The 62688-nt window shown below is 55.1% G+C and overlaps 3 protein-coding genes across 4 annotated transcripts; all 3 read left to right on the top strand.

Annotated features, from left to right (window-relative positions):
- The first annotated feature begins 1332 nt into the window (after positions 1 to 1332).
- On the top strand, positions 1333 to 4657 carry LOC131589375 (cytochrome b-c1 complex subunit 10). Its single transcript, XM_058858789.1, has 3 exons — positions 1333 to 1484; positions 2662 to 2796; positions 4415 to 4657. The coding sequence occupies exons 1-2, from the start codon at positions 1435 to 1437 to the stop codon at positions 2780 to 2782; spliced, it is 171 nt and encodes a 56-aa protein (XP_058714772.1). The 5' UTR covers positions 1333 to 1434; the 3' UTR covers positions 2783 to 2796; positions 4415 to 4657.
- Positions 4658 to 9727: 5070 nt separating this feature from the next.
- On the top strand, positions 9728 to 25793 carry MBD3 (methyl-CpG binding domain protein 3). Of its 2 annotated transcripts, XM_058858797.1 has the most exons (8): positions 9728 to 9973; positions 13877 to 13933; positions 15877 to 16036; positions 18118 to 18255; positions 20287 to 20377; positions 21273 to 21450; positions 22608 to 22805; positions 23941 to 25793. In XM_058858797.1, the coding sequence occupies exons 1-7, from the start codon at positions 9960 to 9962 to the stop codon at positions 22798 to 22800; spliced, it is 831 nt and encodes a 276-aa protein (XP_058714780.1). In that variant the 5' UTR covers positions 9728 to 9959; the 3' UTR covers positions 22801 to 22805; positions 23941 to 25793. The 2 variants fall into 2 exon arrangements, with proteins under 2 accessions (XP_058714780.1, XP_058714781.1); XM_058858798.1 differs by lacking the exon at positions 13877 to 13933.
- A 9005-nt stretch (positions 25794 to 34798) lies between these two features.
- Positions 34799 to 46720, top strand: MEX3D (mex-3 RNA binding family member D). The gene is made up of 2 exons (XM_058858715.1): positions 34799 to 35351; positions 45318 to 46720. The coding sequence occupies exons 1-2, from the start codon at positions 34895 to 34897 to the stop codon at positions 46568 to 46570; spliced, it is 1710 nt and encodes a 569-aa protein (XP_058714698.1). The 5' UTR covers positions 34799 to 34894; the 3' UTR covers positions 46571 to 46720.
- The last annotated feature ends 15968 nt before the right edge of the window (positions 46721 to 62688 follow it).

The following is a 62688-nucleotide window of genomic DNA, read 5'->3' on the forward strand; positions in this document are numbered from 1 at the left end:
GTTGGAAAGGACCATAAAGCCCATCTTGTTCCACTCCCTGCCACAAGTAGGGACACCTTCCACCACACCTTCCACCACAAAGCCCCATCCAACCTGGCCTTGGACACTGCGGGGATGGGGCAGCCACAGCTGCTCTGGGGTATCTGTTCCAGTGTTCCTCCTGCATGTTCACAAGTTGCTGAGCAGGCTCCGAGCAGGGCCTGGGGAACACCGGGGGAGACTGAGAGGCTGTGACAGGAGGGTTTGTGGAGGCACTGATGGGCTCTGGGGAAAGCGCTTGGGGAAGGGAGCAGCTCCCTCCAGCACGAGGCTGAGTCCCAGCTCAGCGGGGAAACACCGCCACCCCTCAGGGCCTGTGTCCCCTCTCCAGCCTGGGGTCATCCTGTCCCCTCTGGGCTTATGTCAGGCCTCATGTCCCCTCTCCAGTGCAGGGGCAGCCTGTTCCCCCACGGCAGCTGCTGTCCTCTCTCCGGGACATGGGGGTCCTGCTCCCGGTGTGGGGACAGCCCGGCCCCTCGGCCCGTGTCCCCTCAGGGCCCTCGTCCCTCTCCAGCATGGGGACAGACTGTCCTTTCAGCTCTCGTGTCCTCTCTCCGGTGTGGCGTTAGCCCGTGCCCTCGGCTCGTGTGTCCTTAGTCCCCGTGTCCCTCAGGGCCCGTGTATCCGCTCCCCACAGGCACAGCCGCAGCCCCTCAGCACCGAGCGGGGCCCGCTCCCAGCCCGGCCCCGGCCCCGGCCCGCCCCAGCCCCGCCCCGGCCCCGGCCCCGGCCCCGCCCCGCCCCGCTCCCAGCCCCGCCCCCGGTCCCGCTCCACTCCCAGCCCCGCCCCCGGCCCCGCTCCACTCCCAGCCCCGCTTCAGCCCCGCCCCGCTCCGCTTCCAGCCCCGCCCCAGCCCCAGCCCCGGACCCGCCCCAGCCCGGACCCGGCCCCGCCCCCACCCCGCCCCAGCCTCAGCCCCGCTCCGCTCCCAGCCCGGCCCCGTTCCGCCCCAGCCCCGCCACAGCCCCGCCACAGCCCAGCCCGGCCCCGCCACAGCCCCGCCCGGTCCCGCCACAGCCCCGTCCCAGCCCCGCTCCGCTCCCAGCCCGGCCCCGCCCCAGCCCCGCCCGGCCCCGCCCGGCCCCAGCTCCGCTCCGCTCCCAGCCCAGCCCCGCCCCAGTCCCGCCCCAGCCCCGCTCCGCTCCCAGCCCCGCCCCAGCCCCGCCCCAGCCCCGCCCCAGCCCCGCCCCAGTCCCGCTCCGCTCCCGGCCCCGCCCCGCCCCAGCCCCGCTCCGCTCCCAGCCCCGCTCCGCTTCCAGCCCCGCCCCAGTCCCGCCCCAGCCCCGCTCCGCTCCCGGCCCCGCCCCGCCCCAGCCCCGCGCGTGCTCGGGGCGGCTCCAGCCCCGCCCCCGCCGCGCCGGCGCTCGGGGTCACTTTGAGGCGGCGCCATCGCCATGTTGAGCCAACTGCTGGGGCCGCGCTACGCGCAACTGCTGCGGACCTGGTGAGGGGGGACCGGGCTGCCCACCCGCCCTGGGGCTGGCTGGGCCTGCCCGCTTCGACCCGGGGCTGTCTGTCCGCTCCGACCCGGCCTCTGCTCCCCCCGCCCGGGGCTCTGCGCTCCCCTCACCGCGTCCTCCGGGCACGGCCGCGCACTCAGCGCGCACTGTGGGAGCCTGAAGGGCGTCCCGACCCCTTCCCGAAGCCCTGCCCGAGGCTTCCCCGTTCCCTCCGCGCTCTGCGCCCTTTGAGGGTCTCTGGGGACGGTTCTGGAGGGGGGAGCAGCGCTCGGGCCGGGGCTGAGGGGCCGAGGAGCCGGAGAAAGCGCTTGCGGCCCACTCGGCGCTGGCTGTATTTCACATATATAAATATAGCAGTGCCCGTGGGTGCCCTTTGTAGGACTGTGGGAAGCAAAACGAAGTTTTCGGCGGTGCAGAGCCGACGGGATGTGGCTGCAGCAGTGTATAGCAGTGTGTCTTCTCTTTGCTGAGTAGTGGCCTTTTAAAGTAAAAGGTTATGGCCTTTATCCCGTCAAATAACTTGGCTGCCCTGAGGATTAATGCTGTTTCATGTCTTTGACGTTCTTTGAATATTTCTGTGTCCAGTTTGGGCACCACAAGATCAGGAGGATCCAAAGCTGTTGGAGTGTCCAGAGGAGGGACACGGAGCTGGGGAAGGCTCTGAGGAGCAGCTGAGGGCACTGGGCTCGTTCAGCTGGAGCAGAGGAGACTGAGGGGAGGCTCCTCGGGGGCTGCAGCTCCTCCCGAGGGGAGGCGGAGGGGCAGGGGCTGAGCTCTGCTCTGGGCCAGGGACAGGAGGCCAGGAAGGGCTGGAGCTGTGCCAGGGCTTGGGATGGATCTCAGGGCAAGGTTCTTCCCCCCGAGGGTGCTGGCACTGCCCAGGCTCCCCAGGGAATGGGCCCGGCCCCAAGGCTGCCAGAGCTCCAGGAGCGTTTGGACAGCGCTCTCAGGGATGCTCAGGGTGGGGTTGCTGGGGGATCTGGGCAGGGCCAGGAGTTGGACTCAATGATCCCTGTGGGTCCCTTCCAACTCAGGATATTCTGGAATTATAAGCTCTTTTCCTGATTGAAGTGAGTTTCTCAGGTACCTCAGCCATGAGAGTCTGCCAGGCCTTTCACAGTGGTAATTTGTTGTTTACTCAGGTGTGTGTCTCTTCTTTAGGACCCCCACCCTTGTGACATGGGGTGGTGTGGCTGGTGTTGGTGTGATCTGGGCCACAGACTGGAAGCTGGTCTTGCAATATGTTCCCTACATTGGCGGCAAGTACAAAACTGAAGACTGAGCTTCCCTCTAATGGTGAGTTTTGTTTGTGCTTCTCTTGGCTTAATCAATAGAATTATAAAATCACAGAATCCCAGACAGGTTTGGGTTGGAAGGACCTTAAAGCTCATCCTGCTCAGCCCATGCCATGGGCAGAGACACATTCCAGTATCCCAGGCTGCTCCAAGCCCTGTCCAGGACAACCTGGCCTGGAATACTTGAACACAATTACCATGTGTTGGTGTGGCAGTGGATGTTTCCTCTTTGCCTGGGGCACAGTCATATTTTTTTTTCTTATTTTTTTTAATGGAGTTTCACAGAGTACCAGAAGGATGAAATATTCATTAGAATATGTTTTTCAAGTGATTATTTTGCAAGCAGCAGATTTTCCACAACATAATGCAGCTCTTAAGAGGTCAAATCAAGCTCATTTGTAACTTTTGACTTCTATTCCTGAGCAGAAGGGCGACAAGCTCAGGACTAGTTTTGTGACTGGGCAAATTCAGACTCCTTTCTGCTCCTCGCAACTGGTATTAAAGGTAAATTGAATTTTCAGAGCTGGTTATTGTATTTGTATTCCACAAATTCCTTGGAAGATTTGCTTTCTCAAGGTTTTGGTTATTTTCCTTCTTTGAATGTATATCAGAGGTACTGTTCCAAGTGTTCTGAAAGTCTGACCATTCCTAAAGCTGGAGCAGCAATTAGACAATCCTTCTGTTGGAGCTCTAACTGCATATTTCTAGTAGCCAGGCTTCAGATTTCCTTATTCCTTGCTGCAGATAGAAGTGAGTCAGGAAGATTTTTCCATTTGTTAAAGGATGCTAATGGGGAAACTCTGAGTTTAAGAGGAAACTCTGTCCACCTCAGTGTTTGTTTCCTCTGGTCAGAAGAACAGTTACACCTAAATGTTGACTAATGAAAGTGAGCTACTTGTGTTCCAGCTACACAGTATTTTGTAGGGAAGTTGGTCAGTTTGGGAAGCACAGACAGTACTTTTTAAGGTTTACCTTAGCAGTAGTTGTTGCAGTTTAAACAATTTACTGTTTATAAACTCAGTATTGCACAGATCCTTCTGTAACCAACAGAGGAATGAAACTTGTCTTGGAAGTCAGCTGAACTGGAGGCATTTTGGGTCATTGTGATGTTTACAGACAAGTCACAGAGCTATAAAATCACAGAATGGTTTGGGTGAGAAGGGTCCATTCAGTTCCACCCCCTGCCATGGGCAGGGACACCTTCCACTATCCCAGGGTGCTCCAAGCCCTATCCAACCTGGATGGAGAAAAGTTTTCAAGTGGAAAAGCTCTCAAGTTACCTAGAGGCAATTAAATTACTTTCTAAGGGCTTTCCTTCCTTAAAAATTGTCCGTAATAGGAACACAGCTCTATTCCTGAGCCAGCAGCCTGTGTTTCCCATTTTGAAGTAAGAACTTTGTGTGTCAGTCCTCTGGAAAGAGGAGCAGAGAAAGGGGATGTGTCTGTGGTGGCCTGTGCTCCCTTCCAAGGGGACTCCAGGCCTTCACACCCATGCCTGGATCAGCTCCTGGATCAGAAACTTCCTGCCTGGCTACTGGAGGCTTTGAAAATCTCTCGTGTTGGCTGCTGTGGCACTGTGCAGGAGGCTCTGCTTAATGACTGCTCTGTGTTTGTTGTAGGATTGTTATTGCTGGAGAGTGTTTGGAGCCATCCGTCCGCTGAGACCCTGCTTGGGGTGACCCTGAAATGCCCAGTACAGATTCTGCAACCAGTTGTGATCTGTCTGTCTCTCCCATGAACAGCTGTGAGCAAATTCACCTTCACTGACCACTTCTTCTGAGCACTTTCCCAGCACATCTTGCCTTGATGGGAGTAATTTATAAACCTGGTGTACAAAATAAACCAAGTGAATGATTTTTTGGGGGGTTGGGTTGTTGGGTTTGTGTGTGTGTGCGTGTGTGTGTTACCTTCTTAGTCTGCATTCTTAACACCAGACTTCTGGTTTGGTTTTGGGTTCTAGAGTCATGGAATCACAGACTGGTTTGGGTTGGGACACCTGGCATGTTATCCCAGATTGCTCCAAGCCTTGTCCAGCCTGGCCTTGGACACTTCCAGGGATCCAGGGGCAGCCACAGCTGCTCTGGGCACCGTTTTATGTCTTCAGCTTGTTGGACTGTGTGTCCTGAGGCAGGTCTGCCATGTGTTTGCCTCTTTTCCTGTGCAGGTTCCTTGGGAATTAACCACTGGCTGCTAGGATACTGAGTTTGATGATTTGTTTATTTCAGTTACAGTTTTTGAGCTACTCTTAGGGATGTGTTGATTTTAGGCTCATCATTCCTGGATCACTGTGACCTCATGGATACAGTTAACTTTTCACAGCCAATATTGCAGAGTTTCATGGTAACAGATTCCTGAAATTTAGTTTAAAGAAAGGATTTGGGGGTTTTAACATCAATTCATGGACCCCTTAAATGGTCTATTCTTTAGGCTTTTCTGGCTTCATCTAGGGGCTTGAGGAAGGCAGGCCCCAAATCCTGGGTGTCTTTCTTTGTACTAGGATGAAAACAAGGGGTTCAGGGAGCTGCTCCATTCTTAATTTGGGGTTGAGTAGAAAAAAAAGAATCTATATCCTTAATTCATAGATCTCTTTATTTGTGAACTTAAATCAATGATGAAACAACCCACAAACAAAAGCCTTTAGGTGAGAGTTCTTAGCTGTTAGAAAACCCCTACCACAACCCCTTTAGATGAGAGTTTTTAGCTGTTAGAAAAAGGAAGAATGAGGATTATTTAGCTCTGGTCTCTGCCACTCAGCCACAGATGACTCAGAGGGGAAAAGTTCATCCCTTTTCACAAAGACCAGAATTTACAAACAAACTTCCTCTGTGTGAGAACAGGGTCCCTGTTTTCTCTCTGCTTGGTGCCCAATTTCTTCTTACTAGAATGTTTGGCTGTAATGCAAGGTTTGAATCTCTTTAGGGGGAAAGTCCCAGTTCTGGCTGTGCTGCCTGTGTGTCACTGTCAGGGCTGTGTCACCCTCAGGGATGTTTCTATGGAAGACTGTTGGAAAACCTGTCCAAACAGTGGCAGTATACAGGACACTTGGATTACTTAGTTGACAGTAAAATTTCTTAATGTTGCTTCAGCAGCATCATTGTTAATTAACTGGGGGAAAAGAGTATTATTTTCACATGCAAAGACCTCATTTTGCTGTCCAATAAGATGTAATCATATAATCTTCAATATCCTCAGTGAGAAGGAACTCACAGGGGTCCTCAAGTCCAGCTCCTGGCCCTGAACAGACACCCCAACAATCCCACCCTGTGCCTTGCTGAGAGTGTTGTACAAATGCTCCTGGAGCTCTGGCAGCCTTGGGGAGCTTCCCTGGGAGCCTGATGGAACAGAAGCTTGTGGAATAGTGGGATAACGGTGCTGGTTCCTCAGGCTGTCCCATCCCTGCTCCAGCAGTGCTCCTGACTGACCCACAGGAGGCCAAAGCCTCACCTGAACCTCAGGATACTGAGAGTGTAGGTTTGACAACAGCAGCCCTCTGCCATATGTAGGGTTGTTGATACTGATCCATTTCCAGCCAAATTATGCCTGGAAAGTGGATATTCTTGGAAAGTGGATATTCCATCAGCCTGTCCTTGCACAGCAGCAGGATTGTAACCTCAGGTCAGGACAGCTCAGTCCCTGCTCTTCACCTGTGTAACACACGTGGACAGGATGGGTATAAGCTGCTGCTTCAGAAATTCCCTGGTTTTGCCTTGTTCCCATGGGTGAGTGATGTGTTCCCATGGCTTGGAGTTCTTTGGGGGGCCTGAAGCTGGGGGTCTGTGGAGTCCATCCCTCTGAGGACTCTGGGGTCCCTGAGCTGTCAGTCAGTGGTGACAGTCACCTTGACACAGCCCCAGTGGTAGAGGTGTGCCCAGCAGGTGAGATGAGATACTGAAAGGAGAAAAACATTTAAAATCCCAGCTGTGTGCACAGGCAGCACTGCAGGGAGTGTATAGACCTTGGATTTGTTTGGGGATTGTTCAGCTCCTTGTTCTTCAGACAGCATTGCCAGTGATGGATTTATTGCTAATTAACCCTAGGATTAGTGTATAACTGATTTAATTGCTATATTTCTCTTGCTACAAGAGCAAGAAACACACTCTTGAAAATACCTTCTGCATTCTTGGGCAAGTCTCTGTTAAAATTCAAATAATTACTGTTCAAGTGGCATGGGTGATCTTTCTAATGTTTAATATCCTAGCATTGCCTCTCTTCTAACAGTTAATTATTTTCATAATGAGCTATGAATGCCACATATGTTAGAGGAACAAATTAAAAAACAATTACCTGACAGAGAGGGAACAAGCTTCCCCTTCCAAACCTGGAGAGGGCACAGAGGTAGCTTTGGATTTACAAGCATCAGAGAAGGTCTGGGTTGATGATGTAGCTTTGAAACAGCCCCTAAGAAAAGGGAGGCTTTGCATTCCTGCCTGCCTCTCCCAAGTGTTTGTCCTTGTTGTGGTACCCCCACTTCACTTCCCTGGTGGAATGTGCAAATGGAGATGGGACAGGGGTTTTTTACTGCAGCCACCTCAGCACAGTGAGCCTGCAACAGCCCTTGTTGGTCTCTTCTCTCCTGGAAGAGCCTCTGCTGGGGCTCCTGGCTTGGGAATTCCATGGCCAACCCTGCTCTGGAACAAGCTCCTCAACTGGCTCTGGGAGTGTGGAGTAGGAAGCTTCAAACCACAGATTCTTCAGAGTGAAATCAGGAGTTCTTCTGTTGGGTTATCCTGCTGCTTCCTTCTGTGCCTGACAACAACTGATTTTGGTGATTTTTTGGATTATCTGCTCATCCTAGGGCCACACAGAGTCTGGCAGCTGGATCCACTTTCAGCTGCTGGTTATACCTGCAAATACCTCACCTTGGCAGTGTTCCCAGAGGAACACTGGTATATTTTCCCTTCAGCTCAAGAGTTCATTTCTACCCAAACATTTCACGCAGTCCTAGGAGAGAGTAAATGTTTCCCTTGCACAAACCGGTGCCAGCTGCCAGTGAAAACTGATTTTCTACCTCTTGATACCGTCAGCTCGAGGTCCAGAGGACATTTCAGGGATCCTCTTCCACATCCAAACCCACAGCTCCACTTACTCCCAGCTCTGCCACTTCATTGTTAAAAGATACCACTGAAGGTTTCACCGTGCTTCAGTTTCCCCTTTGCACTCCAAAGCTCCATGTCAGTACAAGTTTTTTGTTCCAACAGTATCAGTTGAGCTGGATTGTGAGGTTTGGGGTGTTTTTATTAAAAAAACAGGGAAGTGCATTTATGGAAAATAGTGTGGGTTTGATCAATAACGGGAATTGGAAGTTTTTAATCTCTTCTGTGCAAGACTGCAGAAAAAAACAGCAATGGCCGAGCGAGACATTTCCTACCTGTGAGCCCAGAGGAGAGAACATAAACTACCACACCCCGGTACCTGGGGAGCTGGAATGCCTTCAGGGCAAAGCTCAGCATTGATCAAATTAAAGACACCACCTTCACCCTCATGGATCTTAAACCTTTTTAAACAAAGCAGATGTAAACCGCACCTATAGGCGCACCTGGATCTTGGAAATTTCCAGTTTCTATGCCTGGACAATTTGCAGCCCATTATGGGGGTGTGGGCTTCGCTCTCATCCGTGGCACGTCACATCCTCCCTCAATCTCCTGCTGCTTTTCAAACGAGGGAGTTTGAGATGAGTGAGTGAGCCCTGACTTGAAAAAAGGGTAATCACTAGTACCTAACCATGTGATGTTTAACAATTATCAGTCCTGGTTCCTGCCCTGGGATGGGGCAGCCCTGGATGCAGGGACAGACTGGGAATGAGAGGCTGGAGAGCAGCACCCTGGCAAGGGACCTGGGGGTCCTGGTTGATGGCAAGTTGGATCTGAGTCACCAGTGAGTCCTGGCAGCCCAAAGGGCCACCAGGCCCAGGGAGGGATTGTCCCACTCTGCTCTGCACTGGGGCAGCCTCACCTCCAGTGCTGGGGGCACCTGGGGCACCACAAGATCAGGAGGATCCAAAGCTGTTGGAGTGTCCAGAGGAGGGACACGGAGCTGGGGAAGGCTCTGAGGAGCAGCTGAGGGCACTGGGCTCGTTCAGCTGGAGCAGAGGAGACTGAGGGGAGGCTCCTCGGGGGCTGCAGCTCCTCCCGAGGGGAGGCGGAGGGGCAGGGGCTGAGCTCTTGCTGCTCCAAGCAGGTTTCTTAACAAAAATCTAATACATCATGCATTAAAGGAAAATTGGTTCCTCTGACTTGCTTTGGGAAGGAGGCTGCCTTGTGCTGTTTCCCAGCATGTGGATACTGGAATGGAGAGGAACACGAGCTGCCGGAATTCAGGGGTTGGATGGTACCTCATCCCCAAAGCTGGGGCTCCCAGTGGATGTTCCTTGGCAGCGGGAGGCAGATGCCTCTCCTGGCGGTACCACAGGAGGGAATTTGCCACTGTAGCTGCAGTAGGTGTTGGTTTACACGCTTTCCTGAAAAACTTTTCATTGCTTTGTCTTCACTCCAGCTCCTCATGTGCAGATTTCCCCTTTTTTTTTTTTGTTGGGGTTTTCTTTAAGCGTTTTTTCGTTGTTGTTGTTGGTACGCTGCCGCTGCACGGAACGATCCCCGCGAGCCCCCCGGGGGCAGCCCCATCGCTGGGGCCGCTTCTCCCCGGGGGTCCGGGCGGCTCCGGGCCGCGGGGCGGGGCCGGGGGTCGCGGGGCCGCCAGTGCGGCCGGGGCGGGCTCGGGGGAAGATGCCCAAAGCGGCGCTGCCGGGACACCGGGGGGGCCAGCGGCGCTCGGCGCTGGGGTAAGGCCGGGACCGTGGGGGTTCGCCGGGGGGAGCGGCGCTGGGACAGGGGAGCTCCCACGTGGGGGCGGCGGGGGGAGGGACTATATGCGGGCGGAGGGATCCGGGCGCGGCGGGCGGTGGGAGGCGGCCGGGTGGGTGGAAGGGGCGGGCGGAGGGAGCGGCGCTCACCGGAGGGCGGGAGCGGGGCCAGGGCCCGGCGGCGCCCGCGGGAACGGGACCGGGACCGGGACCGGGAAAGGAACGGGACGAGCCGGGGCCGCGGCGCCGCCTCCCGGGGGCAGCGGGAGCGCGGAGGAGCCGGCGGCGGGAGGAGAGCGCGGCGGCCGGGAAGAGGTGGCGGGAGCCGGCCGGAGCCAGGCGGGAGCGGGCCGGGAGGAGCCGCCATGGAGCGGAAGAGGTGGGAGCGCTCGGCGGGGCCGCCCCGGGCGCGGGGGGGCCGCGGGAGGCCGGGCCGGGGCTGCAGCCACAGGTGGAGGGGAAGAGAGCGGGGACCTGGCCCGGGGCAGCCGCGGGGGGGTCGGGGATGCTCGGCCCCCCCTCAGGGATGGGGGAGCGCCGTGAGGAGCCCCCGCGTCCCCTCAGAGCGGCTCGTGCCCTGCGAACGGGGCTTCTTTATTCTCAGATGAGCAGCAGGGCTGTTGTTTCTCCTCTCTCGGGGCTCGCTCTGCTGCTTTTTGGGTGTACTTAGGAATTCTGGGGAGGGAGCGCCGGCTGCTCGCGGTGGTGGCCCCGGGGCGGGCTCGGGATGCGCCTTCCCGGGAGTGTGGCTGTGGGGGGAGCGCATGGCCCGGGAGCTGGAGGGGTTCTATTTATAGCCCTGCATGGCTCATATGGCTGTAGGTGGCCATATGGATCCTCCCCGCACCCACGAGGCACCCGCGGGCTGAGGTGTGAAACTCGGGTCCAGCGGGAGCTGGGAACACAGCGGGAGCTGGCCCTGTGTCCTCACCTGGCCCTGCTCGTCGGCAAAATCCACACCATCAACTTGTGCATCTGTCACAGAATCCTCACAGGATGGTTTGGGTTGGGAGGGACTTAAAGCCCATCTCATTCCACCCCCTGTTCCCAGCCCCGTCCAACCTGGCCTTGAACACTCCCAGGGATTGGGCAGCCACAGCTTTAGCTTCAGGTTTCATTTTTAGACTCAGATTATGGTTGTGAGAAAAGGATGAGTGAACCAGAAGGTGCCATCCTCGAGAGCGTGAAGCCGATTCTGTTGCTGCGGCTCAGAGGCTGAGGGCACGATGAGACCACCAGCAGCAGCTGAAAGCTTCAAAGATCCTGCTTTTCCCAGAACTTGTTTGTTAAGTTCCAGTGTCAGAGCTGAACTTTAAAAAAAAGGGGGAGAGAGGATAAGTAGCATGTTTTTATTCCCAAATTTTTATGGGTTTTCCCTTTGTATCAATTTGGATTGAGATCAAAGGTAGAATAGAGCTTTGTTGCGCTAATTTTTGGTTTCTGTTGCATTTTGCATTACCTCAGAGTGGCAAATACAGGTGTGGCAGTTCAGTAATACCTGTGCGAGTTCTGCCTGTTGTTTGCCTGGGTGATTGTTCTGTCCAGCTCCTGGGGATGTACAGATGCAGGGAGGGTTTGTGGAAAACCCCCTGTGAGATGTGTGTGTGAGCCAGCCGCTGGCTGGAAATTACATTTACCTCGAGATGTGAGTACCTGGGCAGGTTTTTAAAGCTAGTCTCGAACCTCATCCTTAGGAGGGTTTCTGGCTGATACAGTGGGACTTGTGGGCTGGATTTGGAGTGAGCAGGAAAAGTTCAGGGATGGAGGGTTTAAGGAATAAAATCGTGTCTGGGATTTTGTCAAAGTGGCAGGTTGTCTTTGAGAGAGTTTTGGCTCTTTTCAAACTCAGGGTTCTCACATGGGGGAAGGAGAATTTAGTGCTGCTTTGTGGGGCTTTTTTCTTCAGAGTGTTTTTCTCCTGAAGGTTTGATGACCAAGTGTCAGAAATCTGGGATTGCTGCTTGTCTCTGCCTCAGGTTGTTGACATCACTGTGCTGGGAAACTTCACACTCTTGTGTGAAACTTCTTTTGTTGAGAATTCCCTACCTTTGCAGCACAAATGTAAGAAGTTGGAAGGGAATGTTTTTAACACTCCTCCATCAAAATGGATATTTTGATCAGTACAATCTCTTCCAAAAAAAAAGTTGTGGAGCAGAATGCTTTTACTGAGTCTGTGCTTTGCTCTTCCTCTGTTGCTCTGGTTTGCCTGCAGGGAAGCTCATGATTTCTCTCATGAGAAGGAAATGGCCTCAAGTTGGACCAGGGGACGTTTAGGTTGAGTATTAGGGAGATTTTTTTCATGGAAAAGGTTGTAAAGAATTCGAACAGGCTGCCCAGGGCAGCGGTGGTGTCATCATCACTGGAAATGTTCAAGGACATATGGATGTGGCACTTGGGGACATGGTTTAGTGGTGAACATGGTGGTGATGAACATGGTGGTGATGAACATGGTGGTGACGGTTGCATCTGATGATCTTAAAGGTCTTTTCCATCCTTAACAATTCCATGATGCCTGAGTTGAGCCCTATGAAATCATTTGGTTGTATTTGTGTTTGTCCCACCATTGTTATGGAGCTGCCACTTGGGCTCTTCTATGGGGATGTCATGCTTCTGGAAATTTAGGAGATTTTGTGTGACTCTGAGTGCTTTGGGGTTTGGGAATTTTTTTGGGGTTTAATTTTGGTATGATTGGAGTCCAAGAATGAAGACCCCCCCGCCCCACTGCCCTCCAGGCAGGGAGCATCATCCCTTGGGAGCATCATCCCTTGGGAGCATCATCCCTTCCAGGTGCTTGGGACAGGTGGGGTCCCCGAGGCTGCTCTGTTCGGAGCTGTGGGATGGGGCTGTGGATGTTTCAGGGTGTGGGGTGGACTGTGGCAGCTGGAGGTGTCACCCACCTGCTCTGGTTGGTTTTTGTGGCTGTGCCAGCCCATCCCAGCATAACCCAGCTGTAGAGTGGGACCCCGAGGCAGGGCTGGGTGTGGAATCTGCATCAGGGATAACGTGATGATGCAGTGAGAGAGACACGGTCAGTGGTGGGTTGTGGGGTGTCCTGGGGTCCCCATCTCCCTGCGAGCACCGTCGAGAGGTCCTGCAGCCCTCCGGGAGCCCCTGGTGCTGGGATTTGCCTGGAGCAGAGCAGGGGAGAGAAGTGAGGGAGGGAGCACGATGGAAATCAAGAAGTAGAATCATTTTGCGTTCTTCCCTTGCTCCATCCAGCGAGGAAATGAGGTTCTGAGTGTGAGTCTGCTTTCAGTGACCCGTTTTCCCTGGGTTATTCCTGCCTCCATTTCTTCCAGAGACAGGCGGTGGCTGGGTTTGCTCAAGGTTTTTTTTTGTCTTTTGTCCCTTGCTTCCCAAGTTGTGCAGATCTTGTGCAGGCTAAATGGGAGAGCGGAGGGGAGGAGACTGTGATGAGGGAGGAGGGGAGAGGGCCTGGGCAGCCGCTCTCTCCTTAAGGATATAAGGCAGGAAACAAAGGGTGAGCTGCACATGGAGAGCAGGGGCACCTGGCAGGCCTGGCCCTTCTATAGACTGCCCTGAACGCGGCTTAATCCACATGGAAAAGTCTGGGAATGAGAGCTGGGGGTGCCTCGGGGTGGCTCCCAGCAGCCAGGTCTGTTTTGTTCACAGGAGCCAGGCGGCCCAAGTGAATAAAGCCCTGGAGCTGGTGATGGATGAGCATGGAAAATCCTTTGCAACTTGTAAACTCCTTTGCAGCTTGGCCGTGTCCTTGCCTTTCACACATGGGGAACTGTGACCGAGCCTAATTCAGGAGCCCGGGATCAATCCGGGCTCTCAGCGTTGCTCCCTGGGGGGATGTTACAGAGCAGGGGTTGGGGTTTGCAGCTTTATCCAAAAATGTCTCGTTTCTGGGCCTCTTTAAAATCCTTGCGCAAAACCAGGAGTGCAGGAGCAGCGGAAGGAGGTAAATTCAGTATTTTGTGACATTTAAAGGGCACTTTAACAGGGCTCAGAGTTGTGTGGTGTTAGGGGAGTTTCTGTGTGTCCTGGTGTGCAGCAGGAATCGAGTTTTGGGTTCCTCTGGTTCCCCCCACACCTCTGACCCCCCCCAGGTGTGTGTAGGTGCCCCAGTGTCCTGCATGCTCCTGCCAGAGGGTCCCCAGGAGCTCCAGGGGACCCCCCCCTTCCTTTCTCAGTTCACTGTCACCTTTTGGTCATAGCTTTGCTCCCTGGTCTGCTGTGTCCCAGACAGCCTGGGGATGATCCTGCCTTTTGCAAGACCTAATCAGAATAAAAGTTTTTCTTCTGAACATTTCAGTGCTTTTCCTTTGGGCCAAGCTTCCCCAGGAAGAGACAGGACTCTCAGTCATTTCAGGTGGGTTTTTTGAGACTCTGAGCAGCTTTTCAGTTCTTCCTTACAAAATGACCACAGCACATACTAAACACACAGAGATGAAGGGCTCTGTTCACTTAAAATCCTGTCTTTGAGGCTGTTCTGGAAGTTACTCTGCACTTTAATGCATTATTTTTAAACCTGCTAAGACACTAAATCCTAAATTGGAGCAGCAGATCTTGGAAGAGAAAGCAGTGCCATGTTCTTAATGTAGCAAGAGTTTCTCTTCCCGGCTTCACTGGCAGCAACAGCTCTGCCCTAAAGCTGCTGGAGTTGGTTATTCCTCTCTCTGGATTGAGGCAAACAACTCCCTTTATAGTTTTAAAAATTGATTCACAAATTTGAGGCTGGACACAGGCTCTGTTCCTGGCTTCTTGGTCCTACTCTGTGTTGCTTCCTGACCCAAGTGCTGGTCCAGCTGAGGAATAACCAGTGAGGGAGTGTTTCCTCCTCCTCTCCCTGCCATCTAAAGACAGATTATTTTCCTCAGCTGCTTCATTTGCATGAACACTGGGCTGTGTGAGCAGTGGTGGTGGCAGGGAGGAGATCCAGGCAGGATAAGCAGCTTGGGAGCAGTTGGAGCCAGGAGCTTCCTAAGCAGATGCTGTGTGGGATCACCACAACCTTTCAGTCTTAACTCCTTCAAGAGACTTTTTCTAATTTCAGTTTTAGTGTAATTTATTTATATTAAACTTCTCTCACTTTTTGGAGAGCTTTTAGTATTTCAGTACTTTCTGGGTTTGTTTTTTAATCTATTTTTTTTTTCATGCACAGTCTGACTTAGCCTAATTGTTTTGTCACTGTTCTATACCAGAAATTCTTTGCTTATGCTGGTTTCCCCCTAATAATGCTTTAGGGCAGCAGACAATATGTGAAAATAGACTTTTCCTTTTGTTTTGTTTTGTTCTCACCAGTGTGAGGTAAGGTGCTAACTGGCTTTTTTGGTCTTAAAATGCTTTCCAGCCCATTAACCTGTGATAGTGGGATGGATATACAGGGAATGAGCTTCTCCTGGATGTGAACTAGGATTGAATATGCAAGTCTGAAGGTGGAGAAAACCAGAAGTGAGAGTAACTGAGGGAATAAAGAGGTGGTGTTATGATGCTCAGTGAGAAGGTGCTTATTGTCTTTGCAGTGCACTGCAGCCATAGCACACTGGCTTATTTTTGTTTATGAATAAAAAATAGCATATGATATTGGATTATTTAAAAAACCAACAAAAACCAAAACACAAAAAACCCAAAGAAAACATCAATAAGGATTTGGAATAGTTTGTGCCTGCTCTCCAAGTTGAGACTTTGTGGAAACCTGGCTGTTACAGAAGAATCTCTCTTCCCTGTTGCCATTAATGGAAAGTTTTGCAAGTTTTTGACATTTATCTTTGCATCACTTTGGGATTCTTTGCTTTGCAGCTTGTCAGTAGTTAACTTCTGGTTTTCTCCTTTTCTGAAGTCTTCAAGGTACTACAGAAGACATAGAATCAAACCTGAATGTGCTGTTCAAGGGGCAGGGAGAGGAGGCAAGGTGCATTTGTGGTGCTAATCAAATGCAACAGTCCTGGGAGAAGAAATTATACTTGAAAATGGGTATTTACTATGAGAGACAACTGAATGAAAAATGCATCTGTGCTGGGATCTCTCTTGATGGCTTTGTGTGCATTATGCTACATTTGTTTACTTGTTCTGAATCTTCCTCTTGACATATAAAAACATTTTAACTTAATTTGTTTGTTCCACACAAGAAAGAGTCAATATGAAAAGAAAACCACACATTTTAGAGTTGAATGTGAGCTTCATTCTTGAGAGTCCAGCATGTGTTTTTCAGAAAGGAAATCAAAATTACCTCTCCTGAGTTGTAGAGACGCCATTGTGGAAGTTCTGAGGGTTTAAGTTTCCCTCCTTGTGTCTCTGGTGTGTTTTCTGCAGCCCCAGTGGGAAGAAGTTCCGGAGCAAGCCGCAGCTGGCGCGTTACTTGGGCAGCTCCATGGACCTGGGCACCTTTGACTTCCGCACGGGGAAAATGCTGATGAACAAAATGAACAAGAACAGGCAGAGGATGCGCTACGACTGCTCCAACCAAGCCAAAGTAAGACTGAGTGGCACTGGTGCTTGTCTTCTCTGCTGTGGAAGTGCCAGAGCAGTGTCTGGGAGGGAGGGAAAATGCAGCATTTCGTAACTGAAGTGTGAACTTGGAGTTGTGTCAGAACATCTCTGTTGGTGGGGGAGGGACAAATGCTGCTCCCAGGGGGTTGGTGCCATGGAGGAGAGTTGTGTCACTGCTCAGTTGTCTGTGGAGGAGGGCAGAGAAGAGGCTGTTACCTTCCTCAGTTCCCAACACAAGAAAGGCATTGACCTGTGGGAATGAGTGCAGAGGAGCCTCTGTGCCGTGGATCCAGGCTGGGAGAACTGGGGGTGCTCACCTGGAGAAGAGAAGGCTCCAGGGAGAGCTCAGAGCCCCTTGCAGGGCCTAAAGGGGCTCCAGGAGAGCTGGAGAGGGACTGGGGACAAGGCCTGGAGGGACAGGACACAGGGAATGGCTCCCAGTGCCAGAGGGCAGGGCTGGATGGGATATTGGGAAGGAATTGTTGGCTGGGAGGGTGGGCAGGCCCTGGCACAGGGTGCCCAGAGCAGCTGTGGCTGCCCCTGGATCCCTGGCAGTGTCCAAGGCCAGGCTGGATGGGGCTTGGAGCAGCCTGGGATGGTGGAAAGGGTCCATGGGCAGGGGTGGCACTGGATGGGCTTTAGGGTCCCTTCCAATCATAACCATTCCATGATTCTGTGATCTCCCTCCCTGGAGTGTGAGCTCACCTCCTCCAGCACAATCTGCTCCGGAGCCCCACATCTCCTGGAGCTGTGCAGCAGCTCTGCCCTTGCCTTTGGTTTGAGAGGAGAGGAGGGATTTGGGTCCACAGGGATGAGGAGATGCTGCAGCTCCTGCCGGTGAATCACTGGAGCTCTCTCAGGCTGTGCTGGTGACCCAGCTTTGGCATTTATAGAAGGGGAGGTGGAATTTGGTGCAAAAAGCAGGATAGGGAAGAGGACTGTGAGACCTGTTTGTAGAACAAAATAAAAGATTCTCTAGCTGGTAATTGAGATTGTTGAGGTGTCAGGATGGCAGGCTCCCTGTCAGGTTTGATTGTCCCAAGTCAATCCTAAAGATCTTCATCAGATTCTAAAATCTTTCCCAGAACCCCAAAACTGCTGTGTATGCACCTAAACACTGACTGTGGAAAAGGCACAATGCTTATTTTTCAAATACATCAGCCACTCAAGGATCATCATCACGAGAGTGCTGGGAACATTTCTTGCAGTCCTGGGTGCTGCAGTGATATTTTGAGATTTGCCTTGAGGCAGAGACCAGCAGCTCACACACCTCTCAGGCTAAAAATTCTGCCCAAAACTCTCAATAAGTGTACAAATGTTATCACTGGCTTATGAATGGATTAGCACCCAGATGGTTCAGAATTATATTTGTCCTGAATGCATCTTTTCTACATCTCATGAATAAATCTGTGAAGCAGACACAGTGTTTGCATCCCTAAGAACAAAGCGTGTCCTACAGGCATTCCAAGGGTTGTATGTTAGATTTTGGGGATGAGGAACAGTCTTCCTATGCTTCCCCTAACAGAAAATGCACTCATTTAGTGCAAAATTGATTATGAGCTTCATTTAAAAGCTGAGCTTAGTTCAGAACTAAGGTAAAAAAAGGGATTCAACTTCCAGCTGTGTTGGTTTGTTTATTGGTCACAACTGGATTAGGAAGGAATGGTTTGGAGTGGTTTCTGCATTCAGAAACCAGCCTCTAAATCCCTGTTTGTAATTTTTTATGTATTACAAATATTGTGTTGTAATCCTCTCTTTTAGTGATTGCACGTGGTTTATTCAGATTCCTAAAGTCATTAAAAATGGGAGTAAAATTGATGTGTGTGAACTAACATGGGAGGAGGCTGCTATGTTAAACAGAATGAGTGGAAAACTTTGATAGGTCTAAGGCAAGATTTGAATTTAGTTATGTATTTTTAGCAGCCTAACTTGTATAACTTGAGATTAGACAAGATTTCAAGCCCAGGAACTGTTCCCTGCTGCACTTCTTTGTGGCTGTAGTAGCATTTTAGCAAATTGAAACTGTTTTGGTGGTTTTTTTCCTTTTCTTTTTGTTTGAAACAGGGCAAGCCTGATTTGAACACAGCCCTGCCCGTGAGACAGACAGCCTCTATCTTCAAACAGCCTGTCACAAAGATCACAAACCACCCCAGCAACAAGGTGAAGAGTGACCCCCAGAAAGCTGTGGACCAGCCCAGGCAGGTAAGGCTGAGAAACTCCTGGATTTGCTACTGGGAGGATCCCAAGATAATCCACTTTAATTTTGTGATGCTGAACAATTATTCCCTGGCAATTCCTGATCTCTGACACTTCAGAATTCAGTAAAATTTGATCTTTTAGAAGCAGTGGCTTGCAGTGCTCCCAGCTCTTAAAATCAGAACAAATCATATTCCCAATCTCTAGTTATGGACTCTGTGCACTGGGATTTAAAAACTCCAGCCTTTGGTTAGATCACAATTCTGGTGTAGCTAAACCTGAATTTCCTTAATGCTGAAATTAAGTATTATCTACAAAATTATTCAGACATTGTAAGCACTTCAGAGGACACTTAGGTTTAAAATCACTGTCCAGTGTTGCAAGTGTGTAAGAATTCCATGTTCCATTAAATCCATGTTCCTGCACAGATCACATTCAATGTGGTGTTTGTTGCAGTGCAAGGGACTGTACATTAGTAGGAGTAACCTCTGCCTGTATAAGATCATAAATTCACTTAGAATGTTATTATTAATACAAAATCAAAGTGTTTTTCATATCATAATGTGTATTTGTAAGCAATAGAACACACCAAAATTAAAGGGAAGGGTGCTCAGGACAAGGCAAGGCCCTGGTAAAATAAGATGCATCGGTTGGAGCACCGAAAACCTTTTCTGAAAACTTAAAAAAACACATTTTGAAAGCAGTTTTTAAGAATTACATAAACCTAGTTCAACTAGAAACTGCAGGTGTGAGATAACTTATCTGGAGTGGATGGGGTTTTTTGGTGGTTGGGGTGGGTTTTTTCTGTTTTTTAAGCAGGTTGGCAGGGTCTTACCATGGATTTCTGCAGAAGCAGATCCTGTATGCTCACAGTGTTGTTGCTATAGTTAAGGCATAAAACAGAATGCTAAAGATAAAATGCCTTCTCCCAGTTCTGAGCTGGATTTGTGTTCCTGTTTAAGATATTTTACTGGGCTGCAGAGTATCTTGATTTTTGCTCAGCAGACTCCAGATGTTTCTGCAAAATTTGAAAGCAGTGCAAAGTCCTATCGTGCACTGGTTTAAAAATCCCAGAATCCCAGAATTCTCTGGGACTGGAAGGGATCTTAAAGATGATCCCATTCCACCCTCCTACCATGGGCAGGGACACCTTGCACTATCCCAGGCTGCTCCAAGCCTCATCCAACCTGGTCTTGGACACTTCCAGGGATCCAGGGGCAGCCACAGCTGCTCTGGGTGACAAGAAAAAAAAAAAAAAATCACTTATTTGAAAGGCTAGAGAATATCCAGCCTGTGTTTGGGCTGTGACTGTGCTCATTCCCCTTTTTGGAAAAGTCCTGTGGGGTCAGTTGCACTTGGGTTTTGACAGGCAGGAAAAAGGGGTGGGATATGAATGGTCTGTTTGAGGTGAATTCTTGATTTCTCAAAACCTTGATAAAAATGTGGTTTTTTGCAAGATAGTTGATATCCTCCTGATATCCCTCCTGCACCAGGCACAAAGTTAAAGGTGTATCAAGGTGATGTATTTGACTTTCTACCCCTCTGGACATTCAGGTGCTTTTAAGCCTGGGGAGAGCCTGTCACTCAAAATCTGGTAAAGGACCAGGCATGGGGGACAGGACCAAACTGCTGGACAGGAAGAAAATAATACTTTACCTTGAATACAGTTCTTACATTCCTTAACTTTCTGTGGGATGTGTAGGAGAGAAACAGGGTGTAAAAAAGGCTGTTTCACATGTGGGCTTGTAGCTGAAAGTCAACAAGCCTGGCCTTGCTGCTGCAGCTCAGAGCAATCAAAGTATCAGGCCCTGGAAGAAAAGAGAGTTTTCTAGGGCAGCAAATTGGGAGAAAGGAGTTTTGGGGCTGACTGGCAATAAGGATTGTTCCTGCTGCTGGAGGTGACAGATCCCTTCTGTGGTAAATCCACATTAAACTGGCTCCAGCTCTGCTGTTCCCTCTCTGCACAGGAAGCAGGGATTTTGTGGAGTTGTCAGTCCCATTTCTGGTTGTGCCAATAACCACCTGCTTTGACTGCAGCTCTTCTGGGAGAAGAAGTTGAGTGGACTGAATGCCTTTGACATTGCAGAGGAGCTGGTGAAAACAATGGACCTTCCCAAAGGGTTGCAAGGTAATCAGAGGGTGCCCTTCACTCAGGGCTGGCATTTTGGCACCTGGCAGCAGTGAGTGAAGGTGCTGAGGGTGAGCTCCCTGTTCCCAGAGCCTGGCAGGGCTGTGGCCATTGCTGCTGCAATGCTTTGTCTGGGGGTCCCAGTGCCCTTTGGTCTGAGGAGACACTGAAGCAAAGCTTCTCAGCCTTTTGGGGGATTCATTTTCCAGAAAGAGCAGAGCATCCAAAATGCTCTTTGGGTTTGGGTTGGAAGGGACCCTAAAGAACATCCAGTGCCACCCCTGTCACAGGCAGGGACACTTTCCACCATCCCAGGGGGCTCCAAGCCCTGTCCAGCCTGGCCTTGGGCACTGCCAGGGATCCAGGGGCAGCCACAGCTGCTCTGGGCACCCTGTGCCAGGGCCTGCCCACCCTCCCAGCCAACAATTCCTTCCCAATATCCCATCCAGCCCTGCCCTCTGGCACTGGGAGCCATTCCCTGTGTCCTGTCCCTCCAGGCCTTGTCCCCAGTCCCTCTCCAGCTCTCCTGGAGCCCCTTTAGGCCCTGCAAGGGGCTCTGAGCTCTCCTGTGAGCCTCCAGCTCTCTGAGCCTTGTTCTGATTGAGCACCCCCAGGTCTCTGAGCCTTGTTCAAGCAGAATGGAAACATCTTCTCTTCCCAGTTTGGTGGTTTTCACTACCTTTTTGGTGGTAACAGAATGAGGAACTGCTCTAAGTTTAAATACCCTCAGAGAGCTGCACAGGTGCTTTTAGAAGCATTTAGGTCTGAGATTTATGTCGTGTGAGCTTTCAAACTGACAGCCTGTGCTTTGCCATTAAAATTTAATTCCCATTGTCCTGATTTCCTGCTCCCTGCCTGGGGCAGTGCTGGTTATGGATTTCCCTCCCCCTTGCAGGGGTTGGCCCCGGCTGCACGGACGAGACTCTGCTCTCTGCCATCGCCAGTGCCCTGCACACCAGCACCATGCCCATCACTGGCCAGCTCTCTGCAGCCGTGGAGAAGAACCCTGGGGTCTGGCTGAACACCTCCCAGCCTCTCTGCAAAGCCTTCATGGTGACAGATGAAGATATCAGGTATGAACTGGAAATAGCACTTGCTGTCCTGGAACAAGGTTCCTTGTGCTTTCCTTTTCTTTCTAAATGTCTGATGGAGCACTGTGGCTTGGGAATTAATTTGAATGGCTCTCTAGCAGTAGAGTAGACAAAAGTAGTTACATTAAGCTCTGTCATGTGCTTAAAGCCCATTACTTTTTATTTGGCCTCATGCTCAGTTACTCTGGAGTTTCAGGCTCATGTGTATTTTTCATGTCAAGTTTCCTTTAATTACAAGTCTGTCCAAGTAGGGGAATCTTGACTGAGGCACCTCTGAGCAGAGATGGGATTGGAGAAATCCTGAACGGTGGGATTGGATTCTCTTCACCTTTCCCTGTGTCAGTAAATGAATTAAATAAAATGTATGGGTTGGTCAAATCCAAGCCATGCCTGCTCTGGTGACAGGGAACAGGGATGCAGTTTATTCTGCTATCAGTAATGAAATATTAAATCAGGATTGGTCAAACTTGGCTTTAAGCTTTTGATGAAGAACTGAATATACCAAAGGCCTGCAGCATGCAATTTGCATTCATTAAGTGTTTAAAGGCAGTCCTTGCTTTGACTGCTTGATAAATCTTTTGGAATTGCAGGATGACTTTTCTGGGCTTGACTGAGACATAAATGACCAAGAAAAACAGTCTGTTTGTAACTTTGATGTCCTGTGGCTGAGCTGAAATAGGGTCCCCATGAGCCACTGATTGTTGATCACTTCTTTGCTGTGTCTTTGACTTCTTAGGGTTGGGACTCAAAAGGAAAATGAGCAGAAAGAAATGGCCTGAAACTTATTTTCTCTAGTCTTATTTTTGAAAGTCTGTGCAGGGTAGGCTGACTTGCTAGATATTAGTAGTAGGAATTGAAAATCGGCATCAGGCTAAGAAAGAAAAAAAGTTAGCTGCTAGATTGGCCAAATTTCAGCCAGAAATCAACTCATAAGGTAAATATTGGACAAATTTTTAGTGTTTTTCATCTTCATTTACAGTACAATGCCAGGTGGGGTTTTTTGGGGAGATTTTTTTGTTACACAGTGGAGTTCTTAGAGGGCTTTTCCAGTCCTTGTCTCATGTTGGAGGGATTGGAGACTCTTCCCTTGACAGGGGCAGCCTTGGGGGCTGATGTTGGGTGTCCCTTGTGTTGGGCAGGAAGCAGGAGGAGCTGGTGCAGCAGGTGAGGAAGAGGCTGGAGGAGGCCCTGATGGCTGACATGCTGGCCCACGTGGAGGAGATCGCCAGGGATGGGGAGCCTCCCTCGGAGAAAGAAGGAGCTGAAGAGGAAGGAGAAGAAGAGGAGGAGGAGGAGGAGCAGGACCATGACCAGGAGATGGAAAATGTATAGTCCAGGTAAGGTGATAGTGCTGTGTCTCATCTTAAACATTGAGGACAGGGAGGTTTTCAGGAGGAATCTTAAATATTGGTGATTCTTTGCTTTTTAGCCTGTGCTTTGAAAGGTGTGGGGGCCTTGGGTCAGGAAGGGGGGAGGTGGGAATGAGACCCCACCTGCAGAGCTGCCCCAGCCCTGGGGAACAACATCAGGAAGACGTGGAGCTGCTGGAGCCAGTCCAGAGGAGGCCACGGAGCTGCTCCAAGGGCTGGAGCCCCTCTGCTCTGGAGCCAGGCTGGGAGAGCTGGGGCTGCTCACCTGGAGAAGAGAAGGCTCCAGGGAGAGCTCAGAGCCCCTTGCAGGGCCTAAAGGGGCTCCAGGAGAGCTGGAGAGGGACTGGGGACAAGGCCTGGAGGGACAGGACACAGGGAATGGCTCCCAGTGCCAGAGGGCAGGGCTGGATGGGATATTGGGAAGGAATTGTTGGCTGGGAGGGTGGGCAGGCCCTGGCACAGGGTGCCCAGAGCAGCTGTGGCTGCCCCTGGATCCCTGGCAGTGCCCAAGGCCAGGCTGGATGGGGCTGGGGAAGTCTCTGGAGCACCAGGAGTGGCTGAGGGACCGGGGGGGGTTCAGTCTGGAGAAAAGGAGGCTCAGGGTTCAGCCCCAGTTGTCTCAGCCTGTCTCAGCCCTTTGATCAACTTAGTGGCCTCCTCTGGAGCCTCTGAGACAAGAATCAAGAATATGGTGGGGAAAAAAAAGGACTTTTTAGGATGAATAGCAGAAGAGCTCCTTTGGAGAGGGAGTGGGGATTTCAGGTAGGAGGAAGATTGCACATTATAATCAATCCTCAGGCTTCAAGGATTTCTTAACAAAATCAATCTGCTTGGCCTTTGGGAGATCCCATCTTTTATCTGAGCTCTTTTTTCCCATTTTCCTGTATCACCAGCAGTAGACTTTATTTGGATGGTGAATACCTTGAATTCCTTTCTGCTATAGAGGTCTGGCAACAGGCAGGGGCCAGAACAAACTGACTGCTGCAGGTGAAATCCAGGAGATGAAGACATGGATGTATTATGACAGTGGGATTTCTTCTTTTAAGAAAAGATACAAAAAATTCTTTTTGAGTTACAAGATCTCTTTTTTTTCCTCTTTCAGGGAGTTCCATCTAAGAATTCCCAGTATAAACCCATTCAGCAGGGTCAGCACAACCATTCACAGAGCCAAGAGTGCACCACCAGTCCAACTGTACCCCAGAGCCTTTGGATGGACTTCAGGAAACGTGGAAGCTGATGGTTCATTCATTGCTGGGGAGTTTTGCAGATGGAACTTGACTAAACTCTACTCCCCTTCCTTTTTCTAAAGGGGTAGGGTGATTGGAAATGCAAAAGTGGGAGGGGATAAAGAAATACCATGTGGTGGGAGGGAAAATCCTAGGAACTGAAGTTTCTGTTTCTTTTTTTTTTGTTGTTGTTTTTTTTTGGTTTTTTTTTAATTACTTTTTGTGGTTCAGTACTGGGTGATACATTTTTAAGCTTTTCTATCCAAGTACTTTTAATGACCCACAGGATCAACTTCCTCTCTAACCCAAGGGAGGGAGATGCTGTTTCACTCCTTGGCTACTCTGCTGTGGGCTACCTGTTTGTACCTGACTGTAGGGAGGTCGTTTCATGTTGTGAATGGTTCATTCCATGTGTGAATTCCAGTCACTGAATTGCCATTTCCTCACAAGACCACATTGGTCTTGGAAGTGTAGTCTCAGAGCTGAGCTGCCAGTGCCTCTCCCCCCTGAGCTTGGGTGAGGAGGGGAAGCTGCACTTGAGGACTTGGGCTGCCAGCTCTGGGAATTGGGAGTTTTGGTTATTCCACACCACGGTTTGGATGCAGAGCTTTGTGTGTCCAGACATTCTGAACAGAGTCTTGGAGGCAAATATACCCAGCCTGAGGTATATTTTACTTTGGTTTAAGTCCAGTCAGAAGGACTTTGTCAACTGGGGATGGAAGGAGGACTCATTTCTGACTGGTAATGAGGAAAACTTCCTCCTTTTTCTCTTCTGGTGCCAAGAACCTGCCCTCTGTTCCTCAGTGTGGAGGGAAGGGGATCCATTCCAACAGGTGTGGCTTCACACCTGCTTTTGTGTGCAGTAATGTTCTGACCTCTTTAAAAAAAAAAAAAAAAAAAAAGAAAGGAAAAAGGTTGATTTTTCTATAATTGATATCTAAAAAAGGAATTTAAAGCTTTTTATTAAGTATTGAATCTTTCTTATTTGCATGTGCAGTGAAGTGACCAGCATTTTGTGTCAAAAATTGGACTGATGTGAAACCTGCCTTAATGTGTTTATAAGTATTCGGCTTCACCATGGGTACCTTGATTGATTCCTCAGTCTCTTCCAGTACATCTTTGAGCATATTGGGGTAACTTGTGGCTAAAAATGGATTTCTCTGGGAAGGGCGACAAGGAGAGGGGAGGAAGATGAGAGCTGATAGCTTGGGGAATGTGTTGACTGGGTTGCAAAAGTTACTTTAGTCTTAGGGTATCCATTGTATAATCTGTGCATGGACATCTTGGCTGAGAGAACACTGCAAAGTGGTGGGTTAAATATTGTGCCACAGACCAATTGTACAAGTTGTTGGTATCCCAAAACTTGGGGAAGAAAGTAGCTCCCAGAGCCTTTATTGTGTGAGAAAGATTAGCAGGGACAGCCAGGGGCCAGGGAATTGCCTTTGGGAGTAGTGCAGCTTAGTGATCCCTGAAAAATATCCCATGCCAAAGTGATTGATCTTTTCTTAAAGGTTTGAAAACACAAAATTGGTTGATATTGCTCATTTGAGTACTGCAAGGAGACTGAATTGTACTCTGCTGCTGCTCTGCCAGGTGCTGCTTTGGGGAGCTTTACCTGGCACTGCAGGCAGCGACCATTATTTTCCTTTCTGAACAGTCTGTTACAGTTACTACTCTGTAAATCTGTCCTCTTGTAAGTCATGGTGTTGAATTAAATGTTTCTCACAAAGAGGAGGTTGTTCTAGTCTGCCTCAAGCCCTTACCTGGAGTTTTGTGCTCTGCCCTTGCCACTTCTCCCAGTGGAGATGCTCTGGGGGTTCTGTTGTGGGCTCCACTCTGAGATTTGGATCTTTACATTGGGGGCCTGGCAGAGGGGAATGTGGAGGGAAACTCGTGGAAAACAGCTCATTCTTGTTGCAGAATCCTCTCCTGTGTCCTTACCAAGGGAGAGGCTCCCAGGGTGTCCCATCTCTTGGTCAGGTTGGTTGATAGTCACTGAATTGTTAAAGTGGGAAAAGATCTTTTAAGATAATCTTTAAGATAATAAAGTGCATCCATCAGCCCAGAACCACCATATTCACCACTAAACCATGTCCCCAGGTGCCACATCCACGCTGCTTTTGAACACTCCCAGGGGTGATGACTCCACCACTGCCTTGGGCAGCCTGTGCTAGGGCTGGACAGCCCTTTCTGTGGGGGGAAAAAAAATAAATCCCTAAATTATCCAATCTAAACCTCTCTGGCCCAGCTGGAGTCTATTCTCATATGGCCCTTTGAATCTCAACTCTAGCAGTTCATATCCCACACCAGAAGTGTCCTTGTGACCACAGCAATCTTATTCTGACACTGTCTTTTTGAAATCTTGTTTAAAATCTGGTGATGTCTTTATCTACTTTTACTTGAAGCTAAACATACCATTGAGGTACCCTAACACAGGTCATTGGGATGTTGATACTCAGATTTTGATGCACTGAATATCAGGTTTAAATCTCTGCCAACTTTCTAGTTCTCCCCCCTGCTTTCCCTGTTCAGCTCTCTTTCCCTCAGTTTACAATGTTTATTCTGTTTTCATTGACACTGAGGAGTTGCTTGTGCAAAGTGCTAAAAAGGGACCAAGAACTCTCACAGCCAAAGAAACTGAAATTATTTTACCTGCTTACCAATGTAAGGAAATCAAGAGTTTCTGTTCACTGACCATTATGTCTTTTCATGTTGCTGCAATAACAACTGGATTAGTTTGTCTTATCTCAGCCCTGGACATGACTGATGGGCATAAAGTGTCTGCCATCATCAAATCTATCCCCAGGGTGGAGAAAGCAGCTTGTTTGAGGTATAACTTGTTAAGCTTATGATTAGTAAATAATGTGCTTAAAAGAAATTGAGTGGAATTGGGGCAAAGCTTATATTTCATTCATTATTATTCTCTTCTGCATAGAATGTTGATGGCTACAGTTTTTCCCTCCCCACTTCATTTTACAAAGCTTAAAGATTTAAAGGGAATGTCATTATCCTGCTGATGGGGAGTGTTATTTTTACTGAATTCTAGCTGGATTAAGTTTTGTGCAAGCCATAGAATGAATTGGAATGGATATTGGTGCAGTCTGGATTTGGCCAGCAGAGCTCTTGGAGGTGGTTCTGCCCAGGAAAAGTTGGCTCAATTCACATCTGAAATTGAACTTGCTGAACTGGCTGTTGAGCAAGGAAAGGGAGGAGTTTTCTTGCTTGTAAACTGAGCACACCAGGAAGAGAAGAGTCAGGGATGACATGGCTGGACTCTAGGAATGCAGGCATGTCAAACCCTGCCTGGGGAGGCTCTGATGTCATGGCTGGGAGTTTGGGTTGGAAGGGACCTTAAAGCTCCTCCAGTTCCACCCCTGCCATGGGCAGGGACCCCTTCCACCATCCCAGGCTGCTCCAAGCCCCATCCAGCCTGGCCTTGGGCACTGCCAGGGATCCAGGGGCAGCCACAGCTGCTCTGGGCACCCTGTGCCAGGGCCTGCCCACCCTCCCAGCCAACAATTCCTTCCCAATATCCCATCTAAACACTTGTTTCTGCTCTGTGGGATATGAATGAAGCAGGATACCTGGAAGGGCTCCTGAATCATGCTTTTGTCTTGCTTTAAGGAGGGATCATTCTGTCTGGACTGATCATCCTGGTCCTTGGAAAGAGTGTGGGATAATGTGTTTAAAGGGGGAGGAGGCAGGAGAATGCTTAATGGAGAAAAAGGAAGTTTTTTGGTAATAAGTCTCCAATCAGGAAATCCTAGTTATTTGGGATTATGTGCATAAAATCAATCCCCAAGAGTCCAGATGCCTGTGCAAATACTTGGATAATACCACTTCTTCCCTATCACATAAAATGCATATTCCTCGCTGTTGTCACTCTGAACAGGAATTTCAGCATCTGTTGGAATTGCTCCAGCCTTTGGGGTCAGTTGAGGATCCCGGTGTTGCCTATTTTACCTTCCTGCATTAATGAAACACAGCCACGGGAAGGTGGTGTCCTAATTCTGCAGCACAGAAAATAATGTCCTCTATGGGCTGTAGTGAGCTAAAAATTTGGATTTGTTCTCAGATTAGCAGGGATCAACTTGAATTAATGAGGGAAAACCTTTCTCCCCCTCCTCCCCAGGCTGATCCCGTGAGTAGCTGGAGTGTAGGAGAGAACAGCACAGAACAGTGTGTGCTAAATGGTATTTACAGTGACAGAACAGTTGGGAGGGTGGGGAGAGAAAAACGTTTTGAACTCCAGAATGACCCACCAAATGCACTTGGAATTATCAGGGCATTGCTTAGCAATCTCAATTAGTATTGCTAATTTCTTACCAATATCCATAACTGCTGCTGACTAGCTAATAACACTAACTACTAGTAAGAAATAATACTGAACTCCAATGGGAAGGCTTTGAGTCAATTCATTAAATAAGTCTTGGATTGGATTTTTCTTACCTTGCAGAGTCACACACAGCAGTAATTGGAGACTGCACAGAACTGGGCAGTGAGTGAGCTGAGCTGGTTTGTCTTCAGTGGCAAAATTCAGAAATTCTTTGCTGAATAAATCTGGTTTCATTTGTATTTACAAATGACAAGTTTTCTGATACACAGAATCTAAGAATGGTTTGAGTTGAAAGGGACCTCAAATCCCATCCAGTGCCACCCCTGCCATGGCAGGGACACCTTCCACCATCCCAGGCTGCTCCAAGCCCCGTCCAGCCTGGCCTTGGGCACTGCCAGGGATCCAGGGGCAGCCACAGCTGCTCTGGGCACCCTGTGCCAGGGCCTGCCCACCCTCCCAGCCAACAATTCCTTCCCAATATCCCATCCAGCCCTGCCCTCTGGCACTGGGAGCCATTCCCTGTGTCCTGTCCCTCCAGGCCTTGTCCCCAGTCCCTCTCCAGCTCTCCTGGAGCCCCTTTAGGCCCTGCAAGGGGCTCTGAGCTCTCCCTGGAGCCTTCTCTTCTCCAGGTGAGCAGCCCCAGCTCTCCCAGCCTGGCTCCAGAGCAGAGGGGCTCCAGCCCTTGGAGCAGCTCCGTGGCCTCCTCTGGACTGGCTCCAGCAGCTCCACGTCCTCCTGATGTTGTTCCCCAGGGCTGGACACAGGGCTCCAGGTGGGGCATAGACCCCCAGGCTGGAGCTTTTGGAAAAAGCTGAACCCTAAAAAGTTCCTCACATGTTTTTGTTTGCAAGATGAGTCCAGTTCCATGTCCTGGATTAGCCTACTGGGCACATTTTTGGGGGTTTAGTGATCTGAAGGGCTGCAAAACCTGAAAGCGTGGTGTACCTGCTTTTATTTTTTCATGCTTTTGTCTGATCCGCAATTAATTCTTAGCTTTCCATCAAGTTGGCTTCTCCACAACTCCAAAGTCATTACCTGACAGCTCAATTCTTCATTCATCTAATGCATGAAAAAGAGCCCTTTGCTAATGGCTTCCCCCAAGGTGCCTCTTTCATGTCGTGCTGGAGGGAGGGAGGCTCTGAAGGTGCCAAGAGGAACAAAAGGCTGCTGGGCCTGAGGCATCACGGTGGGCCAGGCTCTGGGTGACCTCAGCTGGAGCTTGTGCCTCTACTGCAATTGTGGCACAGCTCGGTGACATTGAGCCTCGACACCTTGAGCTGTCCCCATATGCTGTTCCCTCAGTCAGCGACTTTGTGGGATGATTGATCTCAGGCTGAGGTCATCTTTCAAGTTCCAGATCTTGTCAATCCGTCTGGCTCCACCCACATGCAGTGATTCAGCTCCTGATGTGCTGAAATATTCCCTTAAGTCTTCCCACACAGAGTAAGGGCTTTTTTGTGATTCTGCTCGGAGCTGCAGCACCTCTTCTGTGCTGTGCTCCAAGCCTGTGCTTTCTTCGTGGTATTTGCATGTGCTTGGAGAGCTGCAGAAAGTAGAGACTGACCTCCTGAAAAGTAGAAGAGCAGCTATACTCACTCTTTAAAACTACTTTTTCCTCTAAATTTTGGATCCCATTTTATAGAATTTGGCTAATGTGCTGTGTTTTAGACAAATGGTAAAATACAGAGAGCAGCCCTGGTGAGAAGGACTTGGGCTGTTGGTGGGTGAGAGGCTCAACCTGCCCCGGCCACGGGCACTGACCCCAGGAACCCCCCTGTGCTGGGCTGAGCCCCCAGCGTGGGCAGCAGGGGAGGGGGGATTCTGCCCCTGTGCCCCTGTGCTCAGGTGAGACCCCACCTGCAGAGCTGCCCCAGCCCTGGGGAACAACATCAGGAGGACGTGGAGCTGCTGGAGCCAGTCCAGAGGAGGCCACGGAGCTGCTCCAAGGGCTGGAGCCCCTCTGCTCTGGAGCCAGGCTGGGAGAGCTGGGGGTGCTCACCTGGTGAAGAGGAGGCTCCAGGGAGAGCTCAGAGCCCCTTGCAGGGCCTAAAGGGGCTCCAGGAGAGCTGGAGAGGGACTGGGGACAAGGCCTGGAGGGACAGGACACAGGGAATGGCTCCCAGTGCCAGAGGGCAGGGCTGGATGGGATATTGGGAAGGAATTGTTGGCTGGGAGGGTGGGCAGGCCCTGGCACAGGGTGCCCAGAGCAGCTGTGGCTGCCCCTGGATCCCTGGCAGTGCCCAAGGCCAGGCTGGACGGGGCTTGGAGCAGCCTGGGATGGTGGAAAGTGTCCCTGCCATGGCAGGGGTGGCACTGGATGTTCTTTAGCATCCCTTCCAACCCAAATCAGTCTGGGATGATTCTGTGACAAATGTGAGGGTGTTTGTTGGGGAGCAGGAGGGTTCCCCTGTCTGCATTCACTAATCCCATCTTTAGGGGTGGCTCTACAAAGGATGGTCTCTATTGTAGAATAAATATTCCAGCTTGGATATTGTCACCTCTGCCATTGCATTCTTGATCTGGAATGAGCAGCAGTTGGAGTTGTCCCTGAGGGAGTTGGGAGCTGGTGGCACTGATGCTCTGCTGAATTCCTGTTGCTTTTTCTGTGTATAGGAAACACCTTGATGGGCTCTGACACCTGGTGTGTTTTAGTCCATTGTTCTGGAATTCCCTGTCTGTACCTGGGATTCTATTGTTCTTTTTGGGGGTCATCTTTATTCTGTGGATTACAGAACCCAGAATGGTTTGAGTTGGAAAAAGCATTAAAGCACATCCAGTTCTACCCCTGCCATGGGCAGAGGCCCCTTCAACTGTCCCAGGCTGCTCCAACCCCTGTCCAGCCTGGCCTTGGACACTTCCAGGGATCCAGGGGCAGCCACAGCTGCTCTGGTCAGACACAAATGGTAACAGATGGTACAAATATTTGGGAGTGACTTCTGCTGGGAAATGGGGAAGCACATGGACCCATGGGCTTGGAAACAGCAAGTGCCTTCTCTTTCCTCTTGTGTTTAGTGAAGTTGGTTCTTCTGCTTGGTCATGTTTTGGTAAAGAAATAGAGTTGTGCTGAACATCTTCCCTGGTTTGTAGACTCATTTCCTCTGTTAATGGGAGACACAAGTCTCTTTAAGAACTGCTAATTGCTCAGGTTAAAAAAACCCCAAAGGCCACTTGGTGTCATGTGTTGGAATTAAGACTCTCAGAAGAAAGTGTGAGCTAGTTCTTCTGAAAATGGAACAGATCAGAGGCACAACATCTACAAACCAGGTTTGCCAAAGTGCTTAAAATAACAACTGGCAGTTTCCCTGGGTGTTGTTGGACTTGACGTAGAAATTTCCCAAAAGGACTGAGAGAGCAGAGAGACAAAAATGGCAGTTGGGAGTGCAGTTCCTGAGGGGTTTTTGAAAGCCCACGTACAGGACTTGTCAGTGGCTTCAGAGCTGGTGATGTGGTGGCCTGCAGTGGCCAGGAGTGTATTTGGTGTTGGAACTGCAGCAAGGACATCCCTGAGGAGCTGTTCAGGTACCTTTGCAATCCTCTTGGGTTACTCAAGGTTACTTAGTGGAGTTACCAGAGCCAGTGTTGGTCATGCCTGAGTTCCCTCCATAATCTGGGAGCAAAAGGAGCTCAGAGAGGAGGGGTTGTACCTTTCTGTCTCAAGTTATGGAAACCCCACTATTTTCAGTTGTTTCAACTTACTATGTTAAATATTTTGGGAAGTGAGGGGGCAAAGGGCAGGGGGGATGTCTCAAGCTCAGATTTGGATTTCCTGTATCTGTCCCTGGAGGAGAAACTTCTCAATAGGTGCAAACCCTCATGCCAAAAATGGCATGGAGCTGTGCCAGGGCTTGGGATGGATCTCAGGGCAAGGTTCTTCCCCCCGAGGGTGCTGGCACTGCCCAGGCTCCCCAGGGAATGGGCCCGGCCCCAAGGCTGCCAGAGCTCCAGGAGCGTTTGGACAGCGCTCTCAGGGATGCTCAGGGTGGGGTTCTTGGGGGGTCTGGGCAGGGCCAGGGATCCCTGTGGGTCCATTCCAAGCTGGGATATTCAAGGATTCCATGCAGTGATCCTGGAACCTGCCAAGTCTCCAAACAGCTCATGGCATGGAGAAGGCAGGTCTGGAGTGGGAGGATTCCCAGAGTTGTGTTGATGCTGTTGGATCTGTGTAAGCACAGGAATCAGGATGGGTATGGACACACTTCCATGAAATTGAGCTGTTAGGGGGGGAAAATAGAAGTTGCTCCAGCTTTCTCTGCTACAGCCAGACAGAAGGAAAGGGCTGGTGGGAGTTCACAGCTGAGTCCTCTGGAGAGAAAGCAGGAGAAGAAGAGGCAAAGCAGGAGAAGCAGCTTGTTAACTGTTTTCATTAAACTTTTTAGCATCTGCAAGATGATCAGTTGAGCTGTCAAGTGAGAGGAGGGGAAAGAATTAAGGGGACAGTTCCTGGTGGCTGTTACCTTGCTGGAAAGATCCCACTGAAGTTTCAGGTGCCCTTTTCAGTGTATCAGGATGTGAAAATCTCTGTCCATAGAACAGTCAGCAGCTTGGAAGTTCAGGGCCAGCCCATGTGGGTTTTTTTGGGGCCACGGAGAAGCAGGAGTTAATGTTTCCTGGGATCTGAAATGGGAACAGAGTGGGTGGATTGAAGGGGGGGTTTCTAGCCCAGACACTGATGGTTCTTGCAATTAAAAACAATCCCAAGCCAAACGATTGAATTAATCCCAAAGACAGTGATTGGGAAAGACAATTATGTGTAAATGGAGAAAATTAAACTTGAGTGTTGAGCTGTGGAATGGGAATGTCTGGGTATGTGGGGTCTTGGGTGAGCTGGGAATTGGTGTGTGTTTTTCCTGGGAAGGAGTGTGCTGGGCCAGCACGGCCGGGGAAGGTTGGAGGCAGCTGCTTGGCAGTGAGCCATGGTGGGGGACATCAATGGCAGCAGGGACCTGCTGTGGTGTGGGGAAGGTGATTGGGGTCCCTGGGCTCGGGGTACCCAGGCTGCTGAGGCGTTTGTGGCTCTGCCAGGCAGAACCAGGTGACGCTGCTGCTGAGCATGAGCAGCAAAACTGGGGGTTGGGACTGGATGGTCCCTTCCACCCCAGAGTGCTGTGGGACCCTGTGGAATAACCCTGTGAAATAGAAGCTGAAGATCCAACCGTGGGGGGGAAAGGCGGGTTTTTTGTTTTCTTAAGTTCAGTAACTCGGCGAGGAGGAGGAATGCAGCGGTCCCGATGCGGGGCTGTGCCATAGCTCTGTCCCTGGAAGGGTCGGTGCCGGGAGGAGCTGCCGCGGCTCCGGTTCCTGCGGTGCCGAGCGGTGCCCACTGACCTGCTCGCTCCTCTGTGCCGAGCGATGGTGGCAGCGTCCCCGCCGCTCCGATTGCCTCCCGCCTCCCTCGCTTTCGGCGGCGTTTTCCAGGCAGCTGAGCCCCGGCTCCGCGATGGGAGCAGCCGTGTCTGAGCTGCGGATGGGGGAGGGCGGCAGTGCCGTGCGCCGGGGATGCTCGCGGCCCCCGGGGATGCTCAAACCCCTCGGGATGTTCGATACCCGCCCCCCCCGCCATGGTCGGGGTCCCCTTCGGATGCCCGGAACTCTCGGGCTGCTCAGAACCATCTGCCATGCTGGAGTGCCCTGCAGTTTTAGGAGACCCTCCGGGGATGCTCGGATCTGTCCTGGGCTGTTCGGAGCTCCCTTGGGGTGATCAGAACGCCCCAGAGATGCCTGGACCCCTCCATGGTGCTCGGACCACTCCCATCCCCCTGCGATGCTCAGGACCCCCCTCCCCCCACGCTCGGAGCCCCCCGGGGTGCTCGGACTCCACAGCCCCCCCCCCCAAACGCTCGGGGCCCCCCCCCAAACTCTCGGTCCCCCCCAAACTCTCGGACCCCCCCAAACGCTCGGACCCCCCCCAAACGCTCGGGGCCCCCCCCAAACTCTCGGTCCCCCCCAAACTCTCGGACCCCCCCAAACGCTCGGACTCCCCCAAACTCTCGGACCCCCCCAAACGCTCGGGCCCTCTCCAAACTCTCGGACCCCCCCAAACTCTCGGACCCCCCCAAACGCTCGGTCCCCCCCCAAACGCTCGGACCCCCCCAAACGCTCGGACCCCCCCAAACGCTCGGACTCCCCCAAACGCTCGGACCCCCCCAAACTCTCGGACCCCCTCAAACTCTCGGACCCCCCCAAACTCTCGGACCCCCCCAAACGCTCGGACCCCCCCAAACTCTCGGACCCCCCCAAACGCTCGGTCCCCTCGGGCCGGGCTGGACTCGCGGCTCCGCGGGAGGGGGGCGGGGCCAAGCAGGGCGTGGCCCGGTGGGCGGGGCTCCGGCGGGGCGGGTCTGTGCCGGTGGGCGGGGCCTGGGCGCGCATGCGCGTGGCGGGCGCGGCCCGGCCCATCGCCGGGCGGGGCGGGGGGCGCAGGGAGGCGGCGGCGGCGGCCCCGGGCAGCGGCACCGCCCCGGCCCCGGCCCGCTGCGCTGCGCCCGCTCCGCGCCATGCCCGGCTCCATGTACCAGCCCGAGCCCGGGCAGCCGGCCCGCGGCCCGCCGCGCTGCCTCACCCTGCTCAGCCCGCCGCCGCCCGCCGGGCAGGACCCGCCACCGGAGCCCGAGCCCGGCCGGGAGCGGGAGGGGCCGCCGGGGCCGCCGGCGCAGGGCGAAGCCGCCGCGCTGAGGTTCGCCCTGGACCAGCTCTCGCTGCTGGGGCTGGAGGGCGCGGAGGAGCCGGCGGGGGGCGCGGGGCCGGGCGGCCTAAGGGAGCGGGAGCGAGGCGGCGGCTCCCCGGTGCCGGCCCCCGCCCCGGCCGCGGGCGCCTTCGGCAGCCTGGCCCCGCCGCTGGGGCCGCCCGCGCTGCTGCCCGAGCCGCCGGCGAGCAGGAAGAAGAGTGTGAACATGACCGAGTGCGTGCCCGTGCCCAGCTCCGAGCACGTCGCCGAGATCGTGGGCCGGCAAGGTAACGCGGCGTGGGGACACGGCGGGACACGGGGACCCTCCTCCCTCGCGCCCGCCCGCCAGGATTTGGGGCAGTTTCGGGGCTTTGTCTCCGTGCGGAGGCGGAAACTTAACGGCGACAGATCCCGCGGCCCCGAAAGTCGGCCGCGGGTCCCGGGAGCTGCGCTCCGCGCCGGTCCCACCGAACTGCCTGGAAATAGCGAATAAACTCCATCGGGCCGGGTGGGAGAACGCCGGGTGCCCACGGAAAGTTCCCGGGAGCCACGCGAGTCCGTGGGAGCTGCCAGGACACGGAGCCAGGCGAGAGCTTTGGTTTCATTGTAGTTGTGCCTCTGCCCCCTCCCCTCCAGCTCCGTATCTCAGACCCGGCGTGTAAACGGTGTCCCTTATCTCAGACTTCGTTTACAAATGCTGCTGATAAATCCGATAGAAATGGTCACTAACCCGCTCGTTTGTAGGTGGCCGGAGCTCCGCGGGCCCCTCGCAGCCAGCTGTCACAAAGGGACGCCCCAGCCCCCGCCGGGTGGGTGTGCCTGGAGTGGGCTTTGTCTCCAGGACATACCAAATAAACCAAACTTTCACCTTGAAAAATCAAAAAGAAAATACTCAGGGCGGAGGATTTAAGGAAAAAAAAAAAAGGAAAAGGAAGGGAGCTGCTGCCCGCAGGGATCCCGGCAGGAATCCCCTGGCAGGGAGTGTGACCTCCGGGGTGTTTTGCCCTTGTGGGCTCTGGCACCCCAGCCCTGCCCTCGTCCGGCGGCTCCCACCCCTCCCTGCCCGGGGGGCTGCGGGCCGGGGGTCGGGGGGCTTTTTTTCCAGGGGGGAAGCGGGGAACTGGGCAGCCTCATTGTTCTCTTTGTTAGCCAGAGCCATGCTGTGATGAGCGCGGTGACATCATGCTCTGCGCTTCCCATTGGCCTGCGCTGCCTCCCAGCCGGCCCCGCTTCCCGGCCTCCCAACTTTCCGTGCACCCCTCTGCGGTCCCGCCGCCCCGTTCGGGGGTCCCCCCGGGCTGCGGGACCCTCCCGGGCTGCGGGACCCTCCCGGGCTGCGGGATCCCCCCGGGCTGCGGGATCCCCCCCGGGCTGCGGGACCCTCCCGGGCTGCGGGACCCCCCCGGGCTGCGGGACCCTCCCGGGCTGCGGGATAATCCCGGGGCTGCGGGACCCTCCCGGGCTGCGGGACCCTCCCGGGCTGCGGGATAATCCCGGGGCTGCGGGACCCTCCCGGTCTGCGGGATCCCCCCGGGCTGCGGGATCCCCCCCGGGCTGCGGGACCCCCCGGGCCTGCCGGGCGTTGGGCAGAGCCGGGGGAGCGGAGCGTGTCACCGCTCCCAGGGATTCCCCCACTCGTCCCGGGCTGGATGGAGTCCTGGCTCTGCTGGCCTCACCGCCGGGCTCTGGGGAGCCACGGGGTCCGGCGGCTTGAAACCGAGCCTGTGCCCTGCTGGGAACCCGCTGGTTCTGCCGGGGGAATGGCTGCGTTTGGCCCGGGAGCTGCCGGTCGGTGCCTTCCTTCTCCTGGGTGTTTTGTTGTGGTGAGACCCCGGTGCTGCTCCTCCAGCACCCCGAGGAGTTTGGTGCACAGCCAGTACCTGCCCAAACACCTCGGTGGAGTTTGGGTGCTCACTAAGCTTCACGAGCTCATTAAACTTTTGAAAAAAATACTGCCAGAGAAATTATTATGTTGGCTTGAGGAGGGGTGCTTGAGGGGCACCGTGTGGGCTTGGAGATGACCTGGGGCCAGCTGTGAGCTGAAGCATCCTGCTGCTCTCTCCAGGAGTTTCCCCTTCTGTTTCCTGCCCCTCTCCTGGTCTTGGCCTGCTGGGATGCAGTGTGGTGACCTTGCACTGGATTTTTGTTGAGGGGCGCTGGGCACCCTTGATCACATTGTGGGATGGGTGATGATTGTGGGTCAGGCAGCACGGGCTGGCAGCAGTGTCTTTGTGCTCCAGCTGCTCTCCGTGCCGCTGGCAGCTGGATTATGGCAAGGATGTAATATTGCTCAGGCTACATCTGAGCAATACCGAGCTTATTCCTCAGGGCTCCCACTGAGCAGAGCCCCTCTCACTCACTCTGTGCTGCCTCCTGGGTCCTTCTGCTTCCCCATTCCCCCCCCAAGTCTCCCTCAGCTTTGGCAGCCCCCTGGCAGCAGGGTCTGGCGGTAGAGCTGAGCCTTAGGGTGTTTGGCTGGACCATCCTCATCATGGTGACAAAATGTGTGCTGCTGGTGACACTGCAGGGCTGGCTTGGGTCACCCAGACCATGTCCCCATCACTCTTGTCATTCCCTCACTGCCCAGCCTGGTTGTGACCCAGGAAGCAGAAATTTGTGGTGCCGTCACACCTGTAACATTGGAAGGGATGAAGATTGTGCATCTTGAGTGCCCTGGAAGGGGCTGGAGTTGGGGCAAGGCTCAGGATCTCTCCACACACACCTTGGGGCACTTTGGGACCTGTCCTGCTTTGCCCAGACCTGGCTGCTGGAGCAACTGGGGACCAGGGAGGTCCTGGAAGCCAGGACCAACACATGGATGTCCTGTCCTGGGCAGGATGAGATGGGACGAAGGCAGTTGGAGATGACTCCTCCTACTTCTTTTCTTCAGTTTCTTTCCTCCAGATAACCTAATTTAACCCTTTCACAAAGGAGCAGCAGCAGCCCATCAGGTATATCTTTGTTCTCTAAACCAAATTGGTGCTTCCTTCCCTGAGCTGGAGGAGTGTTTGCCATGACCCCACGTCCAGACTGGCATCGGTGACACCACGAAGCAGCAGCTGCCTGCCAGGATCTGCGGCTCCTCTCCCTGCTGCCCACATGGCTGCGTGGCCGGGCGGGATTCCCTGGCTGTGCCTTCGCCTGCAAGCCCGGTCATGACTCCTGCTGAGGGAGGAACCATCTCCAGAACGTGCTGTGGGCACCGATTGGAGCTGTGTGGGCTCCTCTTGCCATCCAGCAGAGAGAGCCGTGGGGATAACGGGAATCACCACACCAGGAGCACGGGGCAGGTGTTAGAGCTGCCCTGACTGTCATGTGGGATTGCTGGTGTGGATTCCTGCTGTCCCAGCTTTGGAGGGGCATTTCCAGCAGTGTCTGCTCTCCCCTCCCACACCAGGTGCCTCCTGTGGGATGAAGCCACAGCTCCTCTCCCCGTCTGTGACACTCAGGGACTGGCACAGCTCCACAAAAGGAGAGTTGCTGTTTATAGAAGATGCTGGGATGCTCAAAGGGTATATCCAGGGAAGAATGGCACATGGCACCTCTGGACTCTGCTGGACTCTGCAGCATTCCAGTGCTGAGAGGATGCACAGGGTGACCATGGGCGTGTCTGGGCCAGCCTGGGCACCTGTAACCTCGCCATGGATCACATGGGTGCAAGGAATCCTCTCATTTCAGAGCCCTGGGTTGCTGCTCTCTGTTGTCTCCTGCCCAGGTGCCGTGTCCTTGGAGGCACCTGGCACATCCTCCTGGCTGCCTCCTCCCAGCTGGGTCACAGCAGAGCTGGGAACTCCTGAGCTTGGTCACACAGATGGATGTGGTTGCTGAAGGATCTGCCTGTACATCTGAGAGCTGGCACTGGCTGCACACTGTGTCCCGAGGAGGAGAGCCCAGCCTCCCTGCCCCGCTCTTGCAGTGTCTGGAGAAGAAGCCAAGGTGTGATGTGCTCTCCTCTTGCAGCAGGGCTGCAGGGATGAGTTCATTCCTGTGTGCAGAGCTGGGAAGGAGCGCTCAGCAAGGGGAGAGGAGCTGTGATGGAGGTGCAGCGTTTGCCCCTCCATGCCTGGCCCCAGTCCCTGCCCTGTGCCAGTCACTGGTAACAAAGGGGACTGGGAGCTCCAGAACTCTGGATCAGAGGCTTCCCAAGTGTGGGAATGTGGGGATTCCCACACTCAGGGAACATGGGATGTGGCTCCTGCCTGATGGCACTGTCCTCCTGCCTGGTGCCATCAGAGGCTCCTCCAGAAAAGTTCTGCTGATGCTTTTTGGGTTTAACCAGCTCAGAGCTGGGCACTGCCAGCACAGACCTCCTTGGTCAAGCACAGATGCAGTCTGGGCAAGGGGATGAGCTGGCTCTGTCCTCCTTGTGTGCAGGAGGCACCTGCTGTGGGAGCAGAGGCTGCCCAGGCCGTGCTGGGATCAGGGCGTGGATGAGCTGTGTGGGATCTGTCACCTCCAGCGTGGTCACTGGAGCACAGAGGATGGAGAGGCTCTTCCCAGCCCTCTCTCCCAGTTTTCGTGGGCTCTTGCAGTGGTCTCAGCCCTGATCTGTCTGGGGCTTCCCACAGAGAGACAAATTTTCTTTGGTGATGCCACGTGAGGATGTCCAGGGAGAGCAGCCACCTTTCCTGGGGTGCTGCCCCCATCACCACATTATCCCAGGAAAAATTCCCTGGGATTCTGTTTCTTGTCAGAAATTACCAATGTCCCATCCCAAGAGCAGGTGGGATGGGTTCAGCCAGGACAGTTTTACAAAGTGGATGTAATGGGAGCAGTGTGGGATGGGGAGAGGGTGAAAGAAGAGGGGATGGAATTGAGACAGGTTTGGGAGGAGTGGGCTGCTCACCCCCCATGGGGGCTGTCCCTGCAGGCAGAGCTGGCTGTGGTGGCACAGGGGCTGTGACTTGGAGTTGGGGTGAGACCTCTGCAGTGCTGGGGTTTGCTGGCAGCCATGGGGTGATGAGTTTGTGCCCACAGGGACTCAGAGCTCCACCAAAGAGATGTAACAGCAGCTGAGCCGCTCTCGGGCTCTGGAGAGACCCAGGCTCTGTTCACAAAGGGCTCTTGGGGCTGAACCATCCCTGGGTCTGTCTCTTCCACCTGCCCCTGGTTTTGGGCTGTTTTTATTTGGATCTTTAAAGCTGCTTTGGTGGAGACTTGCAGCAGAGTCTGGCACTCTGTTGCCATTGGTGCTGCACAGCAGCCCAGGGCCAGGGGAATGTGTGGATGCCTCCTGCTGCTGCTGGGCTGAGGTCTGGCACTGCCTGGGCTGGGAGCTCACCAGCACTTCCAGGCAGCTCCAGGTCCTTTCCACAGCCCCCTTTGGCATGACCCTGACCCTGCAGCAGCTTCACAGGGATGTGGCCATCTCTGGAGAGGGTTTGCAGGGGCTCATCTGAAAGGTTTCCTACTGGTCTGAATCACTCCAAGTACAAGAAAGACGTGGAGCTGCAGGAGCCCCTCTGCTCTGCTTCTGGGAGAGCTGGGGCTGCTCACCTGGAGAAGAGAAGGCTCCAGGGAGAGCTCAGAGCCCCTTGCAGGGCCTAAAGGGGCTCCAGGAGAGCTGGAGAGGGACTGGGGACAAGGCCTGGAGGGACAGGACACAGGGAATGGCTCCCAGTGCCAGAGGGCAGGGCTGGATGGGATATTGGGAAGGAATTGTTGGCTGGGAGGGTGGGCAGGCCCTGGCACAGGGTGCCCAGAGCAGCTGTGGCTGCCCCTGGATCCCTGGCAGTGCCCAAGGCCAGGCTGGACGGGGCTTGGAGCAGCCTGGGATGGTGGAAGGTGTCCTTGCCCATGGCAGGGGGTGAAACAAGGTCAACCCTAAGGTCGTTTCCAACTCAAACCATTCCATGGTTCCCCCAGCTGCAGTTGCTGGTTAAACCCCCAGTTTGCAGTTTGAGTCCCTCTGGCTCTGAGGTTCCATCCCCCCGTCCTGAGCAGGGGCAGCCTGGCTCAGCTGCCTCAGGGGGTGCTGGAGGGCAGGGCTGTGCCCCCGCTGTCCCAGAGCCTCGCTCACTGTGCCAGGTGGGGTTAAACACTTCCCTGAGTGCCAGCCTGGGGAGGCTGCTCATCCTGCCCATCCTGCTCCAGCCTTTGGGACCTCTGCCTGGGAGTCCCTGCAGCCAAGGGCTGTCTCAGGAGGAGTTTGGGCCTGGGGACAGGGCAGGACAGATTGGTCCCCTGGTGTGTCCCGATGCTGGAGACTCCTCACAGGCACAGTTCCTGGTGCTGGTGCCAGCACATGGCCTCAGGCAGTGGCTTCCCTGGCCACTGCCTCCCTTCCCAGTGTTTCCTGGTGTGGCTCTGGGACAGCCAGGGGGTGACTCCACACCCCCACCCTCCCAGATCTGCCATCCTCCTCTCCTAGCCCTCCCTTGGGAAACCCAGCTCCCACCCCAGCTGTGTTTGGTGCCATTTGTGACCCTGGCAGCATCCAGCAGCCACGGGCTGGGGGCATTTTTCCTGTGCTGCTGGTTTGAGGAGGGTGGAACTGGCCAAGCCAGGCACCCCTTTGATTTTTATCCAAGGTTTTTGGCTTTATCCCTGTGAAGAGCTCACGGGAGCAGCCAGACAAACTCTTCCTCTCTTTGGTGCTGCCATGGCATCATTTGGGTCCCACTGGTGCTGCTGGTGCCATGGAGTGGGGAGGGGAAGAGCCGTGTCCCACATGGGATGTGGCTCCTGAGTGACTTCTGTGTGCAGCTCCTGGAGCTGCCAGTGGCTTTGCATCCTGAAACTGCCACTTGCTGAGGCTTGGGATGGATCTCAGGGCAAGGTTCTTCCCCCCGAGGGTGCTGGCACTGCCCAGGCTCCCCAGGGAATGGGCCCGGCCCCAAGGCTGCCAGAGCTCCAGGAGCGTTTGGACAGCGCTCTCAGGGATGCTCAGGGTGGGGTTCTTGGGGGGTCTGGGCAGGGCCAGGAGTGGGGCTCCATCCCTGTGGGTCTTTTCCATGTTGGGATATTCCATGATTCTGTGATGCTGCAAAGGATGAATTTGGGACCTTGGGCATGAGGCTGGTGCCCATGGGAGGGAGCAGCAGAGCCTCTTCCTGCTGCCTTGGGCTTGTCCTGGTTTGCCCAGCAGTGGAGCAGGGGCAGATCTTACAGCAGGCACCAGGATAAATCTGGGAGGGGAACGTGGGAGTTGCAGGTGCCTCTCCCAGGACAGCCCTGTAGGAGCTGGCACATGATAATGGCTTCAGTAAATGTCACCTTTGATGGTTCTGCCCTGCCCCAGTCCCTGGGCCATCGCTTCACTGTGCCATAAATCCACGTGCCAGGGGTTGGTGGTGCCGAAGGGCCTGGCTGTGGCACCCAGGGCAGCTCCTGCTGCTCCCTCACTCTGACAGTTTCTCACTTGTCATCCACGAGGCTCAGTGCCGTGGGAAGTGCAGCACACCTGGGCTGATCCAGGCTGTTCTCCCTCTGCTCTCCAGGTACTCCTGGAGACCCTGCAGTGATTTACCTGGCTGGGACAGACCTGACTCAACTTCCTGTGCCATTCCAGCCCTGGCTGAGTCACAGAACCCCAGAATGGTTTGAGGTGGAGGGGACATTAAATCCCACCCAGTCACAACCCCTGTCATGGCAGGGATATCTTCTACCATCCCAGGCTGCTCCAAGCCCCGTCCAGCCTGGCCTTGGACACTTCCAGGGATGGAGCAGGCACAGCTGCCCTGGGCAGCCTGTTTCACTGTGGTGGGTTGACTCTGGCTGGTTCCAGGCATTCACCAAAGCTGTGCCATCACTGCTCTCCACAACTGGGCTGGGGAGAGAAAATACAACAAAGGTTTCATGGGTTGAGATACGGGCAGGGAAAGATCCCTCACCCAGTATTGTCAAGGGCAAAACAGACTCAGCTTGGGGATACTAATTGAATTTATTACTAACAAAATCAGAGCAGGATCATGAGAAGTAAAATCTTAAAATCACCTTCCCCTTCCCTCATTCCTGGGCTCTCCCTCCGGCCTCCAGCAGTGCAGGGGGGTGGGAATGGGGATCACAGTCAGTTCATCCCACGTTGTTCCTGCTGCTGCTCAGGGAGAGGAGTTGGAGCTCTTCTCCTGCCCCAGTGTGGGGTCCCTCCCACGGGACACAGGTCTGCACACCCTGTCCCAGCCTTTGTGCCCCTCAGGATCACCCTCAGCAAACCTGCTCCAGCATGGGCTCCTCTCTCCACAGGTCTGCAGGTCCCTGCCAGGACCCTGCTCCAGCTCAGGCTTCCCCCAGGGTCACAACCTTCTTTGGGGATGTCCCTGCTCCAGCATGGGCTCCTGCTGGGGCTGCAGGGGGATCTCAGCTCCGGTGCCTGGAGCAGCTCCTGCCGCTCCTGCCCTGCCCTGGGTGCCTGCAGAGCTGCTCCTCTCACACCTTCTAACCCTGCTCTTCTCTAAACCAAATTGCAGCTGCACACGACCTTTTTTCCTTCTTAAATCCATGATCCCGAGGTGTCCATACCAGCTCTGCTGGGCTGGGCCTTGGCCAGTGCCAGGTCCATCCTGGAGCTGCCTGAAATTGGCTCTGCTGGAGACAGGGGAAGCTTCTGGCAGCTGCTCACAGAAACCACCCCTGTAACCTTTGCTGCTACCAAAACCTGGCTATAGAAACCCTAACCCTCCCCACCCTCCCAGCCAACAATTCCTTCCCAATATCCCATCCAGCCCTGCCCTCTGGCACTGGGAGCCATTCCCTGTGTCCTGTCCCTCCAGGCCTTGTCCCCAGTCCCTCTCCAGCTCTCCTGGAGCCCCTTTAGGCCCTGCAAGGGGCTCTGAGATCTCCCTGGAGCCTTCTCTTCTCCAGGTGAGCAGCCCCAGCTCTCCCAGCCTGGCTCCAGAGCAGAGGGGCTCCAGCCCTTGGAGCAGCTCCGTGGCCTCCTCTGGACTGGCTCCAGCAGCTCTGCATCTTTCATGTGCTGAGGCCCTTCAGCCTTCTGGGCCTCTCCTTCTCCAGCCTCACAGCTGGAAGAGCAGCCCTGCCCTTCCTCAGGGAGCGTCTGGGAAGAGGAGGAGGGGAAGGAGTGCCCTGAGCCGTTCACAGAGGAGCCAACCAGGCACTTGCAGCTGCTCGGCTGTGCCCGGAGGAGTCGAGCTGTTTATCCACAGGGATCTGCAGCAGCGTTTGCCATGGACAGGGACAAGCTCAGGGCTCCAGTGGAGCACCCCCCATCCCTGCTGGCTCCCAGCTTTGTGTTGGATGCCCTGCAAAGCTCAGGGGTGGGAGAGGACAGACGGGGGTCACTCACTGCTCTGTGCCAGTGGCCAGTGAGCTCAGCTCTGGGCACGCTGTGCCTGGTTCGTGGGGACTTCATTAAGAGTGGATGTAATTAGGGCTGGGGGTGCAGGGAGTGGGGCTGGGCTGGCAGCCACAGACTGCTCCTCAGTGGAGCAGAGCAAAGTGGTCCTGGAGGAGAGTTGGAGCCTTTTGCAGCCCCAGAGGAGAGTGGGAGCCTTTGGCTGGACGATGCTGCCAGGACCCACAGCTGGAGCCCAGCTGGGCCTTGCCCAGGGCTGTGCCCAGGGCTGCACGGTGCTGCAGCTCCATCTCACAGCCCCACAGCCAGCCATGGGCAGCTCTGCCTGCTGAATCATGTTCCCCCTGCAGGGGAAGCAGGACTTCCCAGGACAGGGAGAGCAGGAGCCCTGGGATCACCCCTGCCCCAGCCCAGGCACTGGGAGCCCTCCCGTGGGACAAGGTGGGGAGGGGGTGGCTGTGTCCCCTGCCTTGGGGAGGTCCAGCTCCCCTGTCCCTCCAGGAGTGCATCCAGGGCTGTTCCTCAGGCTCAGCTGGTGGCTCAGAGGTGTCAGTGGACCTGCAGGATCCAAACAGCTTTTCCCTTCCTTTCCATCTTGGCATCTTTTTTTTCCTTGTACCTCCTTAAATTCCTCTGGAGTGAATCCAGCTTCTCACCTGCTCAGTGGCCCTGATGGTGCCCCCATGGCTGCCTGCCTTGGCACCTCTGCCCACGCCTGTCCCAGCCCTCTGGAGCAGGCCTGCAGGACACATCCTGCTGATCCCCAACCCCTGAGGGTCAGAACAGTGCCAGGAGCTAGGAGAAGCCAGCACTGAGGCATGAGCCCCCATCTGCCTTGGAGGCTGGAGGGACTTCTCTGTCCCAGGCTGTCCATGCTGCAGGTGCAGAGGGACCCTCAGGTTCCTGCTGGTCCATCGTGTCCCCGTCCTGGGTGAGCAGAGGGTCACCGTGAGGCCTCGGTGGCGTTGTGTCATTTTTCCCCCTTCTCCTTGCCCTGCAGGCTGCAAAATCAAAGCCCTGCGTGCCAAGACCAACACGTACATCAAGACACCAGTGAGGGGCGAGGAGCCCGTGTTCATCGTCACTGGCAGGAAGGAGGACGTGGAGATGGCCAAGCGGGAGATTCTCTCGGCCGCCGAGCACTTCTCCATGATCCGGGCCACGCGCAACAAAGTCAACGGGCTGACGGGGGCCATGCAGGGGCCCCCCAACCTGCCAGGCCAGACCACCATCCAGGTGAGGGTCCCCTACCGCGTGGTGGGGCTGGTGGTGGGACCCAAGGGAGCCACCATCAAGCGCATCCAGCAGCAGACGCACACGTACATCGTGACGCCCAGCCGCGACAAGGAGCCGGTGTTCGAGGTGACGGGCATGCCCGAGAACGTGGACCGGGCGCGGGAGGAGATCGAGGCGCACATCACCATGAGGACAGGCTCCTTCATCGACGTCAACGCCGACAACGACTTCCACTCCAACGGCACCGACGTCTGCCTCGACCTGCAGGGCAGCGCGGCCGCCCCGTGGGCCAAGGCCCCCCACCCTGCCCAGCGCCCCTCGGCCGCGCTGCGCAACGACAGCCTCAGCTCCCTGGGCAGCGGCTCCACCGAGTCCTTCTACAGCGGGCGCGTGGCGGCCGCCAGCCCCACCAGCCCCTACAGCACCTTCAGCGAGCCCCCGGCCCCGCTGGGCTCCGACGAGTGCGACTTCGGCTTCGACTTCTTGGCCCTCGACCTCACCACGCCCACCACCACCATCTGGTCACCCTTCGAGCGCTCGGGCAACCCCCTGCAAGCCTTCAGCAGCTGCTCCTCCATCAACAGCTCGCAGAGACGCAACAGCGGCCCGGCCACGCCGCGCCACTCGCCCACCCTGCCCGAGAGCGGCGCGGCGGGGCTGGAGCACCCCTCGGCTCGGCGCATCCCCAGCGACCCCACCGGTGCCCTGGCCTGGCTGCCTGCCCAGGGCTCGCTCTCCTCCTTCTCCAACAGCACCGGCTACTCCTCCTCCTCCTCGCTGCCCGGCAGCATCTCGGCCGCCTCGGGCTCGCCCACCGACTCCAGCAGCTCGGACGGGCACCGCAAGAGCTCCCGGGAGTGCATGGTGTGCCTGGAGAGCGAGGTGATGGCCGCGCTGGTGCCCTGCGGCCACAACCTGTTCTGCATGGAGTGTGCCCTGCGCATCTGCGGCCGGGCACAGCCGCAGTGCCCCGCGTGCCACGTGCCCGCCACCCAAGCCATCCACATCTTCTCCTAGCCCGGGGGCTGGCCCGGCAGCCTCCCCCTCCACCCCAACACCACGGCGTTTTAAGGACTTTCTACTGTTTAAATCGAGCTTTTTATTTAATAACAGATGCGATGGGCGCACGGGGCGGGGAGGGGGGAGAGGCGGTGGCAGGAGCTGGAGAGGCGCGGCGGGGGCGGGGGGAGGCCGAATCCAGGGGGTCGGGAGGGTGGGGATGAAGGGGCCGAAGAAGAAGAAGATGAGGATGACGATGAGGAAAGAGGGGTGTGAATTCCACGAGGAGGAAACTCTGATGTTTACAGAATAGCTTTAACTCTTCACCTGGCTGTGGGCCTGGGGAGGGAGCCCGGCTGTTCTCCACCAGTCCTTCCCAAATACCAGTATTCCGTTTGCAAACTGAAATAACCAGAAAGAAAAGGTCCGGTTGCACTTTTTATTTTAGGACACACAAGGGTTGTCTTTTATTTTTTTAAAATCATTCTATTATTATTATAATAATTTTTTTGTGGTTCTTTTTGTATGTAGTTTTTTTTTTTTTTTGATGATTCTCAGTGGTTCTATAAAGATATATATATATATATATATTTTTTTTTTTTTTTGTAATGCAGGTCTATCTTGTATTTTGCCAATGTGAAAAATGCCCAAAAATGTGTGATGTGAGGTCAGGAGGTTGTGGAATGGAGGGGCACAGTTAACACACCATGTCACAAAAACCAGACAGATTTCTATCTCCACTTTATTTTGGGGTTGGTTTGGGGGTTGTATTTTTTTGATTGTTTTTTCTTTTTTTTTTTTTTTTTTTTGTTCTTTGGTTGGATTTGGGGGGTTTTAGTTTCTTTTTTGTTTGTTTGTTTTATTTTTTTATTTTTTACCTCTTTATGTATATGTAGGGAATTTATAGGAAAATATGTACTTTATTGAATAAATTTTAAAAACTAAAATATATTTTATTTTAAAAAGAAAATAACGGACCTTTAACCTTACATGGCTAAAGTACTGATTATATATTTGCTGAGCTGACTTGACGGTTATGAAAATTGTATCAAGAGTTTTATTTTTTGACTTCAAAGCCTTCTTAATAAAGACTTTTTACTATATATGAATTCTTGTTCTCACCACCGTGTCTCCTTGTCCGGAGCCTCTTGGTGCCCATTCCCATTTCCTTGGCCCAGGGAGAAAGGTGCCAGCCTGGGGGCAGGAGCAGGAGCCAGTGGGGACATTTGCCACCTCCCACAGGTGGGTTTGTCCCTGTCCAGGCTGGGTGACCCCGCTCTGGGTCTGGCCTTGTCCCCACAGATGCTCCTGCTCCAGGCATTGTTGGACAGTCCCAAAATCCATCCCTGTGCTGGGCTGAGCCCCCAGCGTGGGCAGCAGGGGAGGGGGGATTCTGCCCCTGTGCCCCTGTGCTCAGGTGAGACCCCACCTGCAGAGCTGCCCCAGCCCTGGGGAACAACATCAGGAGGACGTGGAGCTGCTGGAGCCAGTCCAGAGGAGGCCACGGAGCTGCTCCAAGGGCTGGAGCCCCTCTGCTCTGGAGCCAGGCTGGGAGAGCTGGGGCTGCTCACCTGGAGAAGAGAAGGCTCCAGGGAGAGCTCAGAGCCCCTTGCAGGGCCTAAAGGGGCTCCAGGAGAGCTGGAGAGGGACTGGGGACAAGGCCTGGAGGGACAGGACACAGGGAATGGCTCCCAGTGCCAGAGGGCAGGGCTGGATGAGATATTGGGAAGGAATTGTTGGCTGGGAGGGTGGGCAGGCCCTGGCACAGGGTGCCCAGAGCAGCCTGGGATGGTGGAAGGTGTCCCTGGTCATGGCAGGGGTGGCACTGGATGGGCTTTAAGGTCCCTCCCAACCCAAACCATTCTCCATGCTCATCATCCCTCACCTCACTTGGACACCCCTTGTCACTCTGTCCCCACCCTCTGGCCCCTGGTCACCAGGGCTTTGTTCTGGTCCTGCAGGGCTGGCCCAGCCACTCAGGCATGTGGGGCCAGCAGGGCTCTGCTGACAGCAGCACCCAGGGCTGTGGGGACACACGGGCAGGAGGTGGCCATGGCACACAGGGGCACCCCTGGAGAGCAGCACCCGTGGGCAGTGGGGACAGCCAGAGGTGCCAGAGGTGTGAGGGTGACTGATTTCCATCGTTACTGGAGTCCCTGTCACAAGGGCAGTAGGGGCTGTGTGGGGTCCTTGGGGTGCCCAGCATGAGGGACCTGGCTGCCCTTGAACGAGGACAGTTTTGGGGTGTCCTAATCAGGAGAGGTCTTTGGCTGTCATCAACAGGATCTTGGAGTGTCCCTGGTGGGAAAGGAGTGAGAGTTTGGGGTGTCTCGTGCTGGGGGTGCCTGATGAGGCTTCTTTGCATGCCCCAAGTGAGGTCTTGGGTGCCTCTTACAGGGACCCTTGCCTTGTCCTGAATCAGGGCTCTCGAGGTGAAGCTGGGAGGGGTCTCAGGCTGCAGTGGGGAGAACCTGCCCAGCACCCCCAGGAGCTCCTCCAGCCTGGGGGGCAGAATGGGGGGCAAAGAGGGGCAGGGAAAGGAATCCCCTCCCTCTCCAATTAGCAGCAATTAATGGCCATAAAGGGCTGCAGGCAGGGCAGGGGGAGCGATGTCTTTTGGGGTTTACCCTTTTCTCCCAGTGTGGGATAGGCTGGCAGAGATGGGGTTGTGGGGACATGTGGGGACACTCACAGAGACCCTGGAGCTCAGGCAGGGTGGCCAAGGGAGAGCTGATAGATGTGATAATTCATCTCCTCTTTCGCCTGTGGAGGAACAGGAAAGTCACCCTGAAGTCAGGTCACTGTGGGCCACCCTTCAGCAGCCCCAGATCTGGGGCCAAGGGACACCTTTCCCTCTCCCAGTTCAGCTCAGCAGCACTGGGGTCACATCCCCCAGGGATGCTCAGAAAGAACAACTGGGGCTCTCACTCAGCTCCATCCCTGTGCCACCCCAGAGAGCCTGGAAGGTGACACCAGACTTCTCCAGCAGGGAGGTTTAGATGGTGACCCTGTGACATTCTCCTGGATAAATCCCATCTCTAAGTACTTCTGAGTACTTCCCAAAGCGGCTGCTGGTTGTTTTTGCATTCCCAAATGCCTGGTTAAGCAGGGAGAGAGGAGGTTTGAGCTGGCCCCAGACTTCCAGGTGCTCTGGAGAGGTTCAGTCCCCGTCGTTCATTTTCCAGGGAGAGGACAGACACAGCCTCACACCAGGGACCCAGGCCACGAGGAGAGGCTGCAGGGACACCCAACCCTCCCCACACAGACTCTGGGGACTGGGGGTACCCTCCTCCCTGAGGGGGATGGAGCCCAGGAGCTTCTCCATGCCAGAGTTGCCCAAGGAGCCCCTGACCTCGGTGAAGAACCCCAGGGTGACTCGGCCAACGCCATCTTCCCTGGACCCGACTCACCACTGATGATGAGGGACTGGTTCTCCCCAGAGCTGCAGGAGAGGACACAGCACCTCCCAGAGGGACCTCAGCCATTCCCCTCCACCCCCCAGGGACGCTCCCAGGGAATTCTCTCACCTCACCCTGCCTGGAGACATCCTGTGCCACAGCAAAGATGGGGTCCGTGTGCCCCCCTGCAGGGGGAAATCACCTCCTCCTCCATGGGCAGTGGCTTTAGGGGTTGATGGCGATGAGGATGGAGCCTGGAGGAAGAGAGCTGTGCCAGGGCAGGGCTGTGGCAGGGCAGGGCTGTGCCCGGGGCTGTGCCAGGGGCTGTGCCAGGCAGGGCTGTGCCAGGCAGGGGCTGTGCCAGGCAGGGGCTGTGCCAGGCAGGGCTGTGGCAGGGCTGTGGCAGGGTAGGGGCTGTGGCAGGCAGGGCTGTGGCAGGGCAGGGCAGGGGCTGTGGCAGGCAGGGCTGTGGCAGGGCAGGGGCTGTGGCAGGGCAGGGCTGTGGCAGGGCTGTGGCAGGGCAGGGGCTGTGCCAGGCAGGGCTGTGGCAGGGCAGGGGCTGTGCCAGGCAGGGCTGTGCCAGGCAGGGGCTGTGCCAGGGGCTGTGCCAGGCAGGGGCTGTGCCAGGGCAGGGCTGTGGCAGGCAGGGCTGTGCCAGGCAGGGCTGTGGCAGGCAGGGCTGTGGCAGGCAGGGCTGTGCCAGGCAGGGCTGTGGCAGGCAGGGCTGTGCCAGGGCAGGGGCTCTGGCAGGGCAGGGGCTGTGGCAGGCAGGGCTGTGGCAGGCAGGGCTGTGCCAGGCAGGGCTGTGCCAGGCAGGGCTGTGGCAGGCAGGGAGCAGGAGAAGAGCTCAGGGCTGACCACAGCAGCTGTAGATGGAATTGTCCTGCAGCAGCCTCAGGTCAGGGCAGCCGGGGCTGGGGGGAGGAGGCAGCTGGAGCTCGCTGGGGTGGAGATGGAGCTGGGGAAGGGCTGCAAAGGGAAGGCGGCCCCAGGAAAGCAGGATGGGCTGTGGGGACAGCACAGCTGGAGGGCTTCTGTCTGCAGGCCACGCTGGAGCTGGGGATCACCAGGACTCCCACCCCAGCTGAGCTGGAGACCTTTGGGGAAGCCAGGGAGGAGCAGCTCCTCAGGAGGCCGAGGGACACAGGGCAGGCTCTGGGCACCTGCTCAGGCACCAGATGGGCCATGGCCAGCCAGGGTGTGAGCCCCTCAGGCCTGAGGAGCCCAGGCTAGTTTGGGGTGCAGAGTGAAGCATCTCTCTCTCCTGGGGATTCCTGACTGCGTGGGGAGCACAGGAGGCACCCACAGGGCTGCACAGCTCCAGCCTCGTGAGCCTCCTTGCAGGTGGAGGTGGAGAATGGTGTCTCCTTCCTTGTGGCCTCTGGTCATTTCTGCCGCTCTCCAGACTTGCACAGGTCTGGGTGTGTGGTCAGGGATCCACAGCAGGGAGAGGGCATCTGCAGAGAGCCACGGCCACGAGCCAGGAGAGCATCTGGCCACCAGCCTTGGAGCCAGGTGCCACAGCCCTTCCCACAGCTCTCACCTGGGACAGGTGGCCAGGAAAGCCCTGGGGCTCAGCAGGTGTGTGCACCCCACCCCTGAAGGACTTCACACCTCCCTCACCTGGAACAATCCTCTCTGGAGCCACCCCACAGGGAGCAGGATCCCACACTCAGCACAAAACCACAGGGAAAGAGGTGAAAACTGGGCCAAAAAGCCTCAAACCCCTGGTAGAGCTGGCAAGAGGGGGAGCAGCTGGCCCCAAGGTGGCACAGGGACACCTGAGCTCTGGGGACAGGGAAGCTGCTGCTGCTGCCCCTGCTCCTGGCACAGGTGCCCATGATCCCACCCTGAGCATCCCTGAGAGCGCTGTCCAAACGCTCCTGGAGCTCTGGCAGCCTTGGGGCCGGGCCCATTCCCTGGGGAGCCTGGGCAGTGCCAGCACCCTCGGGGGGAAGAACCTTGCCCTGAGATCCATCCCAAGGCCTGGCACAGCTCCAGCCCTTCCTGGGCTCCTGTCCCTGGCCCAGAGCAGAACTCAGCCCCTGCCCCTCCAGGCCCTGAAGAAACACCCCATTTTGCTGGTTTTGCAAAATCAGGGATTGGAAATTTGGCTGCAGCAAACATTTCCAGGTCATCAGTGTCATTAGAGTCAATCACTCGAACATTGAATAGGCTGGGGAGGGGGAAGGGGGGGGGGGGGGGGCTGAGCTTTGGGTTCACATCCAAGAATTTCCCATAGAATCCCAGAACAGTTTGAGCTGAAAGGCACTTTAAAGCCCATCTCATTCCACTCCCTGCCATGGGCAAGGTCACCTCCCACTATCCCAGGTTGTTCCCAGGTCCATCCAACCTGGACATTTCAGGGATGGGACATCAGAATCCAAATCACTCCATGAGGATGGATGGTGAGGAGATTCCTGCAGCAGCCAGCCCCAGGTTCCTGTTGTACATGCAGGGAGGAAGGGCCATGTTTGGGGCTGTCACCTGGCTGTGGTGATCATTTCTGACATGCACCAGCACAAGAAAAGAGCCAGGCCCCATCCTGCTGCCTGTTCATGGTCCTTGAGGGGCAGAGCTGGACCAGCTCCCCAGCCCCAGGGCAGAGGATGAGCTGAGTCGGGCAAGCAGCAGCACAGGTGGGGGCTCAGGTGACACCAAACCCTCTTCTCACCTCTGTCAAGGCCCCTACAAGGGGCCAGCAGGGTGAGCACCAGCACAGAGGTGACCCAGGGGACACCCAAGCCACCACAGCCCCTACAGGGTGTGGAGCCCCCAGGTGAGTAATGAGCCCCCCAGACCTGTGGGAAGTTCCCTTCACAGCACCATGGCTGGGACCCCTGAGCCCCTCACCTGCACATCCAGGCAGCCACAGGGACCCCCATAGCCACAGCCTGACCCCCCTGCTGCTGCTGCCAGTCCTCTGATGTTTTCTTTGCCCCTAAAAATATGAACCAGACTAAATTAGAGTGAAAAAAGGTACCTTTATATGAGAAGCCTCAGGTGCACAGATTTGTCAGGTAGAAAAAGCTGAAGATGCACACTGCACGTGAGCTGTGTAAAGTTTTTATAGATTCTGCAAATTAGCACATCTAACAGGAATGCTCCAATTAGAAAAGCACTTGGTGATGTAATTCCTTGTAGGTTCCCCCCTTAGGATAAGATCCAGGTCCTGTTTACAAAAGGATGTCTCAGAAAGGTGGTTTCAACCTTGGTTTCTAAGTAAAACCAAGATGGCACAGGGATCCTGGAAGTTGTTTTGCCTTTCTGCTTGGGAAAAGTGTGAAATGAAGCTATAATATGAAGCTACAAAGCACACTGGGCAGTGCCAGCCCTTTCTGGCCCCCCAGCTCTGGCTGGGTGCTGGAGGGGGGGTCTGCTGATGATAATCACAGAATCACAGACTGGTTTGGGTGGGAAGGGACCTTAAAGCTCAGCTCCTTCTGTCCCCTGCCATGGCAGGGACACCTTCCACCATCCCAGGCTGCTCCAAGCCCCATCCAGCCTGGCCTTGGGCACTGCCAGGGATCCAGGGGCAGCCACAGCTGCTCTGGGCACCCTGTGCCAGGGCCTGCCCACCCTCCCAGCCAACAATTCCTTCCCAATATCCCATCCATCCTGTCCTCTTTCTGCTGGACACCCAGGGCTGGGAGGGGGTGGTTGTGAGCCCCATGGGGCAGGGCTGTGCTGGGTCCCTCCCCCAAGGCCAATGCTCCAGTGCCCCGAGCTCCAGAGACACCGAGGGTCATTCCCTGTTCCTCCTGGGTAAGGTCCTGGCTGTGCAGGGCTGGGGAGGGGTGGGTAGGGCTGTCCCCAGGGTTGGCTGTCCCTCTGTCCTCACCCTGATGCTGGGGAAGGAGTGCTGGGGGCAGAGATCCCAGTGCTGGCTGTTCACTGGGAATTCCATCCCTCTGCCCTGTGGGATGTGGGGGCAGCCTGGGGGTCCCTGGTGTGTGTGGACATGAGGGGCCCCTCCCTTGCTGTGCCTGCAGGTGTCCCTGAGCCTGAGCAGCTGCTGCTGTTCAGCGTCTCGGCTGCCATCCTGCCCTTGTGATGAGAGGGCATCGTGGGGACAGCCTGTTGTGGAGCTGGGAGAGGACTTGATGCCACCCTAAACTGTCCCCAGAGCTGCAGCCAGGCCAGGCCTCAGTGTGCAGGACTGTCCCTCTGCAGCCAGGCCCTGGGGCTATGCTGAGCTCTGCTGGGTGTGGAGGTGTCACAGGTGATGTGCTGGCTCTGCCACCACAAGCTGCTCCCTGCTGCAAGGCCTTGTCCAGGCAGCAGGTGCTGGATTCTGGGACACCCTGGCCAAGCACATGCATGGACAGGTCCTCAGCTGCATGGCCAGGAAGGTCAGCTGTGCCTTGTGGCCACTGAAGGGTCACCACACCTCTGTTGGCATCCTGGACATGTGTGGGAAAGAGCAGCTGCCCTCTCCTGGGCTGCCTGGAGGAACCCGAGCCTGCTGCTCCAGCGGGGCCACAGCCGTGCCTGTCCCTGCAGAGGGGACAGCTGAGGGCCCCGGGTGCCTCTGCCTGGGCTGTGCCTCTGCCTGGGCTGTGCCTCACGCTGCTCTCTGCTGCCCACAGGTCTGAGATGTTTGAACACAACAGCTTTGAGCAGTTCTGCATCAACTACAGCAACAAGAAGTTCCAGCAGCACCTGGTGGGTATCGCCCAGGGGATCCCCAGGGGTTTCCCTTTGCTGTGAGCCACTGTGGGGGGCTTGCATGTCCCTGCTGATTTGTGCTCTCTGTCTCCATCGTGGCTGTGTTGCAGCCCCTGCAGGCCCAGGGCTCAGTCCCTGCTCTCTCCCAAAGTGCTCCACAGAAAGGGCTGCTCGGGGGTCTTATGGAAACCAAGTTGCTCCTTGGGGGCTGAGCACCTTCATCCCCTCCTGACCACTCCTGATTTCTGCCTTCCAGCACATCTTCAAGCTGGATCAGGAGGAGTACGTAACCGAGAGGATCCCTTGGGCGTTTGTCACCTTCTGTGACATCCAGCAGTCCCTGGAGCTCATGGAGGGCCAGCTTGGCATCCTGGACCTGCTGAATGAGGAGTGAGGTGGGTGAGGGCTGCTGGGACCACCCAGAGCCCCCCTCTGACCCGTTTGTTTCTCAGATACCTCAAGGCAGTGATGGGAGCTGGGTCCAGAAGCTTTACCAGGCCCACCTCAGCAGCTCCCACTTCCAGAAGCCTGAGAAGCCCCTGGATGCTTTCATTGTCTCCCACTTTGCTGGAAAGGTAGGGAATGCTGTGGGTGGGGTGAGCTGGGGAGGGGCTCCCTGTCTGGAGATCCTGGTGGCACCTTCTGCACCCTCCCAGGGTGGGAGGTGGATCCTGCTGGGCTGAAACTCCTCATCCAAGGGTAGAACTATGGAAACTGGGTGCTGGTTCCCATCAGCAGCCTGGCAGCAGGGCAAGAGAAGCAGTGTGGCCATCACCACTTCCCACTCTGCACAGACATTTCCCAGCTGCTTGCTCTGCACCAAACCACTGTGGGAAGCTGCAGGCTGAGGCTGCTGTGGGTGTTGTGTCCTGCCAGGTGGGATCCAGTGTGATGGGTTTGTGGAGAACAGGGATGCTGTTCCCGAGGAGCTGCTGGGGCTGCTGTGAGCCAGCCAGGTGAGAGCCCCTGGGCAGGTGCTGAGCAGGCAAAGCCTGGCTGGGCTGTGGGAGCCTGAGAGGGACTGACAGTGCAGGAGGTAAATAAATCCCTGTGTGCCAGCCCCATGCAGACCTGGCCTTGCTCAGGGTGCCCTGAGAGAAGAGTCCTTGAATATTCTGTGTGGGAAGGGACCAACAGCAGAGTCAAGTCCAGCCCTGGCCCTGCCCAGACCCCCCAAGAACCCCACCCTGAGCATCCCTGAGAGCGCTGTCCAAACGCTCCTGGAGCTCTGGCAGCCTTGGGGCCGGGCCCATTCCCTGGGGAGCCTGGGCAGTGCCAGCACCCTCGGGGGGAAGAACCTTGCCCTGAGATCCATCCCAAGCCCTGGCACAGCTCCAGCCATTTGTGTGTGTGTCATGAGCTCCCTGCTCCATTCCCCTTGCTTCAGCTTCCCCATTTTGGGATCCACCTTGGCCATGTCCCTGCTCAGAGTCCTCAAGGTTCTCGCTGCTTCCATGTCTGTAACACTGTTGTTTCTCCCTTCCACCCTCCATGCACCTGGCAGAAGGTGAGGAGCACCTGGCAAGGTTCTTGAGCTCACCTGGGGGGGCACAGCTGGATGTAGCACATCTGGGCTGTGTCTCTGGGTGGGTGGATTTTGGGGCTGTGGCTCTCGATGGTGGCTCTGCAGAGACTGCCTGGCTCTCACAGCTCTCTCTGGGCAGTCTGTCCTCCTCACTGAGCTGTTCCTCAGAACAGGGATGTCCCCATGTCTCCATGTCTCCATGTCCCCATGTCCCCATGTCCCCATGCCCCGCAGGTCCAGCAGGGTCAGGAGGCCCTGCCAGGAGCCATGAGAGCAAGAGGTCCCTCTCCAGTCAGGTGTGGGGGAAGGTGAGCAGGGGAAGGTGTGCTGGCCCCACCAGGAGCTCTGTGCACACTGGGGACCTTCTTGAGCCCCTGGGGATTCCTGCTGGTCCTGAGCCCCCCCTGCCTTGTCCCCTGCAGTTCAAAGCCTCCCTGAGCTGGCTGATGGAGGAGCTGGGCAGCAGCACCACCCCCCACCCCATCTGCTGCATCCCCAGCAGTGGGAACAGCCCTTTGTGTGAGTGCCTGGCTGCAGGGATGGGGATGGGGAAACTGGTAGGACACCGCTGTCCCTCCACTCTCTGTCCCTCTTGTCCTGCTTGGTTTGGGGTGTGCCAAGCTGGCCAAGACCTGTTCTGGATCAGCTCCTCTGTGCCCCAGCTTTGAGTCCAGGCAAGTGGAGCAGCTCCAAGCCTGCAGGGTCCTTGAGACCATCCAGATCAGCACCTCAGGGTACCCCCAGGTATCCCCTACCCCAGCAGCACCCTGGCTGCTTCCCCCCTCCAGCTGTGACACTCTGACCCCAGTCTCGCCCCCACAGAACCAGGAGTTCTTGGAGAGGTACAGGCCTCTGGTGAGCAGAGAGGAGCTGAAGGGCACCAGCACGAAGCAGATCTTCATCACGGCCCTTGGGACACTGCTTCAAGTAAAGGTCCTGATCTGGGGATGCAGCTGTGGCACCAGAGTATCCCTTGCAGGTGCTTTTCCCCGTGTGCTGGTGCCCAGTGAGGCACAGAAATGGGTGAGCTGGGGATGAGCTCTGCCTCTGGGGAGGGTGGACGGGAAGGATCCCCCTCAGAGGAGCCTGGGGAGTGCTCTGTCCTGGCACTGACTCTCCCTTTGCTGCAGGACCCAGCAGGTCCCAGTGTGGGAGGACTGAGGTGTTTTCTGGGCTGGCCAGGTGCTGTGCTGGAGGAGCTGCAGGCAGCAGCAGCCACAGGGCACCTGCAGGGCCGTGCTGTGCCCCAGCACCGTGCCCAGGGGCTGCTGGCCCCAGGTGAGCAGGGACAGGGCTGGGGACAGATGGCAGTGCTGCCAGCTCTGGGCTGGGCTCTGGCACCGGTGGCCCCGTGGGATGGGGTGCAGGCTCTGCCCAGGGCTTTGTCCTCCCTCTGCCCAGGGAGCCACCCCTTGCCCTGCTCTGTCCCCTTTCTTTTAGTCCTTATTGTCCCTTCCCTGGGCTCTGCCACCACTTGCTCAGCTCTGTTCCCCTCCAGGCTCTGCCACCTCCTGCCCAGCTCCCTGTTCCCCCTCTTGGCTCTGTGCTCCCTGCCCATCTCCCTGCCCTCCCACAGGTTTGTGAGGATGCTGAGGAGGACCAGGGCTGCTGTGGTGCTGCAGAAGACTTTGCAGGTGGTCCTGGCCTGACACTTGTTCCTGCCCTGGGCTGTCACCACCAGGCCTTTGCCCAGGGCCTGTTTGCCCAGTGCTGAGAGGTGGGAGCCCAGCAGGGCAGGGGGTGCCTGGGTCCCCTCTGGGGGTGCTGGTGGTGCCACTGCCCTGTCTCTGCCCCCACAGGTGGTGTGACACCTCAAGGCTGTGCTGATCCAGGCCATGGTCTCGGTCAAGCACTAAGGGTGTGGAGATCAAGGTGATCCAGCTGCAGTGCTGCCCCTGGGTCCAGGAGAAGTTGTGCCTCTGGGCTTTGTTCTTGTTTTTCCATGCTCCTTGGTGGCATTGGGATGGGTGGGACACTCCTGGGTGCAGCCTTGCAGCAGAATCATGTGCCAGGGGCAGTTCTGGTGCAGCACATTCCGCTCTGCTGCTGCTGGCAGCATCCCTTTTCACCATCTGGGTTTCTCTGCTGTCCCTGCTCCAGTTCTGGGGGTGTCTCTGGAGGATGAAGGAGGTGGTGTGATCCTGTCTGGGAGTTGGAGGAAACAGGGCAGGGCAATCCTGCTGTGGGGAACAGCCTGGAGGTGGGGAAGGGACCCTCACATGAGCTTTGCTTTGGAGGCTTTAGGGGGTGGCAGGGCAGGGACAGCTGCTCTCCCACATCTGAGCTCTGTGTGGGGGGATCCAAGGCTCAGAACTCCAAAGAGATGCTGTGAAATGGGGTCTCATTACAGAGGGGCAGCCTCTGAGTCCACGGGGCTCTCAGTGATGTGACACATGGGGATGTGCCCCTGCCCCTATTCCCGGCCCTGCCTGATGCTCTGTTGCCTTTTTCCCAACCTGGAAATGAAACTTGAGATAATTTTAGTAAGGAGGTAATATAAGAACAGATCTTTATTTTCTCTATTCCATCATAAAGGCCTTCAGAGGCAGTTATGGAAAGATGTCCACAAAAGCCCAACCCCACAGGGATGAGTACATATTTATAGGTTTGAGGAAATTAGCATAATTGATAGAAAGCACCAATTAGGAGGACAAGTGGTGATTCAATCTCCCCCCAGATCAAACCCCTTCTTTGGAACCCCCTGCCTTGGTACTAGCTGTACTTTGTCCATGAAAATGTGTCTCAAAAAGTTGTTCTTGGCCTTGGTTCCCAAGAAGAACCAAGATACCACATCGGCCCTGCACCTCCTGGGGCTTGGAGCTCTGGAATTTGTTTCGTCTTTCTGCTTAGGGAAAGGCCATGGAAAAGTACTGGGAAAACTAGAAAGTAATACAATAGGCTACAGTAACAAATATTTGTGTGACAAATACAGATAACATGGGGAAAAAAGGGTGAAACCAAACGGCATCAGGTGTGCCCATCACCTCGGGCTCAGGAGAAACAGCAGCTGCAGGAGCAGCTCTCGGGCTCAGGGCTCCCACGCCCAGGAGCCGCAGGGATGAGATGCAGGAGGACACGGCCCGTGATGGGCAGGTCCAGCAGCTGGCTCAGCTGGAGAGGCACAGCTGCCTGGGCCAGGGGGATGCTCCCACCCCTCTGGGGCTCCACAGGGCATGGAATGGTCCCTGGAGGGAGCCCACCGGGCTGGGCTCAGCCTGTACCTCCCTTCTGCCTTCCCGCAGCACTGGGTGGAGATGGAGGCTGTGAAGGCTCCAATGCCCTGATCCCTCATCCCCCTGGCTGTGGGCAGCTCCTGCAGGCTGGGTGTGTCTGTGCACGTCCCCTGTCCGAGGGGTCACGGTGTGGCTGTGCCCCCTGTGCTGGCTCTGTCCCCACAGAGCTGCAGGAGCCTGGGGCAGAAATAGACCCACCTGGAGCACATGAGAACCTGCAGGGTGAGGTGGCCTTCCATGGAGGGGGCCTGGCAGGGAAACTGGAAGCCCTGGGCAACCCCTTCCTTGGCTGCCCTGGGCTGGGGACCTCGCTGTCCCCAGAAATGCCAGGACATGGCCATGTCCCCACCCTCTCCTCCAGGCTGTGAGGATCCTCTGGGGTTACACCCCAGCCCTGGGGCTGGAGGAGCACAGCAGCCCCCCCTGCCCCAGCAGTGTGCCTGGGGGCCTGGGGGCTGCCCTGCACGGACACCCCCTCACTGGGGCAGTCCTGATCTGACCACTGTCCCCACAGGACCATGTGGCTGCAGGACCTGTACGGGGAGGAGCCCAAGCAGCTCCTGGTGGACACCAGCCACATCTTCCTTGTGCAGCTGCTCTTCACCACCCCACTGCTGCACCTGGCTGAGCTCCACATCCCTGACACCCTCAACCTGGCCTTCCTTGGCTGCCCCTGAGCCTGGGGCTGCCCCTGGACTGCTGCCAGTGTCCCATTTCGAGGTATCTGAACCCTCTGAAGTTTGGGAAGACCATGAGGGCAGAGGTCCAGCACCTTTTGAGTTTTCACTGGGTTGTTTGGCCACCTTTTAATCCACTGAAGCTAATAAAAGTCTTTGTATGTAACTCTGGCCTTGAGGCTGTTTGCAGGCTGTTGGGAGGGAGTTTAAGGAGGGAGGGAGGTGTGAGGGAGCTCTTTAGCCCCTACAGAAGGGGTGGTCAGCAGGCTTAGAACAGACTTATCTGCTTCCTGTCAAGACAGGGAGGATTTATTTGAATGACCTGGCTTAGCTGATGACTTGCAGACTATAACTCCTCAGCCTGTTGGGGTTAGGAGTGTTGGCAGGAGTCACCAGCTGGAACAGGAGCATTTCTAGAAAGGTTTGGTGCAGTTAATCACAGTTGGGCTTCTCTTGAGAAGAAGTGAAGAACTGTACACTCCTATCTGCACCACCTGTGCAGCTCCAGTTAAACTCTCCTGAGGAATTCCTCTGAGGAACTGCAGTATCTCCTGAAGCCAAGCTTCCCCTTTCCTCACAAACAGGATCTATTGCAGGAGTAGATGAACTAATCCCATGAAAATGCTGTGTCCTGGTCTTGAGTTACAATGGCTTTGGGAAAATTAGGACTGAGAGGTGCATGAAGGTGGGAGGATGAAGTGTCATGACAGTCAGGGCTCAGAGGGACTTGAATTTAAATTCAAGAACCCAAGGATCTTCCACTCTGGGACTGAGGTGTGATTTGATGGTAGGAAGATGGAACCAGCAATAGCCAACCCTGCCCTGTGGCAGTGGGAGCCATTCCCTGTGTCCTGTCCCTCCAGGCCTTGTCCCCAGTCCCTCTCCAGCTCTCCTGGAGCCCCTTTAGGCCCTGCAAGGGGCTCTGAGCCCTCCCTGGAGCCTTCTCTTCTCCAGACTTAAAGGGTTTTGGTGACACCAGGTTGTGCTGGCTGGGAGAGACTTCATTTTCCACTTGTGGTGGGTTTGGGTTTTCCAGTGCCCATCATTGATCCCAGAGCTCACAGACCCAGAGACCACCAGACTCACTCAGAGCTTCACTTGGACTTACTGAGCAGGGTTTGAGGGCAGCTCTGTCATGGACTGTATTTATTGTCCTGCTCACAGTGGGCATAAGTGATTATATCGTTTAAATTGTTGTTAATCAACTCCTCTGAGGATGATGGGAAATAGAAGTAAATCATAAAACACCTTACCCCCACCTCTCCCTTCTCCAAAGGCTCAGCTTCCCTCCCAAATTCTCCACCTCCTCCCCCACAGCTGTGCAGGAGGATGGGCAATGGGGGTTGTGCTCAGTCCATCACCCCTTGTCTCTGCTGCTCCCTCCTCCTCCTCCTCCTCCTCCTCCTCCTCCTCCTCCTCCTCCTCCTCCTCCTCCTCTTCCCCTGCTCTAGTGTGGGGCTCCTCCCAAGGGCACCAGCCCTCCAGGAACCCCCACCATGGATGGATCCCTGGAGTTCTGCCTGAGCTGCTCCAGCCTCAGGTGCTGCCAGGAGCCAGCCCTAGCCCAGCACAGGCTGAGAGCTCCCTCAGGGCACTTCTCCTGCTCTGCTCAGGGTCCTCCAGGGGCTGCAGCTGCGTCTCTGCTCCCCGTGCACCTCCCTGGGCTGCAGGGGCACAGCTTGTGTTGCCATGGCCTCCCAAGGAACCTCTGCTCTCTTTTCACATGTGAAAAGAGCACCATGTGAAATTATGATGATTAAAGGTAATTAATTAATCTAGAAAACCTCAACAAAGGGTGTATCCATCACAGATCACTGGAAAAAGAGCCCAAGAACAAGGATGGGGTTGGAGTTGAGCTTTAAAGGCCCTTTCAGCCTAAGCTATTCCATGATTCTAGCAAAGCCTGCTGGCAGCCCCACAATTCTTAAGGCTGGCTGGTGACTCTGCCAGAACCCAGGACAGCCCCAGCTCTCTCTGTACATCATCAGGGCCCTACATTCACCAAACCCACATCAATCCAAGTGAGTGGGGAAAATGTTTTGAGGGACTGTGTCAAAAGCATCACAGAAGTCCAGGCAGGTGCCATCAACAGCTCATCCTTTATCTGCTGATGGAGTCACCCCATCATGGAAGGCCAGCAAGGGATGGGTTTGCCCTCCATGAGGCTGAGCTGGCTGTCCTTGATCACTCCCATGCCTGGGAACTATCAGCATTGTGCTGGGAGTGGTGTCATCCCCCAGGACATGTCTGTCCCAGCTCTGCAGCTCCTCCCAAGGGGAGGCGGAGGGGCAGGGGCTGAGCTCTGCTCTGGGCCAGGGACAGGAGCCCAGGAAGGGCTGGAGCTGTGCCAGGCCTTGGGATGGATCTCAGGGCAAGGTTCTTCCCCCCGAGGGTGCTGGCACTGCCCAGGCTCCCCAGGGAATGGGCCCGGCCCCAAGGCTGCCAGAGCTCCAGGAGCGTTTGGACAGCGCTCTCAGGGATGCTCAGGGTGGGGGTGTTGGGGTCTCCTGGTTAATGCCAGGAGTTGGACTGGATGATCCTTGGTGGTCCCTTCCAGCTCAGGATATTCCATGATTCTGTGTTCCTGTGATTCCATTTAACACCTATCCTTGATTTTGCAAAGGCGCTGTCAGGG

The sequence above is a fragment of the Poecile atricapillus genome, chromosome 28, assembly GCF_030490865.1.
Source record: "Poecile atricapillus isolate bPoeAtr1 chromosome 28, bPoeAtr1.hap1, whole genome shotgun sequence".
NCBI lineage: Eukaryota > Metazoa > Chordata > Aves > Passeriformes > Paridae > Poecile > Poecile atricapillus.

Bases quoted from the DNA above. Each gene is read 5' to 3' on its own strand.
- MEX3D (XM_058858715.1), top strand. From the start codon at position 34,895: ATGCCCGGCTCCATGTACCAGCCCGAGCCCGGGCAGCCGGCCCGCGGC. The intron at 35,352-45,317 runs GTAACGCGGCGT...CTTGCCCTGCAG, and splicing joins CGAGATCGTGGGCCGGCAAG to GCTGCAAAATCAAAGCCCTG.
- MBD3 (XM_058858797.1), top strand. The intron at 18,256-20,286 runs GTAAGGCTGAGA...CTTTGACTGCAG, and splicing joins CTGTGGACCAGCCCAGGCAG to CTCTTCTGGGAGAAGAAGTT. The intron at 20,378-21,272 runs GTAATCAGAGGG...TCCCCCTTGCAG, and splicing joins CCTTCCCAAAGGGTTGCAAG to GGGTTGGCCCCGGCTGCACG.
- LOC131589375 (XM_058858789.1), top strand. From the start codon at position 1,435: ATGTTGAGCCAACTGCTGGGGCCGCGCTACGCGCAACTGCTGCGGACC. The intron at 1,485-2,661 runs GTGAGGGGGGAC...TCTCTTCTTTAG, and splicing joins GCGCAACTGCTGCGGACCTG to GACCCCCACCCTTGTGACAT.